Source organism: Diceros bicornis, chromosome 34 (assembly GCF_020826845.1).
Source record: "Diceros bicornis minor isolate mBicDic1 chromosome 34, mDicBic1.mat.cur, whole genome shotgun sequence".
Taxonomy (NCBI): domain Eukaryota; kingdom Metazoa; phylum Chordata; class Mammalia; order Perissodactyla; family Rhinocerotidae; genus Diceros; species Diceros bicornis.
The window spans coordinates 16,219,100-16,290,591 of record NC_080773.1 but is presented as its reverse complement, the minus strand read 5'-3'; the positions used below and the strand labels follow the sequence as shown (position 1 = coordinate 16,290,591).

General features: G+C 46.0%; 1 protein-coding gene and 2 pseudogenes across 1 annotated transcript; all 3 read right to left on the bottom strand.

The window, feature by feature from the left end:
* Positions 1 to 11,178: 11,178 nt before the first annotated feature.
* LOC131396898 (carcinoembryonic antigen-related cell adhesion molecule 1-like) lies at positions 11,179 to 29,669 on the bottom strand. Its single transcript, XM_058529400.1, has 7 exons — positions 29,509 to 29,669; positions 28,247 to 28,606; positions 24,364 to 24,642; positions 23,700 to 23,954; positions 22,167 to 22,445; positions 12,921 to 13,035; positions 11,179 to 11,211 (listed from the first exon to the last, which is right to left on the bottom strand). The coding sequence occupies exons 1-6, from the start codon at positions 29,570 to 29,572 to the stop codon at positions 12,932 to 12,934; spliced, it is 1,341 nt and encodes a 446-aa protein (XP_058385383.1). The 5' UTR covers positions 29,573 to 29,669; the 3' UTR covers positions 11,179 to 11,211; positions 12,921 to 12,931.
* Positions 29,670 to 51,848: 22,179 nt separating this feature from the next.
* On the bottom strand, positions 51,849 to 54,003 carry LOC131396899 (hormone-sensitive lipase-like; annotated as a pseudogene).
* Positions 54,004 to 57,960: 3,957 nt separating this feature from the next.
* LOC131397993 (C-X-C motif chemokine 17-like) lies at positions 57,961 to 69,078 on the bottom strand (annotated as a pseudogene).
* Positions 69,079 to 71,492: the final 2,414 nt, after the last annotated feature.

Genomic DNA, 71,492 nt, shown 5'->3' with positions numbered 1-71,492 from the left:
ACTCCACCACCGCCCCACACTCTGCACCCGCTCCTTGTGCACGCCCTGCCCCACTGAAGTCGGCTCAGTTGCCAGGCTGCAGAGAATACAGTCACCAATCTATGCAGGCCCACAAGTTGCCTGAGAGCTTGTTGTTGGGTGGGGCCAGTCTCTACGGTGTGCTGCCTGCGTTGGCTGAGCTGGATTAAATCAGTGCTCTAGTGGATGGGGCAGACCTGGGCTAGCAGTCCTCAGGGAGAACTTCAATGGCGTCTGTGTCAGCACGCCCACACCAGGCCACATCAATGGCCACCGCCAATGTCCCAGTCCCTGGAGAGGTCTCACCTCTCATTGAGATGCACTCAGGGCCTATTAGGTGAGTCTCTTTTCACCAAAGCACTGTGCATCTTTCTTTCTGGTGATTTTAGGATGCTTTCTGAAACGGGCGAGTTTTCGCGTAGGCCCTTTAAGAGCTGGTTTTAATTTCTTTGTGAACCAGCTTTTCTGGGGGTACTCCCCAATGCTTTGGTAGCAGGCAGAGTCAGATATTATGCCACTCGTCTTGATTATGCTGGTTCCACAAAATGCCCACAGCGGGGGCGCACCCCGGCTCAGGGCCCCGCTCCTCCAGGGAGGCTGCGTACCTGTGGGCTGTTTCCGGGCGGCCGTGAGGCGCTGCGGCTTGTGAAGGCGGCATTTTTCCTCTCCAGAAGGGAGTTTCTGCCTCTTCTACCTCAGTTAGGATTTTCCGTTGTTGCAGGAGTTCCTCTTATCCAGTTTTCAGTTCTGTCTCAGGGGTAATTTTTCCACGCGTAGTTGTAAATTGGCTGTGTCCGCGGGAGGAGGTGAGTTCAGAGTCTGCCTACGTCACCATCTTGACTTCAGCTCTTGGTCTTTAATTTGCTAATTAATGGTAGGCAAGTTGTACAGTGGGTTCTTTGAAGAATTGACATCAATCAAATTTCTCTGTCTAATGTAAAGTAGCCAACAAATGTGGAAAATCTAATTCTCCTGTGTAGGATAATAAAGCCCCCCGTGGGTTTAAATGGAAGTGGGAGAATTTAGTGTCTGTTTCTGCCCTTTTCCATTCCTGCTCCACCCCACTCCTGGACCGTACAGAGCTGGCTGACCACGGCGTTACTCAGTAAAGCTTTAATTGTGGGAGTTGGCCTATTCGCTGATTTGAATCACAATTAACTCAGTTCTTCCATCTCTGTGTTTATGATAGGGGTTTATTGTCCCTTTTCTTTTAAATTTATTTTTATTTTTAATCTTTTGTTTGTTGCAGTAACATTGGTTTATAAAATTGTATAAATTTCAGGTGTACATCATTATATTTCTATTTCTGCATAGATTACATCATGTTCACCACCCAACTACTAATTACAACCCATCACCCCACACATGTGACGAATTATCCCTTTCGCCCTCCTCCCTCCCCCCTTCCCCTCTGGTAACCACTATTGTTCCTTTTATTACTCTTCTCTTTGGCTCTTTTTTCTCTTCTCCACACATCTCTGCCACCATATACACTCCTGTTTTTTTCCTGCTCTTCCCTTTCTGCTCAAACATCTGTTGTATCAAACTGTTCCTCGGTCCTATGTAAGTTAGGACAATAAAGTTATGAGACTCACATGAGTTACAGGATTCCTTTTACAAGTATATCATATCCAGGTAAATATGGGCACCTGAAAGGTAGTTGTCCTGGATGGCTTTACATTTATTCCAAAAGTTCTGTCATTACTCAAAATATTTTGGTCATTTACCATTTAGGGTTGCTCTCAAAACCAGTCTGAGCTCTACAAGAAGACCAGTTTCACTTTGTTATCATCACACTTAGTATTTCAGGGAGCCTGCCACTGTGCTTGTATTTATTTGTCTTCCTGTTCCCAGTTCCCCTCTTTGTTTCTTGCACTAAGTCCCCAGTCAAGAAGAGTTCTGGGTTCAGATGGGGCTCCAAGTATGGGGCAAGGCTGGTGGTCATGGAGAGCCCAGCAGTGAAGGAGATCGGCACACTCAAGGACTTGGACTTTAAACAAAGCGTGCTTAAGCTGCTCTTTTTAGTGTGTTCTCTCTTGTGGACCATTTCAGGTTTGTGATCTCCTCCTCCACTTTTTTTTTTTTTTTTTTTTTTTTTTTTACAGAAAAGAACCATCAAATTGTAGGGCTGGGACATAGCCTTGAACTGTCCTCCTGTCAGAGGAAACTAGGGGAGAATGGGTAGGCAGAGATACTTCAGAAGGCTCCCATTTCCTTCTCTTCCTGGGTAGTTAATGTTCTACCAGCAATTCCCACTCTTGGGGAGAGCAGGATCATGTCCCAGCCCCACATCACTGATCAGGGCAGAGGGCACTTTGTACAGAGGGTTGTGATTCAGGAGAGACATGTATCTTACCTTCCTACTTCATCTTTAGAGTCTAGCCATCTGTAGTCTCATATATTGTCAGTTCTCAGGCTCTGGATCTTCTTATTCTCTTCTTCTCTGAGTCTCTGCTCTAAGGGGAGAATGAGGATGTTTACTAGTGGTGGGAAAAAGAAAGCCTGAAGTTTGTAAAGCAAAAATTAACATAGGGGCCAGCCCGGTTGCATAGTGGTTAGGTTCACGTGCTCTACTTTGGTGGCCTGGGGTTCACAGGTTTGGATCCCGGGCATGGACCTCTGCACTGCTCATCAAGCCATGCTTTGGCGGCGTCCCACATAGTAAATTGAGGAGGATGGGCACAGATGTTAGCTCAGAGGCAGTGGATATTAGCTGAGGGCCAAGTTCCTCACCAAAAAAGAAACTAACATGAAGCTGGTCTCCCTCCCCATCATGCCTCCCTCTCCTCTCCAGCAGTTTCTGAACCCCCAAAACCCCAGTGAGATGTTAGCTGACAGTACAAATGTGTCTATAGGATTTCCTCAAAGATGGGGCTGTGGTTGAAGGCTTTATGTTCTGGCTACCATCTTATCTGCTTTTCTCATTTCCAGAGGATTCTAGCTCTCACAAATAGGTATGAGGCCAATAGTCTAGAAATTCAGCCTCTCTTCACCCTTTGTTAATCTCAGAATAAGTGATGCAGAGGCTGTTTAGATAATATAGCTGTGGGGAGAGAGAGAAAGGAGGCATTGGAACACCTGCCAGGGAAGGGGCCAGAGAGCACTATTGGTGAATGCACATCTCTGGAGCAGAGTAAGAGAGGAGGTGGGAACAGGGAAGGAAGCTAAAGGAAGCCAAAGAATTGTAGGAATTGAGGGTATAATCCATAGGGGAATCGTGAGGGGCTAGGCAGAGGCTTCTGGTGGTCCCTCCCCAACTGCCTGAAAGAAGAGCTGCCTGATCAGTGCCTATTGTGGGTGTGGCCTTAGGCTGGGTTCTGGGGATATAGAGATAAGTAAGACACAGTCCATACTTTACAGGTGTACAGTCTAACAAAGAGAGGATAAGTGACAAATAGGAATTAGATGAGATTTTCAAAATGTGTGGTATTGTGGGCTGGGATACTGCTGCCACTACTAACAGCTAACATTTATTGCTCACCCACTGTCTTCTAGGTGTTTTACACCCGGATTAAATCATTGACTCCTGACAACACCCTGTGAAGCTTGTATTGTTATAATCCACATTTTATAGGTAAAGAATCTGAGGCCCAGAGACATTGCAAATAGCTCGCCTGAGGTCGCACAGTGGGGATTCAGGAGCAGGAACTCCAGCGCAGGTGGTCTGGCTCTGGAACAGGTGCTCTTAGGTAACATGGCCTCTCTCAAGTCATCCAGAGAGTGTGCGGAAGCTCTGCCACTGCCCATCTGTGTGCCTTTGTACCTCTGGGCTGCCCTTGTGCCTGGGGCACTCTTCCTTAAAGACGCTGGTCAAGGGGGCGGCTCCTGTGACATCTTCTCTGACTCCTTCTGCCTACCCCGGGGCAGTCACTGGCCTAGAAGCTTGAGCAGCGCTTTGTGTTTATTTTGTTTAACTACATAGGATTCTATTTGTTGGAATATCTGACTCCTCATATTAGAAGATTCTGTAGAGCAAGAACTTTTCTTTTCCTGAAAAATTTCAAATACGTGCCAAAGTTAAGCTAATGATATAATGAATCCACATGTACTCATCCTGCAGCTTCAGCAATTATTTCATGGCCAATCTTGTTTTATCTATACTCGCCTCTCCAAACCTGGAGTATTTTGAAGCAAATCCCAAATATCAAATCATTTCATCTGTAAATATTTCAATTGTATTACTAAAATATCAGGGATCTTTAAAAAATATAACCACAATACCATTATCACACTAAAAATTAATACTTCCTCAATATCATAAAATATTTGATGTTCAAATTTCTGTAATTATTTCATAATGTTTCCCCTTCCCTTCCCATTTTTCTTTATTCTATTATATCTTCCTTTGTCCCCCCCACGCCCACTTTTCTTTGCACTTTGTTGTTTGAATAAAGACCCAAATAAGGGCTTTATTTTTTAATCTTCATATTCTCTTCAGTACCTGGCTTAATGCTTGACATATAGTAAATGCCTAGTAAATGTGTGTTGAAGGAATGAATCTTCGGGAATCTATAAACTGCCCTGGTTGGATTATGCAGCCTGTCATTTGTGCTTGGTCTCTTGGGATGGCTTTGGGTTTCTGACAACTTGAGTTAGGGATTAACTGAGATGCAGCTACCGTCAGTGCCTGAGAACATTACTAAAGGTTTGAGGGTGATGAGTGTGTCTGTGACTCAGACATTCACAGGCGAGAAGGACATGGGCCTTTGCTTCTTTTTTCTCATTTTTGTCCTTAGTCTCTTGTTATCTCTCTTTGAGTTTGGACTGAGCCTGTTCGGCTTCTTTGCTGTTTCTTCAGAAAGTGTCCTGGAGGAGCTCCCTGAGAGCGTGAACAGCTCTCATATGGTGCTGTGGTAGGCAGAGTTCTAAAATGGTACCCCCAAATTTACCCCTAATTCCGGACTGTGAATATGATGAGATATCATGTCTGTGATTATGTTACGTTATGTGGCAAAAGGGATTTTGCAGATGTAACTAGGGTTACTAAGCAGTTGACTTTGAGTTTAACAAAAAGAGAAATTATTTAAGTGGGATTAATCTAATCACACAGGTCATTTAAAAGCAGGCATTTTTTCCAGCTGGTTTCAGAAGGGAAATCGGAGATATTAGAAGTGTGAAAGGGATTTGATTTAAGGGATGTTCTCCATTGCTGAGATGGAAGGGGCCTTGTGACCAGGACCTGAGAATAGCATCTAGTAGCTGAGAGTGGTCCCTAAGAGGACAAATGTAGACCTCAGTCTTATAACTTCAAGAAACTGCATTCTCTGAGCTAATAAATGGATATTTTGTACCTGATAGATTGAATTAGCTGTTTGTTTATTTTATTTTTAAAAATTGAGATAAAATTAAAATACACTGAAATGCATACAGATCTTAAGTGTACAATTTGGTTTTGGGTACATGTATACACCAATGTAATCCCCACCTGTATTGAGATCTAGAACATTTCCATGAACCCAAAATGCTCTCTTGTGCACCTTTGTTGTTAATTCCACCCCTATGGTGAGTTCTAACACCATTAATTACTATTGCCTATTCCTGAACTTCCTTTAAATGGCATCATATCATACATGCTCTTTGTGTCAGCCTTCTGTGCACAGCATAGTGTTTTGGAGATTAATCTTATGTTGTTTTAGCCTAAGTTTGTGCCCTTTTTATTGCTAATTAGCATTCCATTGTATGGATATTCCGCAATCTGTTGATCCCTTCACACATTGAGGGATATTTGGGTTGTTTCCCCTTTTTGGCTACTGTGAATAATGTTACTGTGAACATTCGTATGTTAACTCTTTGTGTGGATATCTGTTTTCATTTCTCTTGGGTAAATACCTAGGAGTGGGATTGCCGTACTGTGTAAGTATATTTAACTTTACGAAAATGCCAAGCTCTTTTCTAAATGGCAAGTTGTGCCATTATATGTCCACCAGCAATATGTAAGAATACCAGTTGTTTCCCATCCTCACAACACTTGGTATTTTAAAGTTTAGCTCTTTTCCAATAATTTCTTTTTGAGTACTTCTCTGTGCCTTGCCGAATAGATTATTCTTCTCATGGGCATCTCATAGAATGTTCTCCAACTCCCCAGTTTTTCAATACTACCTATTTTAGGTCAGTGTTTTCTAACATAAAATATATGTGAGAATCACCTGGGAATTTTTAAAACTACACAAGCCCAAGTCTCACTCCAGACATACTGTACCAGCTTCTTCAGGGATGGTTTATAGACTTATCATCTATGTTGAAAAAGTTCTCTAGGAAATTCTGAATCATACTTCTGGCTAAAAACCACTGCCTTTAGGCTCAAGTTGTACCTATTATAGCAGGGGTTCTCCATCCTGGCTACACGTTAAATTTATCTGGGAAGCTTTAAAAAACTGCCATTGCCTGGGTTCCACCCCACACCAATTAAATCAGGATCTGTGGGTGGGGCCTGAGTATCAGTTGTTTTTAAAACTTTCCCAGTCATTCTAAGCGTAGCCATATTTCTCATTGGATTTCTCTGTCTTCTCTTGTGGCATTTATCCATTTCTATCTTTGTATTATAGTAACTTTTCGTGTCTTATCTCCTGTCTTAGGCTTTATGTTCCCTGGCATAGGGACTTTGCCTGTCTCATTTCTGTATCTTTCATGGAGTCTACCACTGAGCCTTATAGCACAGTAGGTGCTCAATAGGATTTCATGAATACAAGAACTAATCATCAGGAAAAGATTCTCAATCATGGGTAGGTTGTGTCCTGAGTCTCAGGTTCACACGTTAATGCTACAGGGTCTTTGTCCTCCCTGGGGTTGGAGTTGTTGCTCGTGATGACTGGCGTAGGTAACTCCCCTGTGAGAGAACACGGAGAACATTGCCCTGTTTGGTGTTTGTTTTCAGGCATGTCGTTGGGACTAAGAATTATATGTTTATACGGGGTGGAGGGGCAGGGATGGGTAAAGAAAGAGATCTAATTAGAATGGAAAAATTACACTAGAGAATAGTAGTAAAGAAAGTAAGAAATGTTCCTAAAGAGAAAGAAATTTGAACTTATCTGGTAGGCCAGGGTAGACCAATATAGATTCTTGAGTAGGAGAGTGAACCAGTTTTTAGGAAGGTAATGAGGCAGTAGTATGCAAGGAAGATTTCAGTAGAGAGACCAGAGACAAGAAGTCAAACTGTACTTCCAGCAGCCAAGTTGTTGAGGGTCTGGGTTATTAAGGTTTACAGGAATGGAGAGAACAACACAAGTGAGAGATATTAAAAAAGAATCAACAGGTTTTGATGACATATTGAGTGTGGGAAACAAAAGAGCAAGGGCTGAAGGTATTTGGATGTATCATGAGTTCTGAGATGGAGCAGGTGTAGAGATAGAGATGTAGGAGGCATCTGCAGAGAGGACACTGAGCTGTGGAAAGAGGGTGGTGGAGGGAGACAAGCAGGGTCTGAGTACTAAATCTGGTGTGGGGGTACAGTGCATTGGCTGTGGATGGGAGGAGGAGAGTGTCCAAGAAGGAAAAAGTTGTCTGTGGTCTTAGATGTTGTAAAAGTGAACAACATGAGGATGGTGAAAATATCTTTGAATTTGGCCAAGAGATGGATACTGATTTTATGCTGCTTCCAGCAGTCTTGCGTCTGGAGGCACTATAGCAGAGGCCCTGGAGAAATGAGGTCATGAGGAAGAGGAAAGACAGCACACATGTTTCAATTGTTTGGAAGTGAAGGAGATGAGATAATAGGTTAATACCTAGTGGAATTAATTAATGATGGTTTTTCAGGCCAGAAGAGATCTGACCCTCTGAAGGAGCTGGGGACAAGGAAGATAGAAGGTGCTGGAGAGATTTCTATGTGACTGAACCCGTGGAGACTCTTGTGCGTGAAAGCTGTATTGCTGCATTTGATTCACTGAAGACACCTGTGCGGGAAGGGTTACTTGTCCCTCAGAAAGAGGCTGGTGGAAATCTTCCTCATGAAATCATCTTCTTTCTGGGAGGAAACTAGGCATTTTCTTTCAGGTAGCTTGGAGCTTTGGCCTGTTGACTCTAGACAGACCGACTTTGTTAACAGGTGTGCAAATGAATTTAGCTAATTCTCTAATCACTAGATGAAATACCTGTAGACTTAGAAATAGGCTTACTCTGTTAGCCAGTTCAGTGATTTCTCTTTCTTCTGCCTGTAAAGAAGACATTGTGTAAAGTAGTTTCAACTGTGAGGCAGCATGTTGATGTCTGATATATAATTTTTATTGTAAGTATAGAGCATATTTTACAAATAATTCCTAAGCAGCCTTAGCCAAGCAAAATTAAATAACACAGAATAGCGTGGATGAGGGGGAGGTATATACAGTCTGTGTCAGGGTTAGAAAACCCTGAAAGAGATACCTGAGTACAGAGAACTCCTAGGTAACCCTCTGTGAGGGAGCCTCTCAGACACAGCATGAGATCAAGTAATCAGGATTGAATAAAACCTTGTTCTCAAAATCCCCAAAGAGATTCCATCTGCATAGGAGGCTGGGTGGGAAGTACATTTGTCTCTCCTTCTCCTGCCCTTCCTTTTATCCTAAGACTCACAGACCACATGAGAGAAAACAAATTTCAGAGGCTGTTCAAGAATCCTAGGGCCCATTTATAATATTCCCCTTGTGTCCTAAGGAGCATCAGCACCAGTGCAGCTTTCTGGGTTGTAAACAATGCCAAGGACATGAGTGATAATGTTCCCTTCAGGGCGCTCCCACTTCTCAAGGACCAAATGCATCTTAGCAGGGGCCTAGGTTTCCTGAGAAAGCGAGTGGGGCAGACAGACAGAACATGCACAGGCAGACACATGGGATAGAACGGTGGCTGGTGATTGGCCCGAGAAGCTTGGAAACTGAGTTAGATCCATTTCCAGCCATGAAGGAGGAAAATGCCTTCTTGTTTTCTATTTGGAGCCCCTGACATAGAAGCCTTGAGGAGCTCCTGGCCAAGGGGACTTGAGGGATTTTGGTGGCTTCTTTTACCTAAGGCAGTCAGATTGGCTTACACAGCTAAGATAAGTAAAAATAACCCCTTTCACATAAATAAGCAGTTACAAAAATTAAAATCGCAGAATGTCTCAGAGAACCCCCAATTTCCCAAATTGTGCATTCTTTAACAATTATTTAAATTATCTCTGAAGGGTAGCTCTCTGATTTGTTTCCCAAATTCCCAGCGGATTGTCTCTGTTAACAGCTGACTGTTCCCTAAAGCTGTAACCCCTCCTTCTGTGGGCATTTACTTGAATAAAGCCCATGAAGTGATTAAAATGTGCGTGCATTTTTTTTTTGCATTTTCCATTAGGAGTCGCCTATGGACCTTGGCAGGTAGTTTTCCTAGTTGCTTCTAGTGGGTTCTCTGAAGACAGGCTTGCCAAAGGGCTTAGGTGGTATTCCCCCTAAGCAGCAAGGTTCTTAGGCCCTGGTCCTACAGGTAGACACCCTAACAATATGTAGAATTTCCCAGTTCAGAATTGGTTCTATATTTGTTTTCCTGTGTCTGGTGGGTTCACCCTGGGCTTTGGAGCGACAGGAGAAGCTTTTACTTTTACTTTTTCTTTGTTCTTTTCTGGCACATGCATTTCAGTGGATAAGGACACACCTCTCAAGCTTATGGAAATTCAAGCTAGACTGGGATAGGACAGGACTGGGGTGGGAAGGTGACTGTGCTCTGAATAGGTAAGTTTAAAACAAGTCTCAGTCAGGAGAAGGGGAGGTGCGGGAGGTTCTGGCAACTCTCTGAGGGTCTGCTTTGCCAAATTTCAAAGACTAGGAAGGTTGGGTTTCCTACAGACTCCCAGATGCACCTTTTCATGTATTGACACTGAAGGGAGGGGCTGTGACTGGGCAGCCTGGAGATGCCTCATTTGGGAATTAAAGGGAGGAAAAGAGGCTTCTTCCTCTTTTCCCTGAGGGAAAAGTGATCCTTCTAGTGATGGGGATGAGAAGCTTGGAATAAGTCAGCAGTGCAGCGAGCCTGGCAGGTTGCATTACTTCTTTTTTACATCTCAATAAACTACTTCTGTGGCTGATGAGGATGGGGAGGCTGAAGTTAGTTTCTTTGATTCCTGGAATTGAAGTTCAGGGAAGAATATGCAACTTCATCAACCTGAAAGGCAGGAGCAGTGGTCAGTTAAATCAGTGTCACAGGTCAGGCCCTCACCTGGTCTAGTGTGATTCCGTACCACGTGCTATCACCACTTTGAAACTTTTAGCTTTGCAGAAGGGCTTTTATCACCCATTATCTCTGCTTGCTAACACCCTGTGAATGATCACTGCAAGAGAGAGATTATAGTATTCGTACAACGGAATACAATGATACAGCAAGAAGAATAAACCAACTACAAATGCATACAACAATATGAATGAATCTCACAAAACAAGTTTGAAGGAAAGAAGCCAGACACATATAAGGATATACTGTGTCTTTCATTTATGTAGGAGCATAAAGAGGCAAAACTAATCTAGTGCATTGGTAGTCAGGATAGTGGGTACTCTTTGGAGGCAAGTAACTGGAGGGTTTTTTTGGGGGGAGGATGACATGTTTTGTTTCATGATGTTGGTGCTGCTTACATGGGTATGTTTAACTTGGGAAAATTCATACACTGTTAAGATATACTTATGATTTAAGTACTTTTCACTATATATCTGTATGTTATTGAAAGGTTAAGATGAGAAAAATTTGGTGAAATTATTACAAAGTAAAGGAACTAAGACCTCAGATCCATTAGAATGGAAATTATCCTTTTACAGTAAGAGCAGAGTCAGACTGAAGGTAGAGGAGGGGGAATGATCGAGGCCTTCTATGTGTTAGGCACTGTGCTGGGTGCTTTACATTTGTATCTCACGTAATTCCTTCAACTTCACTTTGAAGTAGGCAGCATGCCCATTTTACAGATGATAAAGCTGAGGATCAGAAAGGGTAAGCTAGTTGTCCAAGGTCACAGAGCTACTAAGAGTCTCAGCCATGATTCAAACACAGGATGGGGATAATTCCAAAGTCCACATGCCTGAAATGAGGTAGACTCATGGGGGTCATTTACAAACATTTCTTTGCTGCTGCACTGAGGAACTTAGACCCAAACCTCGTCTCACAGTGATGTCTTCAAGAATAACCCCTTCTACACAGAGATCTTTCCATGAGAAAGTGAACCAGTGAAACTGGCTGTGCTTACCTTGTTAGGGGAGTTGTCAGAGTGGCCCTGACCTGGGGAAGCAAAAGAAGAGTTACCAACCCACGGAAATACACAGCTGACTTATGGCCTTAGAACGATGGTGCTCCTAAGCTGTTGTGATTTCTAGCTAAAGAAGGTGGCCGGTAGTGGGAGGGTGGAGTGGGGAGATGGTCCATGATCACTTAAGGAATTGGCTATCCTCAGAGTGTGTGGTCCAGACCCAGGGCATTAGTACCAGAGGAGGGGCAGGAGTAGAGCCACAGGAGGCCTCGTCCACTTCTGAAGACTTTCCTGGTCAAAAGGCCTTGATTTTTATCCCTGATGTGTTTCTCAGCAACAGGTTTCAGTGGCCAGGTGGGGTATTGAGGCCCACAGCACCCAGAGCACCACAAAACAGGGAAAGTCTCACCCAAAGAGAATGCCCACATTCGTAAAGAAGCAGAGGGTTGGGGGAAGGAGGAGGCTGAGGAAATGGCTCCTGGAAACATGTCCATCTTACTCAGGCCTGTCTGGCCCAGATAGAGTGAGCATCATTCATGGAGCTATATCCCAGGGGAATCTTTTGTGGCTAAGATGGGTGGGAGGACCTATGTCAACTTAAGGTTGGGGAGTGGAGATCCCCTCTAAAAATTCAGAAGGTAGGGAGTAGTTGGGAATCCAGGACTCCCTGCTAGGGCAGGGCACGTGGAGGAACACACCAGCTGTCACTGGGTGAGGGACTTTACGTACTGTGGTTGGAGGCTGAGGGTTTGTGCTCTGTGAGAACACGCTGGTCACTTGCCCTAAATAAATATCAGACACTGTGACTGCTATTCCCGAGCATAGGATCTTTGCTCCTTGAACGAGGAAGGACACTGTCAGCAGATAATTCCTCAGGGCTCCTCAGTGTTCATTTATACCATGGTGGGTACTGCCTTTCCTCTGAGGGCCTCCATCCTCAGTCTACCCACGATTCCTTCTAGTGTTTACTCCTTTCCTGTTTGCTGGATGTGCACTAGGTCCATTCTTTATCAACTGCTCCTGAGCCTACTTCTACCCTGACACCTTTCCCCTTTTGTAGGTAGATGCTGTTTTTTTTTTTCTCACTTTATTTATTGCTCAAGAGGCCTTTGGTGTTTCTGCTTTTTCTTAGGTTCTCTTTCTGTCTTATCCCTCACTCCTGCTATGGTCGACAGAGCACATGACTCGCTTTCTCCTGCCCCTCCTTTCTTTTTTTTTTTTTTAATTTTTTAAATTTATTTATTTTTTCCCCCAAAGACCCAGTAGATAGTTGTATGTCATAGCTGCACATCCTTCTAGTTGCTATATGTGGGACACGGCCTCAGCATGGCCGGAGAAGCGGTGCATCGGTGCGGGCCCGGGATCGAAACCGGGCCGACAGCAGTGGAGCTTGCGCACTTAACCGCTAAGCCACGGGGCCGGCCCATGCCCCTCTTTTCATTTCCTCACTTTGTTTCCTTCTTGGGCCTTCGCTTCCCTGACTGGAGGGCAGAGTAACATAATTAGATCTGTCCCCTCTAAACCAGATGAGGATGGGAATAACCACGTCCAACAGGTAGTGGGGTATAGAAAGCATAAAGACCAGGGAAGAAGAGACCTGAGGGAATTAGTGTTGAGAAGCAGGGGTTTAGGAAGGAGGAGGAGCAGATTCAGGCCCACCAACAGAGTTGAAGGCTCCTTCCCGCCCCCAAGCATGGCAGTTCACCTTGGAGAAGAGAAACAATAAGAAAGGCGATCATACCCTCCAGTCTTTCAGATGTAGAGAAAGGACACTGGAGCTATCAGAGCTGCCCCAGCCAGGACTCCAACCACGATGCCGTCAATAGCCCCAGCTGAGAGGCCAGCAGAATTTGGTTCTGTCATGGAAAGAAAAGAGAAGAATGAGTGAAGGTGATATTATTTTACAGTGGGGGTGCCCTGGGAAACAGCTCTCAACATGGCGTAGTCTCTACTGGTTCTTTCAAGGAATAAGTTTTCTGTGGGCAGGTTGCTGTGAGGTGATTAGCTGACTATATCCTTGTAAATTTTTTCTCCCACTATATTTCTCAGTCGGTGGTCGGACTTGCCTCAGTCTCACCCTGGCCTTTCTGCACTCAGGTGTTTTTGAAGGCTCTGGAAATGTGAGAAAGGCTGATGGCTCTTTTTGTATGTTATAACTTCCCACGTTTTCATGGTTGCATCTTTTTCTGTGTACCAGGTGTGGCAGCCATGAAGATGTGCCTCTCAGGTCTCTTGTGGTGGGGAGTTAATTGACAGAAGGCCTGGGCTAGTGCACTCTGAATTCCTCATGTCCATTCACCATCACCATTCACTGCACAGAGACCACACTTCCCACAGGCTCCCAGCAGGGATATGAAAGCAATCTCAATTCTGCAAGACATGATTTTCCTCTGATGGGTGACGTTAGCTCAAGGAGTCCCTGTCAGCCTTGTAGACACTCTCTTAGAACTGCACTGCAAGCTAAAGCTCCCTTCCTTCTCTTTCTCCTTCACAGGGATCATGCCTCATGGTCGGAGGAATCTGCCGGGCTCCTCCCATCCCTGCCCCATTTCCCTCACAGGCATTTTCCCCAGTAAATATCTTGTATGTCTAATCTCATCTTGGCTGTGATTCAGGATGAAAACTAACAAACCAGACAGGAAACTGTCCACTCAGCTCCTTTTTCTTCTCTCGTATATTTAGTCAGTAACCATGTTCCCAGTGGTTTTCTGTGTTATACCTCCCATCCCCCACAATATATATTTCCTTTTGCATCTGTTTCTTCTTTTTTACTTCTGTTGCCCTCACCTGTCAACTCAAGACTGATAATTGCTAATGTTAGCAATTATTATGAGGTACTGTGCCAGGCTTTATGCTCTATAATTTACATATATCTCATTTGATTCATGTAATAAAGCTGTCAGATAGACATTATTTCCATTTTACAAATGAAAAAACTGAGGCTTACAGTGGTGAAAAAACTTACTTAATGTCACATTTCTAGTAAAAGGTGGATCTAGAGTCATGTAGTCCTTGACAGTAGGACTTCCTGATTTCATAAAGGCTAATGATAATAGTAGCAATAATAGAAGCTAACACTTATGGAACATTTCCTCTGAGCGTGGCATTTTGATAAAGGTTTATTTGAAAATTACATTAAATCTTTAAAACAATACCATGGAACAGGTACAATAATACCTCAGTATCCATGGGGGACTGGTTCTAGAACTCCCATCCCTGCCCGCCCCTCCTCCCCGCCCCCGGCAGATACCAAAATCTGTGGATGCTCAAATTCCTTATATAAAATGGCATAGTATTTGCGTAAAACCTACACTCATCCTCCTGTATACTTTAAATCACCTCTAGATTACTTATAATACCTCATACAATGTAAATGTTATGTAAATAGTTCTGATACCATATTGTTTATGGAATAATGACAAGAAATAGAAGTCTGCACATGTTTGGTATAGATGCAACCATAGTAGGCCTTTCGATCCTTGGTTGGTTGAATCTGTGGATCCAGAACATGTGGATACGGAGGGCTGACTGTGCTCTTACTGCAATTTTCAGTTGAGCACTGAGGCTCAGAAAGTTAAGAATCTTGTGCAAGAAGTTTATAATTGTAAATGCTTACATTAAAAAAGAAGAAAGATCTCCAATCAACAACGTAATTTTATAACTTAAGGAATTAGAACAGAAGAACAAACTAAGCTGAAAGCCAGCTGAAAGAAGGAAGCAATAAAGATTAGAGTGGAGATAAATAAAGTAGACAATGGAATAACAATATAGAAAATCAATAAAACCTAAAGTTGGTTTTTCAAAAAAGATGAACAAAATTGAAAAAGCTATAACTAGATTGACTAAGAAAAAAAGAGAGAAGATTCAAATTACACAAAACAGAAATGAAAGTGTGGACATTACTACCAGTTCTACAGAAAAATAAGAATTTTAAGAGTACTATAAATAATTGCATGGCAACAAAGTTGGATAACCAAGATAAATGGACAAATTCTGTGAAACACAAAACCTACAAAGATAGAATCATAAAGAAATAGAAAATATGGGAGGAAGTCAAGATGGCGGCGTAGGGAGACTCTGAACTCACCTCCTCCCGCGGACACAGCCAATTTACAACTACTCGTGGAAAAATTACCCCTGAGACAGAACTGAAAACTGGATAAGAGGAACTCCTGCAACAACGGAAAATCCTCACTGAGGTAGAAGAGACAGAAACTCCCTTCTGGAGAGGAAAAATGCCGCCTTCACAAGCCGCAGCGCCTCACGGCCGCCTGGAAACAGCCCACAGGTACGCAGCCTCCCTGGAGGAGCGGGGCCCTGAGCCGGGGTGCGCCCCCGCTGTGGGCATTTTGTGGACCCAGCAGAATCGAGACGAGTGGCATAATATCTGACTTTGCCTGCTACCAAAGCATTGGGGAATAGCCCAAGAAAAGCTGGTTCACAAAAAAATTAAAACCAGCTCTTAAAGGGCCTACGCGAAAACTCACCAGTTTCAGAAAGCATCCTAAAATCACCAGAAAGAAAGATGCACAGTGCTTTGGTGAAAAGAGACTCACCTAATAGGCCCTGAGTGCATCTCAATGAGAGGTGAGACCTCTCCAGGGACTGGGACATTGGCGGCGGCCGTTGATGTGGCCTGGTGTGGGCATGCTGACACAGACGCCATTGGAGTTCTCCCTGAGCCTGCTAGCCCAGGTCTGCCCCACCCACTAGAGCATCGATTTAATCCAGCTCAGCCAGGGCAGGCAGCCCACCCTAGAGACTGGCCCCACCCAACAACAAGCCCTCAGGCAACTTGTGGGCCTGCATAGATTGGTGACTGGATTCTCTGCAGCCTGGCAACTGAGCCAACTTCAGTGGGGCAGGGTGTGCACAAGGAGCAGGTGGAGAGTGAGGGGTGGTGGTGGAGTGTGTGGGGCTCCTGCCGTGGAGAGACTGTGTCCACTACGGGAGGTCGGGGCGCGCACACGGGGCAGGACTCTGTTGACTGTGTGTGGACCTGTGGGCGGCAAGGCTTGTCAGCTGCAGAAGACTTGTGCTTCTCAAAGACCCACATAGGGGGTTTGCCCCAACTTCAAAAGCCTGAAACAATTGGGTGCTCCCGTGCCTGAGGCCAGCCCCACACAGCTGCAATCCTCAGAGAGATGACAAGAGACCTAAAGGCTGGAGGCTCATAGCAATTGTAAGGCCCTGAGCCTAACAACCTGCTACGCTGGGGGCCTACTCACTTAAAAGGAATACTGCAACACAAATGTGGTATTAGAACTTGTAGCCAACTGTGCTGGGGCTCCCCACACCTGGTAAAGAGACCGAAGCCCCCACAACAACTACAAGCAGCTGAGCATTACAACACCTTGTAAGGAGCATAACTCGGCCTCCCTGGGTGCCTACATGGAGAGCCAACAGGCCACAACAGAAGGCACACGTAGCCCACATAGGGGTCACCCATGGAACATTGAGAACTGAGGGCAGCACACTGCAGGCGTCCTAAGCCATCACTTACATAAGGTCACCTATCCAAGAGCAGGAGACGTAGCTTACCTACCTAATACGTAGACAAAAGCACAGGAAAAGAGGCAAAATGAGGAGGCATAGGAATACATTCCAAGTAAGGGAACAGGACAAAACCCCAGAAAAGGAACTAAGTGAAACAGAAATGAGCAACCTACCTGACAGAGAGTTCAAACAAAGAGTGTTAAGGATGCTCACTGATGTGGGGAGAAGAATAGATGAACTCAGTGAGAATGTCAACAAAGAAATGGAAGATATAAAAAAGAACCAATCAGAAATGAAGAATACAATACTGGAAATGAAAAATTCACTAGAGGGACTCAAAAGCAGAGTAGAGGATACAGAAGAATGGATCTGTGAGCTGGACGAAAGACTAGAAGATATTACCCAAGCTGAACAGGTAAAAAAGAAAAGAATTAAAAAGAGTGAGGACAGTCTAAGGGACCTCTGGTACAACATCAAGCGCAGTAACATCCGTGTTATAGGTGTGCCGGAAGAAGAAGAGTGAGACAAAGGGGCAGAGAATCTATTTCAAGAAATAATAGATGAAAACTTCCCTAACCTAAGGAAGGAAACAGACATCCAGGTACAGGAATCACAGAGAGCCCCAAACAAGATAAACCCAAAGAGGCCCACACCAAGACACATCATAATCAAAATGTCCAGAACTAAAGATAAAGAGAGAATCCTAAAAGCCACAAGAGAAAGTCAAGTTACCTGCAAAGAAAACCCCATAAGGCTATCAGCTGACTTCTCAGCAGAAACCTTACAGGCTAGAAGAGAATGGCATGATATATTTAAAGTGCTAAAAGGAAAAAACTTACAGCCAAGAATACTCTACCCAGCAAGGTTATCATTCAAAATGGAAGGGCAGATCAAAAATTTCCCAGACAAGCAAAAATTAAAGGAGTTTGTCACCAAGAAACCAGTGCTACAAGAAATGTTAAAGGGACTGATTTAAGGGGAAAAGAGAAGACCACAAATAGGAAAAATTATCTATTTCCATGATAAGAGGGTAATGGACACAAATGCACAAAAAAGAGGTTAGATAAGATATCAAGAACATAAAAGAAGGGAGGAGGGGAGTTAAAGAGTAGAGCTTTCAGACAGACGTCAAACTAAAGAGACCATCAATTTTGTATAGAAGAAGAAAGGAACAGAGAAGGACTACTAAAACACTGAGGAAAAACAGTTAAAAAATGGCAGTAAGTACATACTTATCAATAGCTTCTTTAAACGTCAATAGACTAAATGCTCCAATTAAAAGGCATAGGGTGGCTGACTGGATAAAAAAACAAGACCCATATATATACTGCATACAAGAGACACACTTCAGACTTAAAGACACTCACAAACTGAAAGTGAAGGGATGGAAAAAGATACTCCACGCAAATGGCAATGAAAAGAAAGCTGAGGAAGCAGTACTCATATCAGACAAAATAGACTTTAAAACAAAAACTGTAAAAAGAGACAAAGAAGGGCATTACATAATGATCAAGGGAACAATCCAACAAGAGGATATAACACTTGTAAATATCTACGCACCCAATGTAGGTGCACCTAAATATATAAAGCAATTATTAACAGACATAAAAACAGAAATAGACAGTAACACAATAATAGTAGGGGACTTTAACATTCCACTTACACCAACAGATAGATCATCCAAGCAGAAGATCAATAAGGAAACACTGGCCTTAACTGATACACTAGAACAGATGGACCTAGTAGATATATACAGAGCCTTCCATCCGAAAACCGAAGAATGCACGTTCTTTTCAAATGCACATGGAACATTCTCCAGGATTGATCACATATTAGGCCACAAAACAAGTCTCCGTAAATTTAAGAAAATTGAAGTAATACCAAGCATCTTTTCTGACCACAACGGTATGAAACTAGAAATCAACTATAGGAAGAAAATCAGAAAAGCCACAAATACGTGGAGATTAAACAAAATGCTACTGAACAACGACTGGGTCAACGAAGACATCAAAGAAGAAATAAAAAAATATCTGGAGACAAATGAAAATGAAAATACGACATGCCAGAATTTATGGGATACAGCAAAAGCGATTCTAAGAGGGAAGTTTATAGCAATAGAGGCCTATCTCACAAACAAGGAAAATCTCAAATAAACAATCTAACAATGCACCAAAAGGAACTGGAAAAAGAAGAACAAACAAAGCCCAAAATCAGTAGAAGAAGGGAAATAATAAAAATCAGAGCAGAATTAAATGAAATAGAGACCAAAAATACAATATCAAAAATTAATAAAACTAAGACCTGATTCTTTGAAAAGATCAACAAAATTGACAAACCTTTAGCCAGACTCACCAAGAAAAAAAGAGAGAAGGCACAAATAAGTAAAATCAGAAATGAAAGAGGAGAGGTTACAACAGACACCTCAGAAATACAAAAGATTATAAGAGAATACTATGAAAAGCTATATGCCAACCAATTCGACAAGCTGGAAGAAGTGGATAAATTCTTAGAATCATACAACCTTCCAAAACTGGATCAAGACGAAGTAGAGAATTTGAATAGACCAATCACCAGTAGGGAGATCGAAACAGTAATCACAAACCTCCCCAAAAATAAAAGTCCAGGACCAGATGGCTTCCCTGGTGAATTCTACCAAACATTCAAAGAAGACTTAATACCTATCCTTCTCAAACTCTTCCAAAAAATTCAGGATGGGGGGAAGCTCCCTAACTCATTCTACAAAGCCGACATTACCCTGATACCAGAACCAGACAAGGACAACACAAAAAAAAGAAAATTACAGACCAATATCACTGATGAACATCGATGCAAAAATCCTCAACAGAATCCTAGCAAATAACAATACATTAAAAAGATTATACACCATGATCAAGTGGGATTTATTCCAGGGATGCAGGGATGGTTTAACATTCCCAAATCAATCAACGTGATCCACCACATCACTAAAATGAAGAATAAAAATCACATGATCATCTCAATAGATGAAGAGAAAGCATTTGACAAGATACAGCATCCATTTATGATAAAAACTCTGAATAAAAGGGTATAGAAGGAAAGTACCTCAACATAATAAGGACCATATATGAGAAACTCACAGCTAATACCATCCTCAATGGTGAAAAACTGAAAGCTATCCCTCTAAGAACAGGAACCAGACAAGGATGCCCACTGTCACCACTCCTATTTAACATAGTACTGGAAGTCCTAGCCAGAGCAATCAGGCAAGAGAAAGAAATAAAAAGGATCCAAATTGGAAAGGAAGAAGTGAAACTGTCACTATTTGCAGATGACATGATTCTATATATAGAAAACCCTAAAGAATCCACCAGAAAACGTTTAGAAGTAAGAAACGAATATGGTAAAGTTGCAGCATACAAAATCAACATATAAAAATCAGTTGCATTTCTATACACTAACAACGAAGTAGCAGAAAGAGAAATTAAGAATACCATCCCATTTACAATTGCAACAAAAAGAATAAAATACCTAGGAATAAACTTAACCAAAGAGGTGAAAGAGCTGTACACGGAAAACTATAAAACATTGCTGAAAGAAATTGAAGAAGACACAAAGAAATGGAAAGATATTCCGTGCTCTTGGATTGGAAGAATTAACATAGTTAAGATGTCCATACTTCCTAAAGCCATCTATAGATTCAATACAATCCCTATCAAAGTTCCAACAATATTTTTCACAGAAATAGAATAAAGAATCCTAAAATTTATTTGGAAAAACAAAAGACCCCGAGCAGGTAAAGGAATCCTGAGAACAAAGAACAAAGCTGGAGGTATCACACTCCCTGCTTTCAAAATATACTACAAAGCTACAGTGACCAAAACAGCATGGTACTGGCACAAAAACAGACACACAGATGAATGGAATAGAATTGAAAGCCCAGAAATAAACCCACACATCTATGGACAGCTAATCTTGGAAAAAGGAGCCAAGAACATACAATGGAGAAAAGAAAGTCTCTTCAACAAATGGTGTTGGGAAAACTGGATAGCCACATGCAAAAAAATGAAAGTAGACCCTTATCTTACACCATACACAAAAATTAACTCCAAATGGATTAAAGACTTGAATGTAAGACCTGAAACTATGAAACTTCTAGAAGAAAACATAGGCAGTACGCTCTTCGACATCGGTCTTAGCAACATATTTTCAAGCACCATGTCTGACCGGGCAAGAGAAACAATAGAAAAAATAAACAAATGGGACTACATCAAACTAAAAAGCTTGTGCACAGCAAAGGAAACCATCAACAAAACGAAAAGACAACCTAACAATTGGGAGAAATATTTGCAAACCATACAACTGATAAGGGCTTAATCTCCAAAATATATAAAGAACTCATGCATCTCAACAGCAAAAAAAGTAACAACCCAATTAAAAAATGGGTAAAAGACCCGAACAGACATTTCTCCAAAGAAGACATACAGTCGCCAACAGACACATGAAAAGATGTTCAAAATCATTAACTATCAGGGAAATGCAAATCAAAACTTCAATGAGATATCACCTCATGCCCGTAAGAATGGCTATAATTAACAAGACAGGAAACATCATGTGTTGGAAAGGATGTGGAGAGAAGGGAACTCTCATAAGCTGCTGGTGGGAGTGCAAACTGGTGCAGCCACTATGGAAAACAGTATGGAGATTCCTCCAAAAATCAAGGATAGAACTACCATATGATCCAGCTATTCCACTGCTGGGTATTTATCCAAAGAACTTGAAAACACCAGTGCATAAAGATACATGCACCCCTGTGTTCATTGCAGCATTATTCACAATAGCCAAGACTTGGAAGCAACCTAAGTGCCCATCAAGGGACGAATGGATAAAGAAGATGTGGTATATATACACAATGGAATACTACTCACCCGTAAGAAACGATGAAATCCAGCCTTTTGTGACAACATGGATGGCAAAGTGAAATAAGTCATAGGGAGAAGGTCAAATACGGTATAATTTCCTCCATTAAGTAGTAGATAATAACAACAATAAACAAACACATAGAGACAGAGATTGGATTGGTGGTTACCAGAGGGGAAGGGGGGAGGCAGGAGGGCAAAAGGGATAATTCAGTACGTGTGTGCTGATGGGTGTAATTAGTATTTGGGTGGTGAACATGATGTAATCTATGCAGAAATAGAAATATAATGATGTACACCTGAAATTTATACAATGTTATAAACCAATCATACTGCAATACACAAAAAATTTAAAAAAATGGGAACAGAAAAGGAAAGAATCTTGTGCAAGATCACACAGGAAATGCCAGACCCACGAAAAGTAACTTCGTATATTTGACTCAGAGACTGAGGTCTTAACCACTTTGCCATTCTGTATACTGTATTGGTCCCTTGGTTGATATTCTGCCCTCTGTAGCTTCTATCCGTTTTGCACGACATTGGTAGAGTCATCCATCCTCCCAGGAAGATATGGGATGGGACAAGTGGTCACTTACCTTTCACCTCCAGCCTGAGGAGGTCACTTTTGCTGGAACTGACCAGGTTGGAGACCTCACACTGATAATCGCCAGCATTCTCCCTCCTGACAGGGTCTATGGTGAGGGTGCTGTTGTCCTGGGACAGCTTCATCTGCTCTGTGAGCCGGAGACTCTGGTTATTGAAGAACCACTGGATGGAGATCCCAGTGTCATTTGTGAGGCAGGTCAGGACCACAGCGTCCTTATTTTCTGTGACTATGGTGTTGCTGGCTTGGATGGAGGGCTGTGCCACTGGATCTGTGGAGAAATAGAGGAGGTGACTGAGTGAGAGTGGGCCTGGGGCCACAGTCCTTCCTCAGCCAGTTCTCAGATCCCACTGTGAGCTGTGTGAAGGTGACCGAGAGGATGGCTCTGGCCCCTATAGAAGGACGAGTGTTTTTGTTCAGGTGACAGTCTGTACTGGGAGGGCTGCACCTCCTCTCTGACCCCCTAATAACACCAGCATGAACGCAGACTGGTTCCCCATGTGATCTCCATAGTATCAGCTCCAGAAACTTCTTCTCAGCCCATGTATCCAGCATCCTCATCATCAGGTGGAATTTTTCTCCCATTAGCTTTTGTGTGACCCTTTGCTAGAGCTTTCTGTGACTTTATGAAAGATCAGACGTGCTCTTGGGTATGGTAGCTTTAAATAGAGAAGTGAAGGTGTTTCTTTTGTTAAATAGTTTATTAGAGAATGATCATGGCCAGCCAGTCATCATCACCTTAGGACCTGGAGAAGTACCAATCTAAAGGATTTCTCAATCTGAATAGGACTTTTAGTTCTTGGCTCATGTATTGAGTATCACAGAGAAGGATATCTCTAGAGAGAAGTGGTCACAGTTTTAATAAAACGCTGGTACACTTAGCCCTCTCTGTAAACTCTAAACTTTTTGGCACTGCTCCTTCCATCCCATGAAGGGACTGCGTGGATGAATCTACCTATTTTTCCAAGTGTGCACCATAATTCACTGTTCTCCTTTGGTATACGTATGTGCTGGTGTCACACAGTGTCATACAGTTGGTGACTTCAGAGCCAGGATACAGCTCAGCGGAGTCTGCACCGAGGCTTGCTCTTTTCCCATTTTCCTGCAGCCTGGCCTGAGAAAGACTCTGGTGTCAGTGGGTGGCACAATTTGGCCAGATTGAGGACAGGCTGCCCATGTACCTTCCCTACATGCCCCTGTCCCACCACAGGTGGCATCAGAGCAGAGTCAGTCATAAGGTGAGCCAGGAACAGAAGGACCTTCTTCCTTCTCCCTCTGTGAAGCCCTCTCCACTGTATGGGGCTTTCTGGGGCTGAAAGAACCCCCTCCCCACATTCCAGGCTGGACCCACATCTGCCCTGGGAAATCAGAGAGCAAGGGGAGGAAGAGTCTGCAGAGATGTCGTGGGAGCGTTCAGGAACAGGATGGACACAAGATGGGCAATAGCTTTCGGGAGGCTCTTTCCTGAAAACCAGACAGATTTCCACCCCAAAGCCTGGTGCCAATGGCCCAGGGAGCCACTTACCAGAGACTGTAATAGTCTTGATTGTGGTCCTATTGAAGCCAGTGACAGAGTTATGGACGAGGCAGGTATAGGATCCACTATCATTCGCAGTGATGTTGGGGATAAAGAGATCCTGTGTGGATTGCTGGGGCCTCCCATTAATAAGCCAAGAATACTGTGCAGGCGGGTTAGAGGCCGCGTGGCAGGAGAGGCTGAGGTTTGCTCCTGGACGGTAATAGGAGTCTGAGGGGGAAATGGTGGGGGCATCCGGGCCATCTGGAGAAAACAGAATCAAGCCACACATGATGTAATCAGAGGGAAAGGGAAGCTCCTGGTCTATACTAGGGCGACAGTATCCTTCTGAGCCAGGTCACAACCTTGCTTTGAAAACTCCCAACCATGACCGCTCTCTGTTCACTCATCCTGAGTCTGAGACATTAGCCTGTTTGTCCCATCACAGATTATTGACCCCGAGCCTCTCAAGACAGCAGCAGCCCTTCCCCTCCTAGTCTTGGCTCAAGGCTGGGCCTGCCCAGATTTGCCTGAGACAGGAAGTCATGGCCAGCCTGGTGTCCAGGGCTGAGGGTCTGTGTACTTGAATCTGAGAGGGACGGATGTGGCCTGGCCTCTGGTAGTGTGGATTTGGTCAGACACCCTGGGCCAGGTAGGGACAGAAGTTACTCACAGAGAACATTGAGGTAGAATGGGTCACTGCGACGGGCACTCACTGGGTTCCGGGTTTCACATTCATAGGGTCCTGTGTCATTCCTTGTGACACGGAGTAAAGTGAGAGTCCTGTTGTCCAGGGACAGCTCCAGCCAGGTGCTGTCCAGGAGGCTCTGATTGTTGTTCAGCCACAGGTAGGTGGTGTCCTGAGTCTCAGGTTCACATGTTAACACTACACGGTCCTCATGCTCCACAGGGCTGGACTTGTTGCATGTGACGTTGGGTTTGGTTAACTCCGCTGTGTAGATAGAGAGAATATTGCCTTGTGTGGGACCTTTGATTCCTCTAAAGGCCTCTTCATTCAGAGTTGGCTTCTCTCACCTCTCAGCCAACTCAAGTCCTTAAAAGAATAAGGCAGGTCTGTGTATCCCAAGGCAAATGCGTAAGGATTTGAGAACTCAGAGAATTTAAGGCCACCTGCTCTACGTCTGGGAGAAAACACAGACTTTCCCAAGTCAAATAAGCATCAGGGTTGGTCATGAAAGACACAAGACCGGGAGTCAGAGACCACCCAGTGCTTCTCCTTGTTCTTCACTGACCAGCTAACTGTCTGACCAACCTTGGGGTCCTCACCTGGAATTGTGCGTGCTGAGGCCTTTTCTATTACACAGACCTACATCATCTAGTGTAGATGTGTTTTCCCTGAGGCCTTACTTTCCAGGGTTATCCTAGAGATGGGTAATGATGGGCCTTCCTATAGTTCTTAAACCCAGAGAGGACTGAGCAGCATAGCCTGGAACTGGGTATTTCAGCAGAAATACTATACTGGAAGATCAGGAGCAAGCCCAGAGGTCAGTTCCGTACTCAGGCTGCAGGGCCATGAAGTGGGGCAGGTCTTCCCAGGTGTTCCGTGATGATTGGCATGAGACAGTGACTCCATAAAGGATAGAGCAGAGTTAAGACTAGAAATGATCCAGAAAAGAATGAGGGGGACAGGCAGGGGCTGGCTGGCTTTGAGAGCAGAACCATGTGCTCTGCCCTTGGTCTTTAAAGTCTCTTCTCCCACTGCAGAGGGCAGTGAGGACCATATTGATCTTTCTTGAAATACAAGTCGATGTTTTCAAATGTAGAAGAGTGATCAGTAGAAATAGTGTGTGTGGGGGGGTGGAATCTAGCCCTCATGGACCATTTTTAAATAAAATTATGAGACAGAAATCTGAGGAGAAGTTAAATTGTTTCCATATTGAAAATTAACATTAATGCCCCAAAGATGTAACACCAGTTTCTGGAGGAATATCTCTCTAGAGAGCACTAAAGTTCGTAGACCAAGTTCTGCAGTGCAACCAGGATCACATTATCATCAAAGGAAGATGCTACAGTGGGTTTGAAATCAGTGGCCCCCTGGGTAGAGAGAGACATGTGAGTCCTGTTATGAGGACAGAATTGATTAGGTGGCAAGTCTGACGTGTCTCTGTTATATAAAGGGAGGAATGCTACCAAATTAGTTGAAATGATATGTGTTACGTTAGTATATTTAGGAAAGCGGTCTCTGTCACCAATTTGTATGGTCAGTCAGTCAAATGGGAAGAAGGTCCAAAGCTTGCATGTGGCTCTCTTTCAACCTCCAGAAACATAAGTTTGATCAAATTTATCCAAATTGGGCAGTGTCTAAGTGAAAGGACAGAGGCTGGTGGATCTCACCATCTGTGAGCATCCTACCCTGTGGTAAAGGTGTCATTATGAGTCTTATGTGTGTGAAATAGTAGGACAGTGCAGGATCTGGCCAACCCCACCTTGGGAAGGTCTCAGGAACCGCTAGATTAATGGGAGCCTCACCAGGATGAGGAAGTGAGTCAGGAGTCAAAGGGGTGAAATGAGCCTGTGAGCTTTTGAGGTCTGCAGACCTGTCCTTCTGCCTTTGACTTCCTGGTTGAATCATGTAGAGAATCATGTCCCTGTCCCATGGCATATTCCACTTGTTGACATTGTGGAGGGAAAGAGCCCTGGATGGTGGCACAGTGGAAGCCCATTCTCCTGGTGACTTGGGGTAACTAGCTCATGATGGAGCCTCAAGGGGCTGCTGCTCCCACTTATTTCTCTGTCCTTGACTATTGCCAGGAGGGTGGGACTGGCTACAGGTGTTAGTGCCAGAATTCGGGGAGGCTTAAGAGTGGAAGAAGCTCTGCAGAATAGGGTCAGTCCCAGCTGGAATGAAGCGGGAGGATGATGAGGGACACGGAATGTGCAAAGAGAGCCAGAAACATCCAAGGTCAGAGCAGTGGGGGTTACCAGTGACATCAAAGACCTTAGGCACCAAGAGCCCACGGCTCTCCCAGGGACAGGGCTAGAACGGCCTTAAAAACTTCTATTTTCTGAGCAGCCCCACAGTCATGATACTCTTTTCTTGGAGTGGCATTAGGGGCTGGTGGTGAGAGGGATGGAACATGGGTCTCATCCCCCGGAGAGACAGAGAACAAGTGTGGTCATAAACTAGCATTCTGAACCCAGGTTCCAGTCTGTGAAGAGGTTAGGGATCATTCACTCATTTACCATTCATTCCTTCCCTCCTTCTTGAAAGAGCAATTGAGTTTTGGGTCCTGTGCTGGTTGCAAGGGTAGAGTGGGGAATGAGAAAGCAAAGTCCTTCCCTTTATACTCCAGTGGGAATGACACCAACACATCAGGAAACAAAGTGATTTCAAGTCTAGTGCAGGGAGATGTGGATCAGCCACCTGAGGGGGCGGCCTGGACTTTCCCTGCATTGACTCTGATTGTTGATGCAGGTAATTTGGTTCTTGAGTAAAAACAAGTTAAATCTCCATTTGCTGTCACTCTCCAGATCAGAAAATCTACCTTGAGCTGTGGATCTCTAAGAAGAAGCTGTTTGATCTGATCCATAAGGCCCCCAGTGTGGTGGAGAGATCGGGGTTGTGGCTTCACTAAGATCTTGCAATGACTCTAAGCTGCCACTCATTGCCTATGTGACCCTGATTCAATGACTGTATCTCCCGGTGCCTCCGTTTCCCCCAAATAAAATCAGGTAAATGGTTTCTGGATTAATATGTCGCCTGTGAATTATCCTTAAAACATCCCCAAATACTTGCCCTAAAGCTTAGTATGGAGGAGCTGTCCAAATAAATGGCATTCAAGAGAGAGAGGTCTCTGAGCCTGATCCCTGGTGGATGAGGAGCTGCCAGGAGCATCTTCTGTCCTCTGTTCCTCTCTGTGGATGGTGACCACCCTCTGGAGTCCCCTATACCCCCAGGGAAGTCGGCTAATGGCCTGGGGATCTTGTCCATCTGCGCTCTCCACGCCAAGTCTCAGGTGAAGGATCAGGCTCTGCCCCTGCCCAGCTGTGGCTCTTTGGGCTGGGCCCAGGCTGTGACCAGCTCAGGAGCCTTGGGATTCGGGCAGCCAGGAAATCATTGTTCCCAGTCAACCTTGTCCAGGTGGCCAAAATCTAACCCTGGCACTGGCTGTCCAAGGTAACTGGAGTCAGGAGCCCTGAGACAGGGGTCTGGGCAGGGGCTTCCCAGATATAGCTTCCCTGTGAGGATCCCAGGGGGCCCCTCAGGCCAGGTCCTGACGGCGCTGTGCAGAGGTTTCCTCATGGTCATGTTCATGGGGAGGAGCCCCGGGGGCTGGACTGAGACTGATCTCCCTCTGCTGAGTTACTCTCATCAGATTGATTCTTCTCTCTGCAGGGAATGTCTGCAAGACCTGGATTCTGGGAAAGGAATTCCGATCTTATGAAGTTTGTCTCCATTGTATGTGTCCTGCACTAAATGCTCAAACCTCAACATGAGACGTAATGCAGAGGGGGATATAGGCACAGTCCAGGCCTGTTAATCCTGTGTGTGTGTCACCCCACCCAACCCAAGAGGTCAGAGAGGAATCACTCACGGTATACGTGGAGCTGTCCAGTTCCTAGTTGACTTTGAAAAATTTTTGTCCAGGCTTGTAGGGTGTAGTATCCTACGTCCTCCTGGGTGACATTCTGGAACAGCAGGGATCCATTGGGGTATATCGTTTCCCGTCCACTGTATACAGGCCCTGGGGTAATTTCTTGTGTTTCTATCACATATGTTGCAATTTGTTGATTGGGATCGACTCTGTCCGCTTTGAACCAGCCATAGCCTATGAGATTCTCTGTCAGATTGTGAACAAGCAGAAGAACATCCTTCCCTTGGACACCATTGGGCGGCACTGATTCAATAGTGAGTTGAGCAGTGGTGGGCGGGTTCCAGAAGGTTATGAGTAAGACTAGGAGGGAAGAGAGAGAGATCAATCAATATTTGGACCTATGTATTGGGATGGAAAGATGAGGCCCTGGGTCCCGAGCAGGTCTCTTCATCTCTTAGACTTGGAGTGTGTGTGTGTGTGTGTGTGTGTGTGTGTTTGTGTGTGTGTGTCTCCTACTGGTCAAGGTCAGCAGCATGACCACCATTACTTCAGCCCCTCTGAACTTGTGATTTCCTCTGTTCCCAACACTCTTCCCAGGTGTCTGCCCGGCTCACTCTCTCACTGCCCTCAGAGCCCTGCTCGCTCTCAGGGGTATCCTTGGGAGATGCCTTCCCTGACCTCCCCTCTAAAGACCCTCAGTCTTTACTGTCTGACCTTTCCCTGCTCTGTTTCCTTCATGGCACTTGTCTGTCTCTGACATCACATTCAGATTTCTTTGATTGTCTGTCTTTCTCCCCATAGAATGTGAGCTCCTGAGGTCAGGGACTTGTGTGATCTTGTGGTACCTCCAGTGCCTGGAACAGGCTGCAAACACCTTGGATGAATGAATGAGTGTTCTCAGGGCCCACCACGTCCTGGTGTTTGTTTGTCAATTTCTGAGGTTTATTAGTAATGACAATGTTTGGTACCACTGGTTATGTTTTTTTTCTGAAGTATCACTTGGATATAGTTATCTTATTTTCAAAATGTAACTTCAAAAAAATATTGCAGTTACGAGTTTCCTACCCCTCACCAATTCCAGTTCACTAAAATTTTCCTGTTGCTGAGCCCCCTCCACCCATCCTACTCTGCTCCCATGTCCTCTACTCTCAGGTCCAAACCAAAGTCCTCTGTCCTCTCTCAGAGCCCTGTCCTCCTCAGGAGACCCCAACAGTCTCTGTCCTCCATCTACTGCCCACCCTCAGGGAATCGTCCCCTCTTACCTGCCAGCAGGAGACCCTGCCAGGGGCTGTGCCCTCTGTGGGCAGGGGCTGAGGGGGGTTCCATGGTGTCTGCTGCCTGCTCTGTCCCTCCCTCTGTGAGAAGAGCCTGGGCTCCAGAAGTGCTCACAACTGCCGCTGTCCAGATGCTTCAGCTCTGCTGTCCTTCCTGCCTCTGCACTGAGCCTCGTCCAGGGGCAGGAGTGCTTAGCGGGGTCACATGCACTGGGGGCGGGGTCTCTGCCCAGGTCCCTCCCTCTCCTCCTCTCATTCCTGCCTCCCTGGACCTCTCCTTCCCCTTTCTGTCTACATTTTGGTTCCCTGGCAACAGTGGAGGCCTCTCCCTCTTTAGCTGTGATTCCTTCCATACACACACATACACACAGACACACAGACAGACAGACACACACACCCTTGTTTGGACAAGCACAAGCCTGGGGCACTGCTGCCCTGGGCAGTCCCCACAACTCTGGGTCAGGGTGCACAGTCAGTGTCCCCTGCAGCCCTTTCTCTTTCACATTTGACTTTTCCCTTCAGAGCTGGGGTTCTGGGGCTACATCTGGAACTCTTGTCACAGGGATGTCACTCCTGCTCTGTGTCACAATCACCTGTGGAACTTTGTAATTTGTGAATGCCTAGGGGACACCTTAGAAATGCTACTTTAGCAGCTGCCCAGGTTTGTGGATACCCAGCCAGGCTGAGACCCCATTTTGTGGGGTGGGGCAGCCTCTCCCCTTCTCTTGTTCAGAGTCAGAAGATTCTGTTAAGATGCAGATTCTGACCCGGCAGGTGTGGGGTGGACCCGAGAGTCTGCATCTAACAAGCTCTCAGGTGATGCTGATCACACTGGCCTGGGGGGCACACTTTCAATAGCAAGGCTGATGGGTACCCCTGACCCTGAGAGGGATGACCCACCCACCCCAGCATTGGCCTCTGCTGTGTCCTGGCCTTGGGGTCTGTCAGCACCACACAGAGTCCCAAGGGTCTCCAAACTGAGGGAGTTATTTTTGTTTGTGACACAGTAATCCAGCCTTGCACCAGTGTCTTCCCCGTGTCCTCAAATACTCTGGGAAGGCTGGATTTACTCCCCACAGGAAGGCCACAGAGATGACTCAGGAGGTGAGAAAGGGGCAAGCTGAGTGATGACTGGTGAGGGTACCCACCCTCCATCTCTGAGTGTCACCAGCCTGGCCTCTGCTTCCAGGGACAGAGACCCAGTACCAGTGTCATTTTAATCTGCAGTTCTTGAGTGTGAAGGGGGAGGTTTCCTGAGTATCCCGGGTGAGAGGACGGTGTTGGTGGGAGGTCAGGTGGCTGTGGGCTCCTTGGTCCTCAGGAGAAGGCTTCAGGGAGACCACCCCCATCTCCATGTGTATTGGCTGAGCTATGGCTCAGAGCCCGTCCATGTGTTCCCTGACCATCCTGGAGGTCTCTGTCCTCTGCTTGGCTGACTTTCCTGTGGTCACCTGCCTTCCCCATGGGTGGTGCCAGGCAGGTGGTGGAGACATGCTCAGGGACGCCTGACAAGGCAGGCTACACTGAGGCTCCTAGAAGGAATGGGCAGGACAGAGCAGGCATGTAGGAGGGGCCCAGAAGTGTCTGTTAAAGGGAGGGATGGAAATCAGGCTCCTTCTCCACCTCCTTAGCCAAAGCCACTTTCATGTGTTGTCTGTGTGTCCCAATGTCGCCCCCTGGAGGGCATGAAGAGACCTGTGGCCAATGTCAGGGGCTGCACCAGGGACGCTGACCAGGCTCCAGAGGTGTGAGCCGACCCTGAGCCGTGTGCAGATGTGGTCATTGACCTCCAGGCTGAGAGGCTGGTAAGTCTGGGTTCTGTGCTTTGGGGATCCCAGGCTGCCAGACTCCATCTCAGTGCAGGGAGAGCCCAGGGAGAGGACAGATGTTGCCCAGAGCATTCTTGGTCTAGTGTCAGAAGAACTGTCCCCTGGGGGATGTGCTGTCTCAGGATGAGCTTTCTGTCCCGGAGATTTAAAGAGTGAGTTTGGTGGGGTGTCTCTTGAAGCTTTGGGGAGAGGACAGTGCCCTGGGGGCTGGGCCCCAGAAAGTCCTGTTTCCTCCATCACAGCACTGGGGTCTTGCATCAAGTCAACTGTGTCCCTGTCCGTTGTCTGCTCTAGGCCTCCCCACATAGCCCAGGAGCTGTAGCAGCTCCACGTGGAGACTCAGACAGGGGATCCCCCAGGTTCCACTGTTAGGAGAGGGGAGGCCCCTATGGGACCCTCAGCACCTCTGAGATGGAAGCAAACAGATCCTAGTTCTTCTGTTCAATCCTGGGTGGGAAGTTCCTCTCATTCCTCAGGATGCCTTGAGTTGGTAGGATGCCTTCATGGGACCACAGTCAGGTGTCCACACAGACCAGGGACCCTGGAGGGGGGGAATTGTCCCCTGATTCTTTTGAGGTCAAGGTGGGGCTCCCTCCTCTCCTGGTGGTAAGTCCACCTGGTGTTGAGAATTCAGAGTTTGTCCCAGGTCAGGTCTCTGTGAGAAGAGGAGGGACACAGGTTGCTGGCTCAGGGCCTCCAAGGAGAGAAGTCACTTACAAGGTAGAGGGGTGAGGGGGTGTGATCTTCTGGGAGTGAATAGGGATTTGACCCCCCACTGTTAGGAGGCCCCTGTCCTCCCTCCTGACTCTACAAGGGGAAAGGCCCATCCCAGAGACAGTACTGCTGGCCTCCTTCCATCCTGATGCCAGTGGCCCTGTGTCTACACAGAACGTGCTCTGACCCCCAGGTGTCACACAGGCATGACAGGCTTCTGTTGTGTGATTTCCTTCCTCTATTTAGTGAGTATTTTCTGAACATCTGTGATGTGTCAGGCCCTGATGTGGGCCCTGTGAACTCCACAGAGACGAGGACACACGTGGGCCCTGGGGTCACGGAGTTTACCTTGTGACAGGGAGACAGGCACTCAGAGAAAAATCATGGAACTAAGGAGTTAATTGTAATTGAGAGAAGGGCCATGAAGGGAAAGTGTCTGGTGTGTTCAGAGCATGTAATGAAGTCTCAGCTCGTCTGGGGATCACCGAGAGCACCCTGAGAAAGTGACCTTTTGGTTGAGACCTGAAGTGTGAGTGGTTGTTTGCCCCATGAAGGATGAAGTATGTGGAGGGAAGAGCTGCCTGCAGAGGGACCAGCCTTTAAGGGGGTTGATGCCAGGCTGGATGGAGGGGCTGAGAGAGTCCAGTGTGGGGAGCATGAGGAGCGAGAAGGACAGTGAACTGAGTGAGGCTGGTGAGAGACAGACCCTGCTGGGCTCTGGGCGGTGAGCAGCCCCCTGGGGAGGTTCCAGGCTGCAGAGTAGCTCTGCTGCCCTCTGCTGGACAAGGAAGGAAGTGTAGAAGGCAGAGTCACTATGCCATGCTGCTCTGCATGTTTATTCAACATCAGTTCATAGACATTTCACATGGGTCATATATCATATTAATGCTCTATCATATTCCTGCTCTGTGAGTCCCAATCTCCGTTGCTGTAAGTACACTGGCCCTGCCACTTCCCTCAGTGACATGTCACCAAACTCAGATTCCCAGGAATGTATGTCAATTTGTGTTTGTCTCCATAAGTTACACTATGCAGTATGCACTATGTACTAGGTGGAGTCATATGTGAGGCTGGAGTGCTGGCTAGTGTCTGTGGGAAGAAGGAGGAGCAGAGAACCAGGGATGTTGAGAGGGGAGGGTCTGTGTCAGGGGAGCAGAGGGGGAAGGATGGACAAGTCAACTTCCCTTCTCACTCCCAGGGCCTCGTGCCCAAAGAGGAGCCCTGATTCTGGGAACACACAGCACCACACACCTCTCTGTGTCCCTGGGTCACGTGAGATAGGAGCTGCTTCCTCTCCTGTTCATCAGGACCTGGGTCTCACGTGTGCCCTGTGCCCATGGCTTAACTTTCAAGTGTTAAGTCCACATTGATCCAGGGTTGTTGTAGGCACTTTCTGTGCATATCAGCTGTGAATGGAGGAGCCCTGGTCCTGAGATGGCTTCACACACACAGTTCCACACAGCGCCCAGGCTGGGCCCTCACAGTGCCTGTTTTTTTTCTCTTCTCCCCTGCCCATGCCTGGGGTTTCTTTCTTGTACCACCTTCTCCCTGGGCCTCTGTGGACAGCCTCAGCCAGTAGCCTCACTGGCTCCCATTGCAGGCACCTGCTTCTATGCTTGCTGCCCCCTCACAATCTCTGGGCCTCACTAGCCTCTCATTTATTCTGACCCCTAACCCCTGTGATGGAAGAAGGAGGAAGCTGAGATCGGCACTCTCCAAGGTTCTGCACTTTCTGAGTAGCTTGAGAGTGAGGAATCCCGATGTGTCAATGGAATCATTATCGTGTCTCCTGGTGGAAGAATTCCTCTCTTTGGAACTAAGACCTCTAGGCCAGCAGACCATAATGTCCTGGGGACAGGAAGCAGAGATCTTGCTAGTGGATCACTCGAGGTATAGTGAGTGGTGTCACTCCCATTTTCACCCTTGATTCCCGGACCTGAGAACCATGGGTATGGGAGAAGCAGCACCACATATTGGACACTGATTCAGAGCATATACTAGAGTACCTTCCCCCAGCCCTGCAAGGTACTGGCACCTAACTGGTGCTGTAACTGACTTTCCAAAAGGCCATTCCCCTTTTCTATCAAGCCAGCTGCTTCAGGATGGTAGGACTGGTGGATTCCATGAGCATGGGCCCATTGCTACAATTCATTTGCTATGAAGTGAGTCTCTTGATAAGAAGCAATGCTGTGCGGAATACTATGATGGATGATAAGGCATTCTGTGAGTTCACAAATGGTGGTTTTGGCAGAAGCATTGTGTACAGGGAAGGCTAATCTGTGTCCAGAGTAATGCCTATCCCAATAAGAACAAAATGCTGCCTCTTCCATAACAGAAATGGTCCAGTGTAATCAGCCTGCACTAGGTAGCTGGCTGATCACCCTGGGGAATGGTGCCATATCGGGGGCCCAGTGTTGGTCTCTGAGCTGGCAGACAGGGCACTCAGCGGTGGCCGCAGCTAGGTCAGTCTTGGTGAGTGGAAGTCCGTGTTGCTGAACCCATGCATAACCTCCATCCCCGCCACCATGGCTGCTTGGTTCATGAGCCCACCAGGCGATGACAAGTGTGAGTGGGGAAAGAGGCTGACTGGTGTCCACAGACCGGGCCATCCTATCCACTTGATTATTAAAATCCTTCTCTGCTGAGGTGAATGGTGAGCATTCAGAGAGGTTTGTCCACATACTTCTTGCCCAGACCTTCTTGTTACCGGTTTTCCAATCATGTTCTTTCCAAGTCCCTGACCATCCAGCCAAATCACTGGCCACAGCCCACGAATCAGCATATAATCGCACATCTGGCCATTTCTCCTTCCAAGCAAAATGAACAACCAGCTGCACTGCCCGAAGTTCTGCCCACTGAGAGGATTTCCCTTCACCCCTGTCCTTCAGGGAAGTCCCAGAGAGGGGCTGTAGGGCTGCAGCTGTCCAATTTTACATATTGCCTGCACATCCACAGAACCATCTGTAAACCAGGCCTGAGTCTTCTCTTCCTCCATCAACTGATAGTAGGGAACTCCCCTTGGGTGTGGTTGGGAGAGAGAAGACAGTGTAGCAGAGGTGGGACCAATGGCATTTGGGCCACTTCTTCATGTAACTTACTTGTGCCCTCAGGGCCTGCTCAGGCCGGATCATGTATATACCACTTCCATTTGATGATGCAGTGCCGCCGTGCATGCCCAGCTTTATGGCTTGATGTTCAGACAACACCCAGTTCAAGACGGAACTAGTGTCAGTTCAAGCCTGTGTCCAGTAACCCCCAAAGGTCTGATTATTTCCTTTTCCCCAGCGCACATGCAGCTCAGGTTGCATGATAATTGGGTGGCCCATGGTCAAGTGTTCAGTCTCAGTTACTAAGTTCCAGTACAAAGCCAAACGCTGTTTCTCAAAATGAGGGTCGTTATCCTCAGAGGATAGCAAGGCTTTGGTGCAAAATCCTAATGGCCTGTGCTGTGATTCACTTATGTGCGCCTGCCAAAGTCTCCAAACACCGACCCTATCTGCCACTGACACCTCAAGCACCATTGAGTCTGTTGGATTATATAGCCCAAATGACAGAGCAGCTTTCACAGAGCCTGGACCTGGTGCAGTGCCTTCTCTTATCCTGGATACCACTTAAAACTAGTAGCTCTTTGCTTCACTTGGTAAATGGGCCAGGGTAGCATACCCAAATAAGGAATATGTTGCCTCAAAATCCAAAGAGGCCCATCTGGCATTGTGCCTCTTGTAGGTCATAGGAGGGACCAGATACAACAACCAGATTATTCACCTTAGAAGATACATCTCGATATTCTCCTCACCCCTGGATCCCTAGAAATTTCAGTGAGGGAGCAGCCTCCTGAATTTCTGTCAGATTTGTTTCCCATGTCCTCACATGCAAATGTCTTATCAATAAGTCTAGAGCACTTGCTACTTCTTGCTCACTAGGTCAAATCACCATGATGTCATCAATGTCATGGACCAGGGTGATGTCTTGTGGAAGGGAAAGACTATCAAGATCTTTGCAAACTAAATTATGACACAGGCGGGAGAGTTGATAGACCCCTCAGATAGGATGGTGAAGGTGTACTGCTGGTCTTGCTAGCTGGAAGCAAACTGCTTCCAGTGGGTCTTTACTGACAGGTGTGGAGAAAACTATATGCCAGATTGATAGGTGCGTACTAGGTATGAGGGGATGTTTTAATTTGCTCAAGCAATGAAATTACATCAGCAGCTGCAATTGGAGTTGTCACTTGGTTAAGCTTATGGTAATTTACTGTCATTCTCTAAGATCCATCTGTCTTCTGCCAGATATTAGAATTGAATGGAGGTGTGGTGGGAATCACCACCCCTGCATCCTTCAAGTCCTTGATGGGGGCACTAATCTCTGCAGGCCCTCCAGGAATGTGGTATTGTTGTTGGTTTACTATTTTCCTAGGTAGAGGCAGTTGTAGTGGCTTCCACTTGATGTTTCCCGCCATAATAGTCCTCACTCTACAGATCAGGGAACCAATGTGGGGATTCTGCCAGCTGTTGAGTATGTCTATTCCAATTATGCATTCCAGAACTGGGAAAATAACCACACGCTGGGTCTGGGGACCCACTGGCCTCACTGTGAGATGACTCTGAACTGAAACTCCATTGACCACCTGACCTCCAATAAGCCCCTACTCTGGTGGACCACCATGACACTTCGGGTCTCCTGCAGTTAGAGTCGGTTCAGAGCCCACGTCCATAAATCCCCCAGAAGTCTGATTATTTCCTTTTCCCCACTGCACAATCACCCTGGTAAAAGGCCATGCATATCTCCAGGGAAGGCTGGGAGAAAGATTAACAGAATACATTTTGGCAGTATAGCGGGGTCCTTCCTCAAGGGGACCGGGCCTCCCCTTTATTCAAGAGGTTCTAAGTCTTTAAACGAGTTCAAGTCTGGGAATTGATTGAGGGGCCGTAACACTCTGTTTCTATAACTCAAGCTAGATTTTTGTTCACTTAACCTAGAACTCTTCTGCTTATACATATCAAGTAAGAATTTAGTAGATTTCCCACCCATTTTATATCTAGGAACACCATGATCAACTAGCCAATGCTATTGGTCTCTATGAGTCACACTATTCCGATTGCTGCTTTGACTCTGCTGTCCATTATGGTGACGATGGCCCACCTTGCCTTTGGTGCTTAAGTGCCATCTCTTGGCCCTGCTACCTCTGGATCCAGTTACCTCTATTGCATTTAGGTTTCCCAATGCAGTGGCAGCAGTTCTCAGCATAATTTAGGCATAATATTTTCCCTATGTGCCCCCGGAAAGAACAGACCCGGAGTTTCAGGTGAATTTCTGCTATGAGAAAATTCCCATGAGCAGAAAAAGAGCAAACGAAGGGAAGGGTCCTCTTTATTCAGATCCTTTCCAGGTGATCCCCAGTGGGTCACAGACCTGTTCACTTTCACTGGAAGCCCCCTACTCAGTCCCCTCCTCCCTAAGGAGAAGGCAAAAACCCTGTTAATAAACGTTAGAGATTTAGAAGTTTTTGTCAGCTGGGGGTGCACCGCAACCCACTCAGAGAACATTTCGAAATGTGTGTGTGCTTGGGGGAGTATTTTGGCTCCATCAGTGACTTGACAGGCCTTCCAGAACTAAGAGTGTGGGGTTCAGAGATAATAAATGTGTTAAGAGGCTCAAGACTGTCCCACATAACAAGGAATTTCCACCCAAATCCCAAGGTCAGCTCCTCAGAAGAAATGAATCAATTGATTTTATTTTCTTTATAGCTCATATCCTCAACTGACAGAGTATATATATATTTACTTATTTATCATCTGTCTCCACAGCTTTTAGAAGTGAGCTCCATGAGAGAAGTGACCTAGCTTTGTTTACATCTGTATTTTCTGACTCTATAACTAGGGAAAACCATTAGATTCATGTTTGAACAGTATTTAAAGATGCTTTAGATGCAAAGAACAGAACATGCAAAGTATCCAAAAGGACCTCTTACCAACTTTCTCATCTTTTCTATTATGCTGGGACTATAATTTTGTATTTATTTAAATGGCATTGCCCCACATATTATGTCTCTCTCTCTCATTCTTTTCATTCATCATTGTCCTTTTTAGATTTAGCCTTTAAAAAAATCTTTAGTCTGGTTCAGTGGTTCTCAGCTGTACTGAGTTTTCCTCCCAGAGATATTTGTCAATGTCTGGAGGTATTTTTTAGTTGTCAGAACTTATGGGTGAACTATTGGTACCTACTGGATTGAGGCCAGGGATGTTGCTAAAAATCCTGCAATGCACGTACAGGACAATCCCCTACAACCAAGAATGATCTGGTCCAAAACGTGAGTAGTTCCAAAGTTGAAAATTCTTCTTCAGACAAAATCTTCCTATGTGAGTTTTAACAAGAAAGAATATGGTAATCTCCATGATAATACAGTAGCCTCTTAATACTTTATAGGAGAACAAATCCATATCTACAAACTGCGCATATGGGGGAGGCGGGCAAGGAAGCATGACTTCTGGCAAGTCTGCTTCCGGGCGAGAAGGCAAGAAGGAGTGGGCAGGCAGCGGGGAGACAAAGGTTTTGATAGAAGCAATGTCTTTCCAGTGTGGAGAGCAGAATAGTTCATGTCCAAAGGGATCCTGCCTGGCCTCCTCCTGGGTCCCCACAGAGGCCTCGGGCCACCAGCTTCTTGGAAGAGAGGGGCCGGGAGCCCCCATAGCGACCACTACCTCCTTGATGGCTGAGCGAGAAATCAGGGGGTGCTCGATTCACAGAAGTGGAAGAAGTTGAGGCAGCTGAGGTCTGAATTGGGGTGGGGGTAAGAGAGACACAGGCTACTTCCTGTGGGTATGAAGCCCTTGGGTTTGGCAAAAATGGGGGCTGAAGTATTGAGAGGGGTGGGGAATGTGGGGCTGCTAGGTGCTGCAGCTGTGACTGGTCTGGGACTACAAGAGGTCCCCAATCTTCTGTTAGTGGGGCCCCAACATGGATTCAATATGGGGGGACCAGGGCGTCTGTAGGAGGTGCAGAGCAGGATGGTGGGGAGTTGGGACCTGAGCATTCCAAACAAAATTCTTTGCTTGGTTGCTCCACAGGAGAGGGACAGGTGGTCTGGGAGCTTGGCAGCCCTGTCAGTGGGAGCTGGTGGAGGTGGCCTGTGGTGGTTAGTGACCCATGTTGGTGAGATGCAGGGCCCAGCAGGGTGAAAGCAGCTGGGACTTGAGTCTCCAAAGAGGCCTAGAGGGCCTCAACTTTTAGTGGGTGACCCAACAGGTGGGTGTCCTCAGTGGAAAATGGGCCCCACTGGTGGCCTCTGCTATAGACAGAGGTAAGGCCCAAGGCCCTGGAGTTGGAGTCCTCACCCAGGTGAGGATTGGGTTTCTTGGCTGGTGCTGTCCCTATAGCAGGGGTCAGCAGACAGGGACAGCTGGATATCTGGCTCTCTCTCATCCTAGAGGGAAATTGAGGCTTCTGTTCTGAGTTCTCATCTGGACACAAGGAAGGGACCATCCTATTTCCCACCTGGGGCTTAAGCTCTCACTGGTTCTGTCTCCTGCTCTTACTGCCCGGCTCTCAAAGAACAGAACTTCTTTGTCAAACCTCCATCTCCCTTTCTCATTGCCTTAGGCCTCAGCACCGTCTCCCTGGTACTGGGGTCTGGGTGCTCTTTCGAGCACGGGGGAGGCCTTGAAGAGCTGGGTACCTGTGCAGGGATACAGAGGGGCCCCTCTGTGCTCAGAAGAACAATTTTGAGGTCCCTGGGCCCCACACAGCTATGTGGTGCCAAGAAGACCAAACCCTAGGCCTCAGGTAACTCTCCCAGAAACTGAGAGGAGGGCTAGGTCTGTGAATCAGGACACGCTTGTGGGAAAGCGCCTCCAAGCTCCGATGACCACCACATGCAGAGACTGGTGGGTCCCAGTCCTGCCACATCGTGGTGGGTAGTTGTGGGGTCTGGGTGGGACCCTGTGCTCACAGTGGGTGCGCTGGGGGCAAGGCAGGCTTGGGTGTGCACTGACAGCATCCCTGGAGGAGCAGGTGGCGGGGTGGGTGCCTGCAAGCAAGGATTCAGCTTCCAGAAGCTCCCCAAGTTCGATGTGGCCTGGGTGAGGCGCACAGGGTTCTGGTGACGTTTGGCATCGCAGCTGTAGGGTGGTGCTCAGGACCCTCCAGGCTGGTGCCTAGTGCACATGCGACAAAGCAGATGTCTTGAGTGCAGAGGCAGCGCAGAGAGCAACCTCTGCTCTCTTGAGAACTAGGGAAGCTCAGGCCTCTGTTCTCCGTGGCTGATAACAGGTGGTTGGATCTGGGAGAGGGTTCAGGAGCTGCCTCTAGTTTTGTATTTGAGATGTAAAGGAAGAAAGGATAATTTCTTCCAGGTCACGAAAATTAGAGATAGCCAGCTGCTTCACGATGGTGGGGAACACATACTGACCGAAAGGCATTCCCTTTCGACATGGTGAAAATGATAATGCACTGGAATGTTCTTTTCAGGACAAAGAGATACCTTAGTTTTATCGGTAACTGTGATGCATGTTTTATTCTTCTAGTTCATTTTAAATGTCACTTTTTGTAGTTTACCTCTTAAGGAAATGGTGAAAGCCGACCAGCATTCATGTTTCAGCACAGGAATGTGGATTTTTATGTGGACTCTCATAGGATTTTAAGCTTTTGTGCATTCATATAGATCACTTTCTCTGTGAACACTAATGCAATTTCTCTCCGTCCATTTCTACTGGTCATCCCTGTGGAGAGAGTCACATTTCCCCCTAAGACTTGGAAATCATCTGACTACCAAAGAAAGTGTCCAAATCCTTCTGGGTAATGATGATGGCACTCAAGTGGACATCTGTTCAAGATGGGTAAAGGCAAGTGTTTTTGAGAACTTTTCCCTCAAAATCAAGAGCAGAAGGGACCTCCTGGGCCTGTCGCAATGTTGTAAGGATAAAGGACACAAATAAAGGTCAGTAATTTCAGTATCAAATCCAAGATGGACAAGAGATTGGTCCAGAGTGTGAGAGTGGAAGGGTGAATGGTGAGGACACTAGAAAGACCTCCCTCCCCTAATGAGGGCGCATCAAAGGCTCCCGTGCTTCAGAGAGGGGGCCCTGGGTTGGGGGGCAGGATGCTGTCAGTGCACATTTGCTGGGAACGAGACCTCGACACTGGCCAGTCTCTCACTAAGTCCAATTTTTGGGTGTAGATTCATACTTAAGGAATGATGCCAAGGTATATGATTCTGAAAATAAAGAGAAACTCCTATGATATAATTTTCTTCTTAATAATTTTTTTCCTAATGATAGAAATGACTTTGTAGTCATTTCTAAGCTGACTCCTAAGATGGTAAGAACATCAGAGCAGACTGTCTAATGACATTACATATGTATTATTCATGTATGTTTTCATCTCAACATTTATAGTATTTCCCTCATCTGACTTTGCAATATAACCTAGTGATGTCCTTCTGACTTGTTGCTAACACCCTTTGAAAACCACAGTCTTCCAGCTGGTGAGCTACAGGCAGCCATTGTTAATCACCTCTAAGTATGCCTTCCACTGATAAATCAACTTTTGATTGATTAAAAGTAATTTTTCATAGATATCAGAGACGTCTGTTTCTTCTCTTATTCACACACCAAGAGGTATGGGGTTTCATTTGGTTAGTTGATATTGGAGATTAGTGTAGATCGATGGTTCTCAACCAGGGGCAACTGTACCCCCCCCTTCCCCTTTCCCCAGAACATATAGAAATGTCTGGAGAAAATGTTCTTACACTAGGGGGTAGACAGTTCTACTGGCATCTAGTGGGTAGAGGACTGGGCTGGTCCTAATCTTCCTGCAGTCCAGTAGACAGCTCCCAACAAGAATTACCAGCCCCAGGGTCAGTGGTGAGAGTGAGAGCCCTGCTGTGTGCCCTTCCCCCGGCTTTCCCAGGAGGCATCCCCTCACCCTGCTCTTTCCCATATCTCCCAACATTCCACCCACCTGCAGTCCCCCCTCATCTTGCATCTTCACTTCTAGTCCTTGTGAATCTGAATGTGCCCTTCGTCCAAGGTCAGCCCTAATCTCTCAGCTTTCTTGGCCTCTTTTTGTAGCAGTAGTCATCCACTAGAGGGCAATCATGTTCCTCCTTGAGCCCCTGGGGACCTTTTCCATCACCTGAGACCAATGCAAGTGTTTTCACTGCCACAACCCCAACCCTCAAATACTCTAGATTTGCTCTGGGTGAAGCTACTGGGACTGACTTTAGGGACTCAGGAAGGAACCTCCCATTGGAGGATGTGGCAGCATGGACTGGTGACCTGGAATGAACCCCAGGCCCAAGTCACTGGGAAGAGGGATGGTTCCAGGCACAGTGGGCATTGAAGGCTGGACACTCAGGGCCCAAATGCCTCCACCCTACGTGTTGGCACTGGGGGAAATGACTGTGAGTCCACGGCCCTAAAGGAGTGGATCACCACACTAACTGTCCCTGCCCTCTCCATAGTAGAATGACACATCCACACCCTTTGTGTGTGACCTTGCAGTTCCTCCCACTACAAGAGGAGCATGTCCACCCCTACTCCCCCATTATCTCCGGTTTAGCTGTATGACTCACTCAGGCTGATGGACTGCAGGGGGAGATCTGGGTCAGTTCCAGGCCAGGCAATAGGAGGCCTGGCATGTTTTCTTTGTTTTCTCCCTATCTGCCACAAGAAGTGTGTCTCCTGGTGGCCCCTTTATCTCTGGTGCATTCAGGAAACCTGCTGTGTGTCACAGGCCTGAGGTCACACAGTCACCCCTACTAAGGGCCCAGAGTATTAGCTCCTTCCATCTGCGGTCTGAATTCAGAGCGGTGAGCCTGGGTCTCACATTCAGGGGAGCTGCCCTCCCTCAGGCCCAGGTCTATTCAGGACGCTCTGACCCCAAGAGGGCTTCTGATCACCAGCCCCAACTGTGGCTCTGCACCAGCCCTTGAGCTGTCCCCATGGGTGTGGCCAAGGGAGAGCCTCTGTAGGAGGGCTGAGGTCCAGGGACTTGGAGTCCAGGTGGTGAACACAGACAGCCTTGCCTCACTCCTGACGAGAATGATGCTCTCAGTGACTCTCCGGTAAGCATGGTGCTTGCTGCAGGTTCGTAGATACCGTCATCAGGCTGAGGACCTTCCCTCTGCTCAGAGTTTGCCGTTGGTTTCCAGATTGTCCAAATCTGAGTGGATGGGGAATTTCATCAAAGGCCATTTTGCTTCTCTTCTCATCATTATAAATTATTTTCTAGTTAATCTGTTAATGTGGTAAAGGGTAATGGTTGATATTCGACTGTTAAACCCACTTTGCATTCCTGGGGAACCAACTCAACTTGGTAATCCTGATTCATTTTGGTAGCGTTTTCTTTAGGGATTTTTCATTTCTGATCATGAGAAGGGCCTGCACTTTTACTTCCTCATTCTTTCCTGGTCTGGTTCTGACATGAGGGTTATACTGCCAAATAAAATGAGTTAATGTATAGTATTTACTTTTCCTATTCTCTGGAAGAGTTGTGTAAGGGTGGAATGAGCTGATCTTTGATTGATTTGTGGATATGTCTTTTTTTTTTCCTGCTTGAAGACACTTTACACTCCTTTGTTTCTAAAGTAACATGAACATTGCAACAAATTTCTGCTTATGTGTGTGCCCATGAAACCAGTGTCCAGAACACTGCCCGCACCAGGAAACACTCTCATGCCCCTCCCTTCTGATAAGACCCCTGATGTCACCTCCTGTCTGACCTCTAGCACCAGAGAATAGTTTTGTCTCTTTGAGAGCTTTATGCAAGTAGAATCATTCTTTATTCTCTCTTCTGTATTTGACTACTTTCATTCAAGTCTGTGCATGTGGATTTATCCTTGTTGTTGTGTGCAGCAGCAATCCATTCATTTTCCATGTTGTATAATATTTCTTTGTTTGAATACTCCAGAATACTTATCCATTGTTCTGTTGGACATTTGGATTGTCTTTTCGGCTCTTCTGAATAATACTGATATGAGTATTCTTATACATGTACTTTGGTTTGCGTAACTCGTTTCCTTGGGGTAGATACCATTGTATTTGCTGGAACATCCTCTAAAACATATAAATTTTAGATTCTTCTGCCAGATATTCGAACAAAGTTGTATTCCCACCAGCACTGTTTACATGGTCAGATGTTCCGTGTCTTGGTATTGTCAGTCCTTTCAATTTTAGCCATTCTTGTGTGTTTGAAATGATATTTCATAATAGCTTTTATTTGGATTTCCCCAATAAACTGTAAAGCAAAGTCAGCTTTACATATGCTTATTGGCCATTTACACATGTTCTATTGCTTAGTGTCTTAAAGTTTTTAGCCATATAAAACAATTGGACTGTCAGTCTTTCTCTTATTGCTTTTGTAGGATTTAGTTATGCACTTTGGATGGGGCTTCTTTGTCATATAGATACAAAAACACACATGTATAGAACTTATATATGTAGGAGAAAGAGAGAGAGTGAATTGGGTGTCCTTTGAAGAACAGAAATTCTAATTTTAATGAATTGTATAAATTTTTATAAGATTATTGTATGGTGTGAGTTAGGGTCTAAATTTATATGTTTTCCTCCACATAGATATTCAGATTCATTTTATTTTTTCAATTTTTTTTGTGAGGAAGATTAACCCTGAGCTAACATCCATTGCCAATCCTCCTTTGTCTTTCTGAGGAAGAGTGGCCCTGGTATAACATCCGTGTCCATCTTCCTCTACTCTATATGGGACGCCGCCACAGCATGGCTTGACAAGCGGTGTGTCTGTCCGTGCCCGGGATCCGAACCTGCGAAGCTTGGGGTGCTGAAGCGGAGCTTGCGAACTTAACTGCTACGCCACGAGGCCGGCCCCTCAGATTCATTTTAAAGCCATCTGTGTTTTTGTGAGTGTGTACATGTATGTGCAGATACGTATATGTGTGTTCACAAGTGTGTGTGTTTGTATGAAAATACTTGAACTATTAACTAAATTTCTCTTAATGGTTATAGTACAGGTCAGGTTTCCTATTTCTTCTTCAGTTAGTTTTTGTTATTTCTAATTTTCTGGGAATATTGTCAGTTTTGTCTAAATTATCACCTTTATTGCCATGAAGATTTTTAAGGGCTTTTCAATCCTGCTGCAGCTGTAGTTATGTCCACTCTTTCCCACTGCAAACAGGGCTTATTTGTGCTTCCTCCATCTCAGCTTTCACAGCAGTCTCTGAGCTGACTGCCCCAGTGACATCATGACGGTCATTTGCGCTCTTTGGTCTCTCTGCTCCTGATGCCTGCCTGGTGCTGTCCAGGATCCTGTAGGTTCCCTGAGGGGTGTGTGTGTGTGTGTGTGTGTGTGTGTGTGTGTGTGTGATGGGCCCCTGCACACACATGAAATCTCAGGGTGAGGGAATTTGATTGTCATTTAACAAATATTTATTTTAAATGCAAGGATTCATAGCAAGGTCTTCTACATCTAATAAACGAGAGTTCATGTCGTACACTGGATCACTCTTCATAATCTTCCTGTCTTCCCGATGTTAGAATGACACATCCATGCCCTTTGCCTGCACCTTGCAGCTTCTCCCACTAGAAGGAGAACATCTCCCCTGCCTCGTTTTTCTCAACCTTGGCCATAAGAACATGGAATACAGGGATCCCCATTCTCAAAAGGCACCCCAGGTAATTCTCAAGAACCCTGAGAATATGAGAAATATTTCCCTAAATAGTATAATTTGAGAGGTTACACCAGTACAACAGATTGTTGCCATATTGTAGCTTACAGAGATTTGCAAAGTGGGTCTCCTTATCCTAATTTATAAAAGTAAACTAAAATACTCAGGCAATTATGTAATCAATTATGTAGAAGTACCTGGAGTCTTAGGAGATAAAAATATTACCTGTGGCTCTGAATCTCCCTCACAAAATAGCAGAAAAGGATCATAGTTAAGTTACTCTTCTCCATTCTCCCACACTGAGGACTTCAGACAAGCACGTATCACAGACTCCGTCACTGTCTGGGGCAGCCAGGTCGACAGCTCACGTGTGTTCTGGAGTAAAGTTAGGACCCAGTCCTTCAAGATGTTGGAACGGGCCCTGCAAATGATCATAGCAGGGCTGGCATTTGTAAATAGCTACACCAAGGGAGTGTTCCTGAAAAGAGGAGAGCTCATATTTTGGTCTTCATGACCTCACAATAAAATTAATGGAAATGGGGCTCTAGTCCAAGGAATGAAAGGACCTGGAGACCCACCCTCCCTACTCACACCCACACCCACATCCCTTCAAAACTGAGAGTGGCCAGTGTGCCTGAAACATGGGGGCAGATCACGCAGGGCCTGGGGTGCAGTCCATCCAGAGTGACATGATTCTTACAACACTGACCTGGGGCTGGAGGTCTTCAGACTTATAAAGTAAGGATGAATTTGAGTGGGCAATGGGACAGCTAACAGAGCACACAGGCCTGAGAACTGACCTCAACCAGTACCTTCCTGGGTTCAGCCTGTCACGCTGTTTCCTGGCTGCCCTGCTGGTGGCCAGCACTGTCGTGCACGTTACAGCTCAAAGAGTCGCAGAGTCACCGGTTGGGTCATTATTTACCAGTTGCATCCTCCCATCTTTCTTGTTTTCTGTGTTAAATTGTGATTAATTCCATGTCTGAACTTTACTGGCCCAAGTAGAATGAAAGTGATTCAAACAACCTTTTGTCCTAAGTACCTTTTGTTTCTTTGCCTCGTACAGCTTGAATATATTAAAAAAAAAAAAAAAAAACAAATAAAAACCCACCATCACCAGGGTACTCGCAGAAGCAAATACCGCTTCACTAAAAAGACTTATCCTCCCTTCCTCCCTCAGACACTACTTCCCCCCACACAACCATGAATAGTAATACAAACCACGGAAATACGTACAGCGTGTTTCTTGAAAGCCCGTGACTCTGGACCTCCCAGCACACACACTTCCAGCTCATGCAGTAGATGGTTGCTACTCTGTGGAGCCCCAGGACCAGCCATGTCCTAGGGAACCCTCAGCCTCACTGTGGAGGTCCTGTGCTGACGTAAAGGAAGAAAATGACGGGAACGATGCCGTGGCCTAAGGGACATCGTAAGTTTTCTCTGGTGACCAGCATACCAGATAAACTTGCCGGGTTCAGAATCTAAAACATCAGACCTACAGGGCACCTACCTAACTTTGTCAATATCCGAGATCACGAGTTTAAGAAGTTCTTCCAGAGAGACACAACTTAGTATAGGTTTCTGGTGACATCATTGGCTTGTGTAATGACATGCTTTTCAGCAAATGATGAAAAAAGAGTTTAGAAGTATCATGTAGAAAAAAGAGTCATTTTGGTAATGGACAAGGAACTGCCTTATTTCTGACTATAACTCTCAGTTTGTCTGTTCTGAAGCAAACTTCATAAGTTTGGATTTTCCAGTCAACTAACTCACATGTAACACCATAAATAGAACAATTGTTCTAGTTCCCTCAGCTCTGGTGAATATGAGTTAAATTCACTGTACTTCTTCACTCAGAACTCCCATTTTTCATCAAAACAATTGTTACTCTGACAGTTTCTTGCACTCCCTGCTATCATTGAGATTGTACCCACTGATCGGTTGCCTGACATTCAAGCAATCAGAAGAACTCCCAGGGCAAACTTCAGCAGGCCCCAAGGAGTTGGAAATGCATCCATCATGGGTCCCGAGTGTTCCTGCGCCTACTTGTCAGGTGCATCAAGAACACAAGGCCCTACCTGCTCTTTATCAAGCTTTTGGCTTGATCAACACAGGGGGATAGTGGTACCATCTTATGATATGGGGAACACTAGGGAAATACATATTAGGGCGCAAAACAACTCAAGAGGCCCATTTGGACATAAATCATTGAGATGCCTGTAGGACAGCTGAAATATTCTGGACACCTGTTCTATGGAAGCCTTACTTGTCCTGCCCACAAAGATGGGCTAATTTCTTTCAATCTCTCTAACCTGTTATTTCCCCAGTGTTTGTTTCACTTTTAAACACCAATGCAACAGACTTATTTATAATCTCTCTGGGTTCCCAGAAGCCTGGCCTTTAACAGCAGCAATGAGGAGGTATGTTGCAGTGAAAAGAACATGATCTTTGTAGTCAGGAAGGTGTGTATTCAAATTCTGTCACGGGTGCTTTCAACCTCCGTGAAATCAGACACACTACAAAAGCTCCCTGATCCTGGTATCCTAACACTTCCCTCAGGGCTTTATAACTGAGAGTGGCCCCGTACAGAAGAGGACCCGGCGTGACACTTGGCAGTAAACAGGCACTAAGCTAAGATCGCTTTCCCTTATTCTCTTAAGCTGAAGCTTTCTAGCAGTGGAATCAGACTGCCATCGCCTAGTTTCTCTTCTTGACTCCTCACTTCTGCTGCCATCAATGTCCCTGTCCCCAAAGGCTACAGCATAAAACTCACACGTCCTCTTCTGGGTGTGCAGACCACTACATGGAGTACCCGCAATGCATTTAAGCGTGCCTTCCACCAGCCCCAACAAGCATCCACTGCTCCACTCAGGCAAGTCTCTGCTCTGCCCACCTCCCCAGTCCCATGTGCCATGCACACTTCCAACTTTAGGCCTCAGGTCATGCTCCTCCCATAATCAGAAAGGTTCTCCTCATTTCTCTTGGAGGGTTCAAATCCTAAATATCCACCAGGCTGAAGTTCATATACATAACAAAGCTTACCACATGTTCAAGATTCAAATCCAAATAACACTCAGTTGCCGCCCTCCAAGAATTTAGGGTCTAGTCAAGAAAATCAGACATACTGTAAATAAATAACTTGACGAACTGTAGGTTTTATGGACTCAGACTCAGATCACATCTAGCTTTGAGCTCTGCTCTACCCCTCACTAGCTGTGGGCCCTGTGCCAAATTAACTTCTCCTCTTAAAAATGAATGTATTAATAGTATCTATTTTATAGAGTTGTAAAAATTAAATAAGATAATGTGTGTAAAGGGCTTAGTACAGTGTCTGGAAGACATGGAAATTGAGTACTCACAAAATGTGAGCTAAAAAGCCTGTGTGTAGCAAGGTTTAGGCACACAGGGTGTCAGTGCATCAAAGCGCACATTCATCTGCAATCTCACCGACATTGACCACTGCCAACTCTCTCTGAGACCTTAGAAGCTGACACGTGGAAAGAGATGTGAAGTAGGAGATACAACTTGATTGTTTCAAAATGGAAGTCATACAAAAGTGCTCTTCTGCCTAGCTCTTCACAGCTCCCGCTGCTCTGTGAATGAGACCAGAGCTCATTCATGAGACAGAGAATGGGCATTTGGGGGTCTGTGTCTGGCCTTGTCATAGGTGAACAGGGAGCCATAATGAGTCTTATCTAAGTCATACGGGGAAGGGAGCTTCCTGGCAGTAAGCTGTTTCCCGAACATAGAAGGGTGGTGAGTTCCTAACCATCACTGTTCTCCAGGAGCACAGGGCGCTGTCACACTTGTACTCGTCTGTCATAGCACTTAGCCTACTTTGCAATTAAATATTTGTGTGGTTATTGACTGTTTTCCGCCTCCCTCAGTAAACTGCAAGTGCCTCCAGGGGGAATAATGTTTTGGCCAGGTTCCTATGCGCGACCTCTAGTGCTGAATCATGTAATGAATGCCCATCAAGTACCTGTGGAACGCATGAATATGCACTTCCCAACAGCCTCAGCCAGTCCAGGTCAACAGGCATCGCTGTTTCACTGATTATCTAGGCCAACTCTGTCCACTCAAAATATAAGGCAAGCTGTATGTGCAATTTTAAGTTTTCTAATAGCTATGTTATGGATTGAATTGTGTCCCTCCCTCCCCAAATTCATATATGGTATTCCTAACATCAGTGTCTCAGAAAGTGATATGATTTGGAAATAGAGTCAATGCAGATGTAATTGGTTAAGATGACGTCATTAGGAGGCCCTAAGCAGTAGGACTGGTGTCCTTATATAAAGGGGAAATTTGGACACAGAGACAGAGACCCAGGGAAAATCCTATGTGAAGATTGGAGTTATGCTGCCAGAAACCAAGGAACACCACGGAAGCTAGGAGAGAGGCCTGGAACAGATGTTTCCTGACAACCGACCCTGTTGACAACTTGATCTCAGATGTCCAGCCTCCAGGACTGTAAGACAATAAATTGCTATTTGTTCTAAGCCACCCAGTTTGTGGGACTTTGTTATGGCAGCCATAGCAAACTAATACCGTACACTTAACAAGTCAAAATAAACAGATGACTTTTATTTTATTTTATCTAATATAATTTCAATATGTAACCAATATAAAATTATCAATGAGATATTTTACACTCTGTTTTTCATTCTAAGTCTTTGAAATTTAGTGTGTGTTTTACTCTTCAGCCCATGTCAACTAGGACTTGTCCCATTTCAAGTGCTCAGTAGCCACATGTGGGCAGTGGCTCCCACCTTGGAGAGTGATGAACTGAAGGGTCACCTGCCAGAACTCTCAGCTGCAGATTCTCACCTGGACGTGCATCTTGGGAGGATTCTCTTTGCATATTGCACAGCTGTTTTTCTTGCTCCAGTTGGGATATAAATTAATTTTATCTGACCCATGCTGCTTACCACTAGGGCCAGGACCCTACATTTGTCAGTTTCTTCACTTGTCTTTGCAAATCCATGAAGGCAAAATGCAAGGCGATATGAGAAGAACTGCATAAGTGCACCATGACCCAGAGGGTCACTGGGACAGAACTGTTGACTAGAGTCACAGGGCTCCAAGAGCACCTACTGTGTGTCACGTACTGTGCTGGGTGCTTGACACAAAGAGGTGCACGCAGTCCTTACAACATCCTCATGAGGCAGGTACTCTTATTGTACCCATTTCACAGAGCAGCAACGCAAGGCTCACAGATACCGATATTTGCCCATGTCTCCCAGCAACTAGCGAGTACCTGGTGCTGTAAGGAGCTAGACTGATGTGTGTGCCTCTAGAAGCTGCACTTGTCACCTTATCCTACAAGGAAAACCCCAGTGCTCAATGGTTCACTTGCCTAAAATTCAAATCCTCTTTAATTGTTTTTGTGTGTATTTCTTTGCATTCATTTAAATATCCAAAAATTAAAAACTTAATTTAAAATAAAATATATCCAATTAGAAAAATTTTATGAATAATAGGAACTGCATGTACTTTTGAACATACAATTCCTATTACTCAGAAAATAGTGTTGATTTGCTAGAAATAGAACATAATTCAAGTTGGTTGTGCTTTAAAATTCCAAAAATGTTAAAAAACGGTGGGAAAAAATGGATCCCTAGAGAGGTGTGATTTTCAGCTGCCTGAGGGTCCTGTCATCCAAGGCTGGAAATCTTCTCTAGTTCCCAAGGTCCATCCAGTCTGCTCATCTCACCACCCCAGGCTCCTAGGCCAGACCCTGCAGGACGGCATTACCCCCACGGGCCTCAGTTAAGAGTCTGGAAAGAATTTAGGAGGACTGGACTCCTACCTGAGGGCCCAAGCGATTTGAGTGGCACTTTTGGGACTGAAAATCATGACATGTGGCAGGCCTTCTGAGTCATTTCCCAGGGTGCCTTTCTGGGAGAGGCTGTTTGGACAGCTAAATCCTACAATTCCTGGGACTCCAAGATGACCTGGGGGACCCGAAGTCCTGGAGTTTGCAGACATGGACCGTGGCAGCAAATCAAGGCTGTGTGGCAGGGACCAGGACAGATACGGGGCAGAACGAGGAAGGTGATCTCTGCTTCCCTGAGTGCCCAGGGCATGCCTCCTATCCTCCCCCAGGACTTCTGGTGTGGCAGGCTGTCCCTCCCGGCCACCCTGGATGGGTGTGTGAGGGGCGGGCTTCACTCACCTGCCGTGGGCACCGAGTTCCTGTGAGACCTGTGCCTGCTCAGCTCCAGGAAGGAGTTGAGCCATAGGAGGCACGCTGGTGCAAGTCTCAGAAGAGCAGGGCTGTGTCCTGCCACACCAGCCCCGTCATGCCTAGCGCCTTCTTGTCTGAGTCAGAGTGGTCCTCTGTCTCCTCACCACTCTGAGTGGAATGTATGTGAGGGGCTGAGTTGGTGTCTTTTCTTTCTGGGTCCCTTCTCAACACCCAGAACTTCAGGCATCTGTGCCCCCAAGGACCCAAGAATATCTGATCGCTTCAGCAGGAACAAGGAATCTCAGATTCCTCTCCTCAGCCCCTCTTCCCTCAGACCCAGGAGCCTGGGCTCTAGCCCCTGTCCCTGCAGGACCCAGGCATCCAAGCACCCCCAGGCCCCCAGCTCTGTGGGTGTGGGCCTTACCAGTAAAGGTGCTGACACACTTGGAGAGCACGCCGAGGGGCAATAGGGGGTCCATGAGGCTCAGAAGGCAGGAAGGAGAGGCTGTAGACTGCAGCATTGTGGCAAAGTAGGCTGCTATGATGCCATCTGGCACCCACACCCCATAGTCTGCTGCCCGAAGGGACACGGTGAAGCAGAGGTTCCCGCCTGCACTGTTCCCTGTGAGGTATATCCGCTTACCTGTTGATTTGGAGCAGCCCTTGGTCAATCTTGGCAGGGAGCAACTCAAGCTCTGGGCCAGGAGCCCTGGGCTCTCAGAGGTGGGGCATGGGGGCCCCAAGCCCAAGGTCTAGCCAACTGCAATTTTACAGACTGGTAAACTGAGGCAGGGTTTTGGACCCATTTGAGGACAGTGGTCAGAGGATCAGGCTGACTTAGGACATGGAAATGCCCGGACATCAGGAAGCTCTGGGGAAGCTTGGGAGGCTGGAGGTCAGAAGCAAGGAGGACAGGCGTGGGAAAGGAGAGACCAAGGGCTCATTTCAGGAGGGAGGGGCATCTGAGGCCAGGAGATGGAAGGCCAGGGTTCAGGCTGACAGCACAGAAGGGCCATGGGCCCTGTGCCCTGAGGCGTGGCCCAACAGTGTTCTGTGCTCCCAAGATGCTGGAAGTGGGAGGTCAGAGGAGCTGGAAGAATAGGCTGGAGCTGGGCCAGTGCAGGACAGCAGGGGGTGGAGTAAGGGGAGGAGGAAAGAAAAGGTCAGAGGAGATAGAGAGGTGGAGGGGATGGAGCATCAGTGCTAAAGTGGGGGAGCAGGAGGCAGGAGGAGGAAATGGTTGAGAGGGAAGGTCGAGCGAGCAGTGGGGCAGTGGGGGAAAGCGCTGAGGCAGCGATGGAAGAGCGGGGTCGGGGGCGAACAGGGGGCAGAGGGCTAGGTGGTAGGAGATGGAAGGAGAGGCTGGAGTGAGAGACTGAGTCTTGAGCCACTAGATGGCTCACTCCCCTTGCAGTACGGGGTGAGGACTGAAGCCTGCTGGGGCAGGATCCCGGAGCCGGCAGCAGTGAGGGGCTGGGGCTCACCGAGGAGGGCTCAGCCCTTGACGGCACAGCAGTAGGGGTAGAAGCACACCTGCAGCGCGCAGGGTAAGCGTCCCCGGGGTCCAGAGAGCAGTCAATGGAGAGGATGGGGGCACCCAGCTCCTGGGCCCAGCTCTTGAGGTAGGGCTCATGGGATTTGGAGGTCTGGGCCACGAAGCCGCCGCCATGGACGTGCACCACCAGGGACCGGGAGCGGGGTACCTGCTGGGGGCGTGGCCACAGCTCCAGGCTCCGCGGACCCTGGGATTTCGCCAGGCTGCTGCGCTCCTCACTGCCTTATGGGTGAGTGGGGAAGAGGCGGGTGAGGCTGGGGCGGCCTGCATAGGCCACACACCCCCCAGCGGATGTACTCAGATGGGGGGCGGGTGTGAGCAGTGAGAGGGGGGAGGGCGGCTGAGGGTGGGTCCTGGGGAGGGGGCTGCCTGTGCTTCTCCGCTTCTTACCTGCTCCTGGCTGAGGCGGGCCCTCTTTTCCTGGTGGACTCCATCAACTCTCTGAGATCCCCCCGCGGGGGCCAATTCCAGCCGCCAGGCGCCGCCTCAAGGCCAGTCCTTGCTACACTCCACGGCCGGGCCCCACTACCATGCAATCCTGGACTCGCTCCTCTCTGGGTCCCGCCCCCGGAGCAATCCGGTGCTCACTCCACTGCCGGGCCCCGCCCCCAACAGTCAGGGCCTATGGCCTGGCCCCGCCCACCCACGCATGGAAGGGCCCCAGAGCAACAAAAATGCTGCCCTGGAGGCGAGGAAAAGCGTCCCTGGGGCAGGACTAGTGGGGAGTCTCGCGGGGGGTCACTGCGGAGGGAAGCATAGATGTTTTCACGTCCTGGCGGTTAGCCTCACATTCGCACTCACCTTCCCGCGAAGGGATTCCCTACAATGCCACCTGACCTGCCAGACGGATCCGGAGAGCTGGGCAATTCAAAGGGGGAGGGGCGGAGCGGGGTGGCAGCACTGGAGGAGGAAGACCTGCTTTCTTTCTCCCACACTTTGTCTCCTAGTCCTCTTATCGCTGTTCCTTGGGGTTCTTTTCTCTGCTCTCTTACTCTCCCTGAGAATGGAAGGGAGAAGGAAGGAGAAAGCTCGATGTCTGCACACTAGCCCCACCCCAGGGCCGGCCAGCTGGGAGGTGCGGCAGTAGAGGGAGGGGTGCGTGCCTGGGAAAAGGCGGGAAACAGGAGGTTTGAGGCTCGCGCATGCGCACACAGTCAACTGCCTCGAGCTCTTGGAGAGAGGCGGCCTCGTGTGGCGCGGCGCCTTGGCGAGCGAGGGCGTCCCTGGAGACTGGGTTCTGGAAGCCTAGAGAAACAGCTCTTCATCGTAAGTGCCGGAAAACGCAAACGTGGGACCCTCTCTTTCCCTCCTAACCCTCCTCCCCGCCCTCCCAAAGCGGGCGACCAGCCCAGAGAGACACCCGCTCCCGTCTTCTCCTCAGCCCCGAGAGAGACGCCCAGCCCTTCCGGGAGGCACAGGCCTCGGCCGAGACCAGCGTTGCCGGCCTGCGGATCAGCGGCCCTACAGCGCCCGCAGCTTCTGGATTGGGCTGCACTGTTTTCCCTCAGGCCCCTTCAACAGGGACCCCTCATTCCGCGGGTGAAACTCGGGCGCCTGCCCTCTGCATGGCGGGGCTTGTGAGTCTAGAGAAGGAGGGTCGGGGCCTGAGCGGAGCTGGAGCTGCACCCCGGGGCCCACGGCCTGCTTCGGAGGAGGAGGGGGAGTGCTGGCGGCCCGCGGAGTCTTGGGCCCGTCACCCTCCCCTTCCGCTCCCCCAACTCTCCATCCAGCCGCGACCTTGCCCGGGACTTTGGCGACCCCACAGCCGCTCTCCCAGGCTCCCCTTCCTGAGAACACCCCCAAGGCCATGACTCCTGGCTGGCATGGGACTCCCCTGAGGGGGCAGCCTGGCGGGGAGCAAGTGCCTTTCCTGGGAGCTCAGGATCCTAAGTCGACATGGACTTAGGTTTCCTGGCCCCTAGCCCAGAGCCCTTTCCCACCTCTCTGTGATTTCCCCCCAATCCTCCATGGGGGGCAGCCTGGTGCAGGGGAAGATGTCCCACCCTGGCTGGGATCCTGGCTTCGCTGCTCCTTAACTGCTCAGCCTCAGGTACAGCCTCCTCTTCTCTAGGCCTCAGCTTCCTCATCCATCCAATGGGGCTGGGGATCTTTGTCTGGCAGGACTGTGGAGGGATCACCTAAGCGAACTGACATACTGGAGGTCCTTAGTACCCCTGACTGAATGAATGACCGTCCCTGGGAGGCTCCTGGTCCCCCAGGCTCAGACTCACCTGTGTCCCGGTAGTGTCTGTGATTCTGGCTGGCTGTTCTTCCCGTGTGCTGATGTCCCACCATGTCCTGACATCACTCCATAACCAGGCTTGCCCTTGAAGTCCAGCTTCATTCCTTGGGCCACTGTCCCACCCGTGGTGGCTGGTGAATTGGTCCCTGATGGAGACCCAAAATCTGATTCTGAGTCTGGATCTGTGACCCACTCAAAACATGTCTTCTACTCTGGTGCCGGTTGCTGTGAGGACAGTTGGTGCAGGTCTGATAGAAATATCCAGTCTGTCAGACATCCCTGCTGAGATTTGGCTCCCTGGGCTGGAGCTGCTTGCCGGGCTGTAGGGTCTGAGTGTCCTGGTCTCTCTTGAGAGGTAGATTCAGTCTGGGCAGGTGATCCATTTTGGGGTCCAGGTCTAGGCTGGGCTGGAGGTGTTGATCCAGCTTCTTGTTGAGCTAGAGGTGCCTCTACTGGCCATGCCCTGGCTGGGATATGCCTCTTTCAATTCTTGTTCCTGTTGACTTCTAGATTCTATTCCTGGCCCCCGTCTCTGCTTTGAGGTAGCTTCCTGTTGAGTGAAGGGCATCCTTTGGGTGGGAGGTGATTGCTGTGGTGCAGGCTCCTGTGGGGCAAGAAATTCCTGCTGCAAAGCAGATTTTTTTGGGTTCAAGGTTCCTGCTGGGATTCAGCTTTCTGTTGGGCAAGGGCCTCCTTCTGAGTGAGAGGTCTTTGCTGTGAAGCGGGCTCCTGTTGGGTATTGAGTCGCTGCTGAGTCTTAGGTGTTGGCTGGGCTGTGGGTGCCTTTTCTGGCCCAGGCTCTAGCTGGGTGACTGGTGTCTGGTGTGGCTCAGGTTCCCAGTCAGGGCTAGATATTGACTCAACACCTGGCTCCACTGTTGTTATTTGCCTCAAGGGAGATGTTGATCTCCCAGGCTTCCTCCTTCTGCCCCCATCCCCACACCTCCCTTGTCACAGACCCCTCATTGATTGCTCATAATGGCACCTCCCTTTGGGTTCCACTCCTTCCTCTTGACATCCCTGGTCTTCCTTTTTAAGGTGCTTGGAAAGTGGACCGACCACTGCTGACCCCAACTCCTGTGCCAAGTGATGCACTTCTGTGCCTCCTGCTCTGCGAAGAGGGAGTGGGAACAAGAGGAGGCTGTGTGCCCAGCACTCTCCTACCATAGGGGAGGGGCTTGTCCTCTTGTGTCATAAACAGGGCCCCACCGCACTCCCCACTCAGTTAAAATGTTTTTTCTTCTAAGGCAAGCATCCCAACCTAGTCCTCTGTTTCATCTGGGGTGACAGAAGCAAAATTCTGGATGAGTGTTCCATTTTTTTCCTCCCCTTCTGATGTTTGAGGAAAGGGTCAGAGGGGGAGGCGGTCTCTGTAGTGTTGTAATAATCTTTTCTTGTTTATTTATTATTTCCAATGGTTGCCAGTTTAATTTCTTTATATTGTTGCTTTGATCATTTCACTCTCATGTTAAAAATAATGCTTTCATCCCATTTTTACAGCTTGAAGCCCTTGTCAGTGGTGTTTGAAATCTTCCACACCAACTCTGTAGCTTTGAACTATGGTTCTGCATGTATGTCTTCTGTACTACCTTGGAAACTCATAAAGTACAATGACCATTAATGATGATGATGATGATGATAATCATAACTACTGAAGGCGTTCTAATGTACTAGGAAACTGTGCCAGGTTGTTGTTTTTTTAAAACTATATTATCTTTAATAAGACCTTGTCTGATTCATTGCTCTACTTGCTTTCTTTGCCCACCTAGCTCTTACCCCAGAAAGTGTTGTTGAATGAGTAAAAGAATAGAAAGTTGGGCAGTGGAGGGAGAGAGAGTGAGGGTGGTGTGGGGAGAAGTGTGTGTAGAATCTGGGTAGGGTTAGGAGTGAACAGGGTAAAGTGGATAATCTGGATTGAGTGTTAGTTGCCAGACCCCATTTGAAAGAAATGATTTTGACCTATTACACTTAAAAATATTTATTGACTTCTGTTCACTACTCTCCTGGTTGTATTTCAGGTTGTTGAGACAAGCTGGGAAACTGGAACTTCCTGGTTTCTTTCAGGTAATTAAGCTTAAGCCTGGGTAAGAGGAGGGTACAGGAAAAGACTGAGGAGAGAAGAAGGCACTAGAGGGAGTAATAATCTTGGGGAAAATGCTTTTTGAGATCCCTGGAGTGGAGACAGGGGCAGGAGCTTGAGGTGGGAGAAGAGCATCCTCTCGGTGCACTCACTGCCTTCTTGACTGAGAATGTTTCATTGGGAGAGTGGGCTAAAAGCTCCTATGAAGGCAGAGCAAAGCTTGCTAGCTGACATCGTTTGAGAAATTGCTGGCAGCCTCTGGAGTGCTTGTTTGACTTCCTGTGGTTCCTTTGGTGCCCTAGGGTGAAAATAAAGGGTAGAGACTAGTGTTAAAAACATTTAAAAAATTTAACTTTTACAAGAGCTTTTAAAATTATAAAGTAAGACTCATCCAGTGGAAAAAAATTAAAGTAAAAAAATATATCCAGTAAAAACTAAAAGGGTGGAGCCATCCCTGATGGCCTAGTGGTTAAAGTTCAGTGCTCACCGCTTTGGCTGCCCAGGTTCACTTCCGTGTCACAGAACCATACCACGTGTCTGTCAGTTGCCATGTTGTGGTAGCGGCTCACATAGAAGAACTAGAATGACTTACAACTGTTGTATATACAACCATGTACTGGGGCTTGGGGAGGAAAAGACAAAAAGACGATTGGCAACAGATGTTACTTCAGGGCGAATCTTTCCCTGAAGAAAAAAAAACAAAAACCAAAAAACTAAAAGGACGTTTTTCCACCCCAACCTCCAATCCTCACTCTCCAGAGCTAACTACTGTTAATAGTTTGCTGCATAGTCTTCCACATCTTTTTGTATGTAAACATAATAGTTCTCTTTAGAAAACAAAAATGAGATTATGCTATACATATTCTTTGCTCTACACCTTAAATCTTGTATTCAAAATATTATACATCTATAGGGGTCCATAAAAGCTCATATGTGCAGTTCAATAAATAGTTATAGGGCCAGCCCTGTGGCTTAGCGTTTAAGTGCGGGCGCTCTGCTACTGGCGGCCCAGGTTTGGATCCTGGGCGCGCACCGATGCACGGCTTCTCCGGCCATGCTGAGGCCGCGTCCCACATACAGCAACTAGAAGGATGTGCAACTATGCCATACAACTATCTACTGGGGCTTTGGGGAAACAAAAAAAAAGGAGGAGGATTGGCAATAGGTGTTAGCTCAGAGCCGGTCTTCCTCAGCAAAAAGAGGAGGATTAGCATGGATGTTAGCTCAGGGCTGATCTTCCTCACACACACACAAAAAACAAAAACAAAAAAACAATAAATAGTTATAAAGCAGATATTCATGAAACAACTACCCAGGCCTAGAAATAGGATATTGCCAGCACCCCCCCCCCCCATTTTCTGATCACCAACCCTCCTCTCCTCCTCACAGAGGTAATCTTGACTCTTATAGTAAGCATTTACTTTCTTTTATTTGTTGTTTTACCACTTACTTATGTATTCCTAAATAATTTAGTTAATTTTGCCTGCTTTTGAACTTTATGAAATCATACTATAGCTATTCTCTCATGTCTTGTTTTTTTTCCTCAACATTATATTTATAAGATTCATTTACATTGTTAAGTGTTTGTTAATTCTCCCCCATATGTAATATTTGAATGCACCACCATTTATTCATTCATTGATCAGTTTTCAGTTTGGGGTAGTTATGAGCAATGCTGCTATGAAATTTTTGTACGTGTCTCCCGGTGTATATAAGCCTGTATTCCTTTTGAGTGTATACCTAAGAGTAGAATTTCTTGGTCATGGAGCTTAAACTTTCACAGATAACTGCCAGCACTTTTTCAAAGTTATTTACCAGTTTACACTCCCATTAGCAGGATATGAGAGTTTCTCTGTCCTACTCTTTGCCAACACTTGGTATTGTCAAAGTTTAAAATTTTGCCAATCTGATGATGTATAGTGATATCTATTTGGTTTTAATTCTCATTTTCCCACTTACCGGTAAGGTTGAGTGCCATTTCATATGTTGATTAGCTATTTGGATTTCCTTGTCTCCCCATTGCCTATTCAAGTCTTTTGACTGTTTGTCTGTTGTGTTGTCTGCCTTCCTTTCACTGATCTATAGGAATACTTTTTATATTCTGAATATTAATCCTTTGTCAATTTTATATGTTGCAGATATCATCTCCTACTTTTAGATTGTTATTTTATTCTTTTGTTGACCAAAATTTCTTAATTTCAATGAAGTCAGATTTATTAATCTTTTCTTTTATGGCTTTTACTTTTTATACCTTGTTTAAGAAGTCCTTTCGTACCACAATGTCATGAATATATTCTCCTATATTCCCTTATAATTTATCTTTCAAATTTAGATCTTTAATCCACCTGAAATTTATTTTCGTGAAGAGTATGAAGTAGGGGTCTCTGTATCTTTTTTTCACTTGATGTATTGTTGATATCTTTCTGGTCAACACATAATGATTTACCTCATTGTTTTTGACAACTAAAGAATTGCCCGATTTATTTTTATAAACATTTTTTATTTCTGTTTATTTGTTAATACAAATACTATTATAATTAACATTCTTGTACGTATATCTGTGAGTATGCATACTAGTATTCTGTACTAGAAATTTCTTTTTTTTGTTGTTTTTTGTGAGAAAGATCAGCCCTGACTGAGCTAACATCCATGCCAATCCTCCTCTTTTTGCTGAGGAAGACTGGCCCTGGGCTAACATCTGTGCCCATCTTCCTCCACTTTATATGGGACACTGCCACAGCTTGGCATGACAAGTGGTGCTTTGGTGTGCGCCCAGGATCTGAACCCAGGCCATCAGCAGCGGAGTGTGTGCACTTAACCGCTACGCCACGGGGCCGGCACCTAGAGATTTCTTGAAGTGAGATTACTGCGTTAAAAGGTACACACATTTAAATTTTTGATAGGTACTACTAAATTGTATTTTACTTCCATCAACAGTGATAAGAATCCTGATTTATCCCATTCTTAATAATATCATAATATCAATGAGTTTAACATTTGCCAATTTACTTTTTCATATGACATTTGAAAACTGCTGGACTAGGGAGAAATCAAATTCTGCTTGACACTGACACTGGTATCATCTTCAGAGATCAATGACCAGGTCCCCAACAGCCCCATCTCCCTCCACTTTGTTAAGCAATGGGGCTCTAAAATCTACAAATTTAGTTAACCCTTTCTGATATTAGGAGAATTGTGTCCTGCTTTTCTTCCTTTTCCTATTTCCCCAGGAGTGGACACTGAGTAGAAAAGGCTGAGATGTGTGCTTCTCCTGGTCTTCATTTCACTTCTCTTGTCTGTTCTCAACCCCTGCTTCTTCCCTGGTTGATTCCACAGCTGGACTCTGGTTTAAGGAAGGTCATTCTTTTGAAACGTACTGGTTTTCTTCACATTGCCCTTGAAATGATCACAGGGACACTGATTCTTTGGGAGGCCAGGCACTGTCATGAGTTTTCTTTAGGGGCTCTCAGGAACCAATCTGAAATAATGGCATTGCTCTTAGGCAGGAAGGTTAATATGTTTGAGAGTAGAGAGTATGGCAGGGCTTTACTTGCCATCTTTCTTGCCTTTCAGGTTTTTTTTCCTACTTTAGTGAGATAGGGAAAAGGGGCAACAGAAAGCAGTGGAGGTATCCAGTTATATGAGTACCAGGACTTCTGAGTTGTTTTGCCTGAGCTGTGTTGGCAAGAATTTAGTGGCAGGTTTGGAGGGGGCATCAGGATATCATTAGAGAGACCAAAACATCAGAAATAAGATGTAGATGTCTGCCGTTTAGTGGTTGCTTTACCTTTGGAAAGTCATTTTGCCTCTCCGATTTCAGTCTCACGTGTGAGTAAATAAGGTGGAGAATAAGATCCAGGAAGCTTTTGGAAGGCAGCCCTGAGTTCTTGGAGGAAAGGGTCAGGGGGAGGGGCAGCCAGAGATTCAGCCAGCTCTCCCCTGGACCTTGGAGGAGTCCAGCGTTTGCCTAAGACTCAGGAAGAAAATAAGCATTGGTGCTGCATGTGGTGGGCTGATGGAGAGGGGAAGGGGTGAGATCAGCTCAGATGACATCTGCACTGGTCTCAGAGGGACTCAAGGGAGAGTGTTGGGATCATGATGGTGCATTGCTGTTGTTGATGCTGAGTTACTGACCTTTGCACTCACAATCTTGGCCACCTGCCTGGAGCCACCTCCCAGAAGCCTGGCATTGGTCCCTATGGCTCTGGTGACCCCTGTCAGAAGGAAACAGGTTACTTCCAGGCACCAGGAAGGGAGGGGACCAACAGAAATGGCCCCCCAGCATTGCGTTGTCTATGTCAGTGAAGTTCCATTTCTCTTCATTTTTTGCTCGGGGATCTGGGGATCTCTTGCAGAGAGGAGTATTTTAAATGGATAAGAAATTGAGGTTTAAAATCTGGCCTAGAGAAAAGCTTAGCTGGAGGTAGGAGGAGACAGAATGGCTTCTGGATGGAAGAGAGGACAAAAGGTGGGGGTCAATCAAGATCTTACTCCCCACCCCTCCAACACGCATATTAGAATCCTCATGACTTAAGGAATGAGAGCAAGGAGTAGATTATCCCATAAACCAGTCAGGGTCTTCACCTGACCTCCACATTTGCTGTGTTTGAATCCATAATCTCAGTTCAAGTATAAGAGGATGGTATTTACTTTTGTTCCTCTGAAACAAATCCATTCCTCTTTTGGCCTCTATTCAAGTCTGTCTTATCACCTGATGCTGTCTTATTCTCCTTTTGGGGTACCTAAAATATTTTTATGACAATCAATGATGATGGTTTGTAGACTTGAGATTCTGGAGCTAGAATTGGGCCCAGATGATGCTTCCTCTTTATAGTAGTTTCTGATATTTCCTGTCAGCCTACACGTGGTTCCTCTTCTATTATTGCACAGTTATACTTATGGTTTGTTGTTTGAGATCTGTGTGGACTGACTTGTGTCCCCCCAAATTCCTCCTGAAGCCCTAACTCCTAATACCTCAGAATGACTGTATTTGGATATAGGGCATTTAAAGAGGTGATTGAGTTAAAATGAGGCCGTTATGGTGGGCCCTGATCCAATCTGACTGGAGTCCTTATAAGAAGAAGAGATTTGGACACACAAAGAGACATCAGGGACACCAGGGACATAGGTTCTCAGAGGAAAGATCATGTGAGGGTATGGCAAGTAGGTAGCTATCTGCAAGCCAAGGAGAGAAGCCTCAGAAGAATCCAAACGGCTGACACCTTGATCTTGCACATCTGGCCTCAAGAACTGTGAGAAAATAGAATTTTTGCTGTTTAAGCCATGCAGTCTGTAGTATTTTGTTATGTCAGCCTTGACAAACTAAAAGTGTTTCTCCCTTATTAGATTCTGAATCAGTGGCTCAGTAGTCATTCAGCTACATGGTTCCTGACCCATGGTAGGCACTTGGTAAATGTTTGTTTAGTAAGCGGATGGACAGTTGATCTAGAGATGGCCCTCAGAGATCATCTGGTTCAATCTAGGTCTCCTATTTTCCAGACTTGTGCCCTTTCTGCCACACAGATGGAGGGTGTTGCATATTTCCCCGAGTGCTAGTTTCCAAATATTCTCATGGGGTTTTTGAATGCTGTTAAAGTAATTTAAACAGGCATACATAGCCCCTGCCATCCCAACTGTTCTAATAGTTTACTCTCACCTAACCTCTACTCCTAGTTCCAGAGGAAAGCCACAGAATATTAGAGCCAGAAGGGGTCTTGGAGATTGTTTAGTTGAATCCCTTCGTTGAGAGGTTTTTTTCACTCTAAATGTAATGTAGTTATGTTAGAGAAAATATGGGAAGTACAAATAAAGAAATCTTTAGGGTTACCAACTGTTAATATTTTGGCGTATTTCCTGCATATGATTTTCTCTGTATAGTGATAACCATAGCGTGTGAACAAATTTCTTTTTGTTCACTTTATAAGCTTGTTGCTATGTTGTCTTTGTAACATTTTTAATGATTGCATAACACTCCCGAGTATATGTGCTTTAAATTATTTAATTGTTCTTCCATTGCTGAATATTTAGATTGTTTTATTTCTGGGTATTGATAAATTTCTTTGTCCTTATAATTGTTTTCCAAATGTTGGATTAATTGTCTTGGTCAAGATTCCCAGAGTGGAATTAGTGGGTCAAAAGATAAGAACAGCTTTGTGTTGCTTGATATCATTACTAAATTGCATTTAAAAGGGTTCTACTAATTAACTAAATCACTATCTCTGTTTTTTTTTTCAGATGAGAAAACTGAGGCCAAAAGAGAGCAAATGAAATGCCCAAGTTCCCAAAGGTGATGGTGACACATCTGAAGCTAAAGCCCAGGTCCAAGATTCTTAGTCTGTTTTTCTTTCTGCAGCTCTGATAACCCTAATTTCCTGGTGTTACTGACAATGAAGCTGCACGTTACTATAGTCTAATGTCTCCCAGCCCTCGGACACGTAAGGACCACCTTTATGATTTTTGCTATAGCTTGTAACACTTCTACTGTTATTTACTTTGTACCTTTTCTTTAAATAAATTTAATTTACAAAACAGGCTCATCCTATGCAATATTATCTGTGAGATTATGGGTTTGATACACGCTTAGATTTTTTCCTAACGTGCATTCTAATAAACATATAACTATTAAAGTAAAAGCTAATGTGTGTTCTGCCTAAAATCAAATGTGAAAGTACTGATACAGTGGAATAAGCACTTTATACCCAGACAGACCTGGGCTCACCTACTTATTCTGTCACTTAACTCTGTAGTCTTGGACAAGTCACTTAGCTTCTTTGGTCTTTGGTTCTCTGATTTGTAAAATGATGATAATTGTATCCACCTTGTAGAGGTAGGAATAAATGAGCTACTGTTGGTGTCCAGCAGTCAGTGCCCAAGTAGGTGTCCAGTACATGATGGTTATTATGGTTATTTTTGTGGATTTCTAGTTTTTTCCCAAAGAGAGAGTCTATGCTGGAATGTTAGGCTTGTTGCTTTCTGCTAACGTGTTTGTGTAAAGAAGTTACTTCCACTTATTAGGACTTGTGGTAGATCTATCGTTATTTTGACTTTCCAGTTGCACTACATATTAGCTTGTGATTTTGGATAAGTTGCTTAACTTTTCTATGCCTCATTTACCTAATTTGTCAAATGGGGCTAGTAATAGCACATTAATGTGTGTATGCATATATCTGTTTCCTAGCTCTATCCACTAGAGGGCCTAGAAGCAATAGCACCTAGTAGCAGTGGGCAATACCTAGTGGTTTTGCCACTAGGCAATATGGTCTGTGAATGCGGTTCTCTCATGAAAGTAACCAAGTGTCCTTGGAAAATGGCTATCCCAGGGCTAGGGCAGGAAATTTTGCACAAGATGAGCCTGGAACATCTCGTGGTGTCGGAAAGCCAGGAACTGCTACACAAATGATATGTGAAAGTGACAAAGAAGCCAAGTTGAATGAGCTCTCAATGGCCAATTTTGGGACAATTTGAGCAGCATAATAAATAATAATAGTAATGGATTATAATTCACAAATATTCATGAGTCTTTTCTTATGTAAATAAATAATTGAATAAATAAATAAATGGGAGAGAAGGAGCAGCTCTTTCTTAGAGTAAAATCCCAACTAATACACATAGAAGGAATGATGGAAATAGAAAATCACCATTTGGCTAATACGATAGTAATACTTCTTCTAGGCAAGGATCATGAATGGACTTCAAAAATTAATGGGCAAATGTGCTCTGAGAAGAAACAGGCTATTTGCATAGACTCAGAGTACCTCTCCACAAGATACTTATTAATTACAATGGGAAAAATAGTAACATTACAGTAGAGAACCCTGGCCGACAGCACCTTGACCAAGTGTTCAAAGTTAACGTCACTGGTAATGAGAGTTATGGATATCATGGGCCTTATGGTGTGATGCACTGAGAAGGCACATGTCACTTCTGTAGTTGTTTTGCCAAAAATGCATAATCTGAACTTGAGGAAGTATCAGAGAAACTCAAACTGAGGGATGTTCTACAAAATAACTGACCGGTACTCTTCACAAGTGTCGAGGTCATGAAAGACAAAGAAGGCTGAAAAACTACCCCAGATTGGAGGAGACCAAGGGGACATGATAACTTTATTGAGTGTAGGATCCTGGGTTGGAATCTAGACCAGAAAAAGGACGTTAATGAGATAATTAGCAAAATTTGAATACTTGTACATTAGTTAATAGTATTGTAACAATGCTCATTTCTTGGTTTTGATAATCATATTATGGTTATGTAAGATATTGTTTGAAAAAAACTGAATGAAGGATATATTGCAAGTCTGAATACTTTTACAACACTTTTTAAGTCTGAAAAATGAAAAGTTAAAAATTAAAAAATACATTAGATTTCTGTGAGGACACAGTGAGGTAATGTGCCTGAAGTGCTTAGAATAATGCCAGCCCCATAGGATAGCTTAACATATGTAAGCTATTATTATAAGTAATTTTATAATTCATCAGTAATATTATAAGTAAGGAGTACTATATTATTATAAGTAATTTACTTCCTAAGATTCTCATACATTCTCATCCATTTTTCCCCTCTCTCCTGTGAAAAGCATATTGAGCATGAATGTAGTTATTTAAAGAGATAAAGTTAGATCACATTTTGGGGCCGGCCTGGTGGCATAGTGGTTAAGTTCGCATGCCCTGCTTGGGCGGCGTGGGGTTCACAGGTTCATATCCCGGACGCGGATGTACGCACGGCTTATCAAGCCACGCTGTGGCAGCGTCTCACATATAAAGTAGAGAAAGGTGGGCAGGATGTTAGCCCAGGCCCACTCTACCTCAGTAAAAAAAGAGGAGGATTGGCAATGGATGTTAGCTCAGGGCTAATCTTCCTCAGCAAAAAAAAAAAATCACATTTTGTTTTTAGGGAGTAGGTAGAGGGTGTCATTTCCTCTAGCCAGACTTCGTCTGTGTTGCAGGAATTGAGCCTGGGATCCCATGTGGTTTGTAATCGCGCCACCTGGCGGCCCAGCGAGCTTTCCCCAGTCCATTGTCCTCATGCTCTAGGAGCTACTTAGAAACTCTACTCAGTGCATTTAGAAGCTTTACTAAGTGCACATTATAGATCATTTAATCATCGTAACAGTTCTGTGTGCTAAGTGGTATTTTATTAATTTTAAGTTGATAAGACTGAGGCTCTGAAAAGCTAAGCAACTTGTCCAGGGTTGCAAAGTAAGAGGAGGAGCCAGGATTTGGATCTAGGTTCCCCTGACTTCAAGGCTGAGTCTAAAGATCTAGGTAATTCTAAACGTGTAGCCAGGTTTGAGAACTATTGATAGAGACCAGTGGTTCTCAACAGGGGAGTGGTTTCCCCCTCCAGGAGATTTTTCTCTCTCCTAACGGGGGTTGGGGGGTTGTGGAGAAGCTGCTCTTGGTATCCAGTGGGTAGAGGCCATGCATATGCTGGTAAATATCTTACATTGCACAGAACGGCACCCTACAACAAAGAATTATCCAGCCCCACATGTCAATAGAGCTGCTATCAATCCTGGGTGTAGAGTTTTCCAAGAGCAACGTTTTCAACTTAGAAACCTGCAGTTATTTTCTTTCACGTAGCAAATATTTACCGAGTGCTGTGCTGGATATTGTGAGGGTTATGGAAATGATACACCAGATTGTGCCACCAAGGAGACTACAGTGTAGAAGGGCAGGGGATGGAGGTAGGAGAGGCACAGCAATACCTTCAGTATAAGGCAGAATATGATAAGTGCAGAGAGAGAGTCCAGTTAGGGCTAAGAACGTCCGCAGGAGGGAGAGCTCATATCTGGTCGTGGGAGGAAGCAAGGGAGGCTGTGGGGAAGAGGTGGTTTTGAGCTGGGTGTGTGAACAAAGTAGAGCTTGTGGGAAAGCACAAGACCTGTTCAGGGAAGAGCCAACAGTCTGGTTTAGGTGAAGCATAGAGCATTGGTTAGTGACTGGAGGAGTGTGTGGGAAGGCAGTGGAAAGGAGTGGAAAGGCAGAATGTGGTTAGAGCTTTGAATCCAGGCTGAGGACTCTAGCCTTGGTGTCTGTCATAGTGATGGAGAAAAGCCTTTCTTTCCAGAAGAGTGGGGTAGGCCCTAGGACTTTGGGGCCCAGCAGCTTCCAGAGAGCTCTCTCTACAAGGGAGGGGAGGTTTGATATTGGGGTGGAGAATGGTGAACTTCTGATTTTAAGCATTGTGTTGATGTGAGTATGTAACAAAGCTATTTCACCTCAAAGTAGCCCTTGAGGAGATGGTTCTGTCAAGGAGAAACATACATGGTGATGAACTATCTTCTGCATGGTTGTTTTGCTAAAGGCTGGGCCACTTGAGCTGCAGTGAAACTGGAGCCCATTCGGAACCCCTAACCAAGGGTCTGCTTCCCAAAATGTGAGCTGTTACAACTGAGCTTGGTGTGGCTAAAGCTTCCAATATGGATACCATCTGGTGACAGGATTTTTCTGGTTTGTTACGTCATCATTAAATAGCATTAAAAATTGTTGATGGCATGTCTGGTGCACTATAAAGAATATAAGCAAGGACTACCTTATCTTCTACGAGGGTCAATTGCCTTCAAAACCTTTATACCACTACCACCAAGGTTGGCCTTGAGGAAATTCATTACTTTTCTGGGAAAGGGGTTGGAGAGAAGATAAGGGAGCACACCTTTGTTGTGCCAGTATTTTATTTTATTGCCAGCTACAGTTTCAGACATTTTCATATACACTATCTCATTTAACTCGCACAATACTCTTTTTTTTTTTAAAGATTTTATTTATTTATTTTTTTTCCCTCCAAAGCCCCAGTAGATTGTTGTACGTCATAGTTGCACATCCTTCTAGTTGCTGTATGTGAGACGCGGCCACAGCGTGGCCGGAGAAGCGGTGCGTCGGTGCGCGCCCGGGATCCGAACCCAGGCCGCCAGCAGTGGAGCGTGCGCACTTAACCGCTAAGCCACGGGGCCGGCCCTCACAATACTCTTTGATGTAAGTACAGTTTTCTCCTTTTTCTCAATGAGGAAACAGGCACTGCGATAGGCTAATGTGCCCCAAATCCCCGTAGCTAAAAGGGGCTACATTTTAATCCATGTGTTTTTGCCATGTTTTCTCCCCCCTTGTTCCCCTTTATAGAAAATGAATCTTACTTACCTGGGTTTGGGCTGCTAGAGACCACAGAAGTGGCAGCAACAGAAGGAGGGAAGAGATTAGAACTTTCGCAGTGACTGTTGGTGCTGCTCTAAGTTGCTTGAAGAGTGTGTAGAAGGTTCCCAATTCAAGGCTGCCCACTTCTCGAGATGGCTCAGGCCTCGGTACTTGGCTTGCTGGTCTGTGCATTAATCCCAGGCCAGTGTTCCCATTAGAGGAGAGAACAGTGAAGTGACTCTGACCTTGTTAGGTAACAGGTTGGACCATGTGCTTTACAGGAATCTGGGAGGTGAAACTGACCAAACAACAGAAATGAAACATTCTTAAGAACATAAGAAGGTGACTGATAACCTGGCAGCGAGACTTGTTCCCTCCCCTCCTCCTTCCCGCCTCCCTACCCCGCAATGTGTTGTGATTTCTTCCCCAGATCTTTTTGCCCATTTGAATTTCTTTATAACTTTTAGTGACACCGTCTAGCTTATTATCGGCAGGAAAGTGAGTATAAGTCTTGGCAGAAGAGAGGATGACATGGTTTGTTTTTCCTCTGTCCTTCCCGCTCCCATCTTGGCACAATATTGGCTATAGTAGTGTTGTTGTTTGGGAAGTGGCCCTGTCCTCACTCTGTTGACAATTTCCTCCAATTTTGTGGCCGCGTGAGGTGGGAATCAGAGACGATCAAGGAGGAGAGACTATTCTCTCTTGCCCAAAACACTGCCCCTGAAGCAGTGGGTCACATCAGGCCTCCTTGTTGTTCGTCAGGAAGGTGGCTGTGTCTTAGTGGCTCCAGCCTAAAGGACAGGGAACTGGGTTGATGGAGGACCCCCAGGTCTTCTGGTCCAAGAAGCAGGATTTGAGAAACAGGAACCACAGGATGGAAGGTGCCCTTTAGAGTGTTTGCCCAGGCTGCTGAGGCTCTTGGTTCCAGACCTTGTTTGGAAACAGCCCAGGGCAAAAGAAGGAGGTAATATGATTTGGAGTGAACATTAAGGTTACAGAACATCAGCACTTACTAAACCTGACTCCTAGTCCAGAGACTTTAGGAATAGGAAACGTGCCCAAAGGAAGAGGAGAGGTGGGCATGAGTGCAGGGTGATATTTGTGGGGACTGAGGGGATGGTTAACAAGGAAGTCCTCCCTGGTAGCCTGCAGGTAGAAGTGAGAACAGGTGGTGTGACTTTCTTTCACCTAAGGGGGTGAAGAGGCAAGGCATGAGTCACCCCTTTTTTGATTTTTGTTTAATCCTTCTTACCCTCTCACTTTTCAGATTATCTCTGCTTGTTGACTCATTAGAGAGGTGATTGTAGACTTTGTTACACAAGGTTTATAAAGCACTGCAGGGGGCCAGGCACTGTACTTGGCAGTGGAGATTGTCCTCGAGTTGAAGGCTTGGGATTGGTCTGATACAAACCACTCATGTGGCTTCTCTCTGGAAAATTCTAACAACGTTCTCTGTCCTCAGGAGGCTCGAGAGTAACTAGAGCCTTTCTTAAAATCTAGAGATATAAGTGGAACCTAATTTCAGAAGTGGCAGGAGTTTGCCATGGACACAGGTAGCTCAGGAGAGTCTGGTCAGTGGAACTTGGGCTGGGACTTGAGGGTGGGGTAGGTTTGGGTTGGTGGAGGGCAGTGAGGAGGGCAGTGCAGAGAAGGAGCATGGAGCTAATTGGGGGGGATTTTGAGGGCAGGGGCTGGTTTTTGTTCTTTTTTGTGTTTCTGAACTTATGTAGGGCCTGGGACTTTGGGAGTACTCTGTAAATGTTTGTTGAATGGAATGACGTTTTTTAACACTTAACTTGGGCAGATCTGTTAGAAAGCATTACCAGAAAGAAGATTTTGCTGATAAATGATCACGCATACTCATGGAACCTGAAGGGGGTGCTTTCTTTTTCCATTGAGTTGCCATCAGTCCACTCCGAGGCTGCTCAGGATCAGGGAACTCCTCCTCAGATCTTCCTCCAGGTCCCCCAGTCTGTTTACTCCTCTTCTTTCCACGGGTCCTGGCTCCCTGTCAGTTCACTCTGTCTGGTTTTCCCCTCCATGGACTTGGGGTGGGGTGTCGGGTCCTGTGTACCATGCCAGGGGCTTTGGATCCCTCAGGTGCATTGATATAAAACACCCCAAGACAGACAGACTTTCCTCTTGTTAATATTGACAACTACTAGAGCCCACCTCAAGAACAATATTTGTGCCAGCACAGTCTCTCTGACTTACAAAGGCCCCTCTCTTGGAAGGAGGCAATGAGAAAGTGGGGAGAAAATATTATTCCACCACAGTTATTTGGTTTCCCCACTCTATAGTGTACTGGCAGACATTCAGAAATATTTGTTGATTGATTCCATGATTCATGTTGCTCTAATAATCATCATTTATTCGTACATGCATTCAGTGAACCTTTGAGCAACTCATGTGTGCCTGGTATTTGCCAGGTGGTGGCTCCCGAGAGGAGTAAGGGGTGATGCTGTCTCTGAGGAGCTCTCACTGTACACATACACCCATGGAGATCTAATCCAACTGCTCCATTTTATGCGAGTGGATATTAAATCTGAGGTAAGTTATATGATTTGTTCAACATCACACAGTCAGTTAGCCTCAAAGCCACAAGA

Coding starts and splice junctions, on each gene's coding strand:
- LOC131396898 (XM_058529400.1), bottom strand. CDS start 29,572: ATGGAACCCCCCTCAGCCCCTGCCCACAGAGGGCACAGCCCCTGGCAG. Junction 24,643..28,246: donor TGGACAGCTCCACGTATACC/GTGAGTGATTCC, acceptor CTATCTACACAG/CGGAGTTAACCAAACCCAAC. Junction 23,955..24,363: donor ATTCTACCTCAATGTTCTCT/GTGAGTAACTTC, acceptor TGTTTTCTCCAG/ATGGCCCGGATGCCCCCACC.